Source organism: Capricornis sumatraensis, chromosome 4 (genome assembly GCF_032405125.1).
Source record: "Capricornis sumatraensis isolate serow.1 chromosome 4, serow.2, whole genome shotgun sequence".
NCBI classification, from domain to species: domain Eukaryota; kingdom Metazoa; phylum Chordata; class Mammalia; order Artiodactyla; family Bovidae; genus Capricornis; species Capricornis sumatraensis.
This window is the reverse complement of record NC_091072.1, coordinates 48951061-49023149: the sequence shown is the minus strand read 5'-3', so window position 1 is coordinate 49023149 and position 72089 is coordinate 48951061. Positions and strand designations below refer to the sequence as shown.

Genomic DNA, 72089 nt, shown 5'->3' with positions numbered 1-72089 from the left:
ATTATTTTATTCTTTATATTGCAATGGCAAATGGGATTGTTTCCTTAATTTCTCTTTCTGTTTTCTATTTGTTAGTGTATAGGAATGCAAGAGATTTCTGTGTATTAATTTTGTATCCTGCAATTTTAATATATTCATTGATTATCTCTAGTAATTTTCTGGTGGTGTCTTTAGGGTTTTCTATGTAGAGGACCATGCCATCTGCAAACAGTGAGAGTTTTACTTCTTTTCCAATCTGGATTCCTTTTATTTCTTTTCCTTCTCTGATTGCTGTGGCTAAAATTTCAAAACTATGCTGAATGGTACTGGTGAGAGTGGGCACCTTTGTCTTGTTCCTGACTTTACAGGAAATGCTTTCAATTTTTTGCCATTGAGGATAATGTTTGCTGTAGGTTTATCATATATGGCATTTATTATGTTGAGGTATTTCATTCTGTGCCTGCTTTCTGGAGAGTTTTTTTTTTTTATAATAAATGGGTGTGGAATTTTGTCAAAGGCTTTCTCTTCATTTATTGATATAATCATATGGTTTTTATCCTTCAATTTGTTAATGTGGTGTATCACATTGATTGATTTGTGAATATTGAAGAATCCTTACATCCCACTTGGTCATGATATATGATCTTTTTCTTATGTTGTTGGATTCTGTTAGATAGAATTTTGTTTAGGAATTTTGCATTTATGTTCATCAGTGATATTAGGGTGATAGTGGCTTCATCAAATGAGTCTGAGAGTTTATCTTCTTCTGCAATGGCAGGTGGGTTCTTTACCAGTATCACCACCTGAGAAGACTGTAATGAAGTATAAGAATGACTTAAATCTGAGACAATGTTTTATACAATTGATGCTTGTCAATTAAGATGACTCTTGTCAATCTTGTCATTAAGATGACAAATCATGTTTCCTGATTTTTTTCCATAAAAATTGTATCTTCAATTTTTTGCTTGTCAGTTTATTTTTAAATCTAGTTTCAGAACTCCATATTTATCCATATTACCTTTCTTTTTAGATTTACTCCATATTCAAACTCTATATGTTTTACATATATATATATATATTTTATATATATATATATTTTTTTCTCCTCTCCAAATTGTTTGTTGTTCTTCCTAAACTATATCTTCTAGATGATTAAGAATAGGCACTTCTTGATATGATCAGGTATCATTTATATCAGTTCAGTTCAGTTCAGTCACTCAATCGTGTCTGACTCTTTGCGACCCCATAAATCACACCACGCCAGGCCTCCCTGTTCATTACCAACTCCTGGAGTTTCCTCAGACTCACGTCCATTGAGTCAGTGATGCCATCCAGACACCTCATCCAATGTTGTCCCCTTCTCCTCCTGCCCCCAATCCCTCCCAGCAACAAAGTCCCTTCCAATGAGTCAACTCTTCACATGAGGTGGCCAAAGTACTTGAGTTTCAGCGATAGCATCATTCCTTCCAAAGAAATCCCAGGGTTGATCTCCTTCAGAATGGACTGGTTGGATCTCCTTGCAATCCAAGGGACTCTCAAGAGTCTTCTCCAACACCGCAGTTCAAAAGCATCAATTCTTCGGTGCTCAGCCATCTTCACAGTCCAACTCTCACATCCATACATGACCACAGGAAAAACCATAGCCTTGGACCTTAGTCCATAGATGGACAAACCATAGATGGACCTTAGTCGGCAAAGTAATGTCTCTACTTTTGAACATACTATCTAGGTTGGTCATAACTTTTCTTCCAAGGAGTAAGCCTCTTTTAATTTCATGGCTGCTGTCAGCATCTGCAGTGATTTTGGAGCCCAAAAAAATAAAGTCAGACAGTGTTTCCACTGTTTCCCCATCGATTTCCCATGAAGTGATGGGACCAGATGCCATGATCTTCGTTTTCTGAATGTTGAGCTTTAGGCCAACTTTTTCATTCTCCACTTTCACTTTCACAAAATACTTTTTAGTTCCTCTTCATTTTCTGCCATAAGCGTGGTGTCATCTGCATATCTGAGGTGATTGATATTTCTCCCGGCAATCTTGATTCCAGCTTGTGTTTCTTCCAGTGCAGCGTTTCTCATGATGTATACTCTGCAGATAAGTTAAATAAGCAGGGTGACAATATACAGCCTTGATGTACCTCTTTTCCTATTTGAAACCAGTCTGTTGTTCCATGTCCAGTTCTAACTGTTGCTTCCTGACCTGCATACAGATTCCTCAAGAGGCAGGTCAGGTGGTCTGGTAGTCCCATCTCTTGAAGAATTTTCCACGGTTTGTTCTGATCCACACAGTCAAAGGCTTTGGCATAGTCAATAAAGCAAAAATAGATGTTTTTCTGGAACTCTCTTCTTTTTCTATGATCCAGTGCATGTTGGCAATTTGGTCTCTGGTTCCTCTGCCTTTTCTAAAACCAGCTTGAACATCTGGAAGTTCATGGTTCATGTATTGCTGAAGCCTGGCTTGGAGAATTTTGAGCATTCCTTTACTAGCATGTGAGATGAGTGCAATTGGGTGATAGTTTGAGCATTCTTTGGCATTGCCTTTCTTTGGGATTGGAAGGAAAACTGATCTTTTCCAGTCCTGTGGCCACTGCTGAGTTTTCCAAATGTGCTGGCATATTGAGTTCAGCACTTTCACAGCATCATCTTTCAGGATTGAAATAGCTCAACTGGAATTCCATCACCTCCACTAGCTTTGTTCCTAGTGATGCTTTCCAAAGCCCACTTAACTTCACATTCCAGGATGTCTGACTCTAGATAAGTGATCACACCATCGTGATTATATGGGTTGTAAAGATCTTTTATACACTTCTTCTGTGTATTTTTGCCACCTCTTCTTAATATCTTCTGCTTCTGTTAGGTCCAGACCATTTCCGTCCTTTATTGAGCCCATCTTAGCATGAAATGTTCCCTTGATATCTCGAATTTTTTTGGAGAGATCTCTAGTCTTTCCCATTCTGTTCTTTTCCTCTATTTCTTTCATTGATCGCTGAAGAAGGCTTTCTTATCTCTTCTTGCTATTCTCTGGGACTCTGCATTCAGAATCTTATATCTTTCCTTTTCTCCTTTGCTTTTTGCTTCTCTCCTTTTCACAGCTATTTGTAAGGCCTCCCCGGACAGCCATTTTGCTTGTTTGCATTTCTTTTCCATGGGGATGGTCTTGATCCCTGTCTCCTGTACATTGTCACGAACCTCATTCCATAGTTCATCAGGCACTCTATCTATCAGATCTAGTCCCTTAAATTTATTTCTCACTTCCACTGTATAATCATAAGGAATTTGATTTAGGTCATACCTGAATGGTCTAGCGATTTTCCCTACTTTTTTCAATTTCAGTGTGAATTTGGTAGTAAGGAGCTCATGATCTGAGCCACAGTCAGCTCCTGGTCTTGTTTTTGTTGACTGTATAGAGCTTCTCCATCTTTGGCTGCAAAGAATATAATCAATCTGATTTCAGTGTTGACCATCTAGTGATGTCCATCATTTATATACTTAATATAAATACATTACTTCATAATCTTTTGGAGGCAGTAGTCCACCAGTTAGGAATTCTTCTAACTTTATTCCAAGTTTCACTTTCACTTTCACATTTAAACTTCTCTTTTATTGTCCACAATGATATTTCAATAAACATTGGTAAAATTCTTGATAAAATCCAAATTAAAATTACAGATACCAAGCCCACTGATGGAGTTGGAAATCCTAGTAGGTATATAATCTGGACTCTATGGGTTTCAAGAAAACAGCAATCAGTGACTACACACACTCTGCACCTTCCATAGGCTTCTGCTGTTGTTGTTGTTTCTTAGTCATGCCTGATTCTTTGCAACCCCATGGACAGCAGCATGCCAGACTCCTCTGTCCTCCACTGTCTCCCAGAGTTTTCTCAAATTCATGTCCATTGAATCAGTGATGCCATCATCCATCTCCTCCTCTGTTACCCGCTTCTCCTCCTGCCCTCAGTCTTTCCCAGCTTCAGGGTCTTTTCCAGTGAGTCGGCTCTCTGTGTCAGGTGCCCATAGTAGTGGAGCTTCAGCTTTATCAACAGTCCTTCCAAGGAATACTCAGGGTTGATTTCCTTTAGGATTTAGGCCTTTGTGCTCCTAATTGATTTATGCCTACTCCTTCATACAATTATGTTTCTGATTTGAGCCCTCAAAATATTTGAGTTTGAGACCCCTGTGTGATTCCCCACATCTACCAGCTTTTACCTATAACATATCCACAATAGCCAGTTTATGATCTGGCTTGTAGGGTTTGCCAATTACCCTCATTTTAAGTGTACACAGAACACTGTTAGAAAATTAATTCTTGACTGTTTCCCTGGTTAAATATCAGTTACAGGTACACTTCACTAAATATTATTAACTGTGCATCTAATGTCTCTACCTTCTTGAAAGGTATGGCTCTATTTTTTCATCTGTCATCTTCACATGATGATGAACATATTGTGGTTTGTGGTAGTAACTGCTCATGTAAAAATTTTCCAATTCTTTGGGATTTAACCTCTCAAAACAAGAAAACTTAAACTTCTTAGAACATGCAGGAGCAAACATAAAATCCTATACCCATCTTGGGATTCAGTTCCATCTGAATAGCATTTCCTTGCTGCTGCTGCTAAGTCGCCTCAGTCGTGTCTGACTTTGTGCGACCCCATGGACGGCAGCCCACTAGGCTCCCTCTTGCTTGGGATCCTCCAGGCAAAAACACTGGAGTGGGTTGCCATTTCCTTCTCCAATGCATGAAAATCAAAAGTGAAAGTGAAGTCGCTCAGTCGTGTCTGACTGTTCGCGATCCCATGGACTGCAGCCCACCAGGCTCCTCCATCCATGGGATTTTCCAGGCAAGAGTACTGGAGTGGGGTGCCATTGCCTTCTCCGTAGCATTTCCTTAGTATGTTCTTATTCCTGAGAAAGAAAAAGGTACATATCAGGAGATGAAAAGTGGTACTTTGGTTATTATTAATCATTAGTTCCCACTGGCCCAGATAGCTTTAGAATCCTTTGCTTCACAAAATTTTAGACAAGTTTCCTCCTGACAAAAGACCCCTGTCTTCCCTTTTCTTAGAGCTTTTACTTTAGAAAACTTGCAACTGTAAATTTTCTCTCTCCCTTTGAGATGTAAATCTTCAAGCCCGCTGGCCTGTTTTGCAACACAGGAATGTCTTTCTCAAGGACCTAGGAGCCATTCCTTTGAAATGTAATCATCAAGAAAGATAGTACCCCTGTCTCCCAAGCTCCAAAGCAGGAACCTAACTTCAAAAAGCACCAATTAGCAAGTACATATGGCTTATTCACTGTGACCAAATTCCCTGCTAACATGGGTTAATATTTTTCCACTTGTTCAACCTAGCATAAAACACACTATGTCTTTTGTTTCAGGAGAGTCAAATTGAATTCCTTTCCCCTACTGCAACAGTCTTGAATAATATCTTCCTTGCCTATTTGACTTGTCTGGTGCAATTTTTCTTTGACATCATTAATAACTAACCCAGCTACAATTACCTAAAAATAAAAGTTAAAGTATTTATTTTTCAAGGGTAGTAACTTTCTGTATTTTTTGTTAGTCTGTACTTCTATTCTCTTCACAATAAAACCAAAGGAAAGGTCCTGGCATTGCCCCTGATTTGAAGATCAGCAAACTAAACTTAGAGAGTTTGTTCATTTGTTTGAGATTAAGTGTGTTAGTCACTCACTCATGTCTGACTCTGCGACTTCATGGGCGGTGGTGCGAAAGGCTCCTCTGTCCATGGAATTCTATGAGAAAGCATACTGGAATGGGTTGCCAGTAGCAAAAGGCAAAGAACCTAACGGCTTCCCTGGTGGCTCAGATGGTAATTAATCTACCTGCAGTGTGGGAGATATGGGTTCAATCACTAGGTTGGGAAGATCCCTTGGAGGAGGGCATGGCAACCCACTCCAGTGTTCTTGCCTGAGAATCCCTGTGGACAGAGGAGCCTGGAGGGCTACAGTCCACGGGGTGACAAACAGTCGGATATGAATGAGTAACTAAGCACAGCACAGCCAACCTAAATATTCAACTCGAAAATTCATGCATTTTACTGTTAGGCTAATCTGCCTAGTTTTAAACAGTATTTAATACTGCATATTATTCTTCAAATCAGCCTTCGTTATTAAAATAATGATATTTCCCTTTTAGCTTTGTTTGTCTTTATCTCCAATACTTTGGCCACCTGATGTGAAGAACTGACTCATTAGAAAATACCTTGATGCTGGGAAAGATCTTCTTTCCCAGGAGAAGGAGAAGGGGATGACAGAGGACAAGATGGTTGGATGGCATCACTGCTTTAGTGGACATGAGTTTGAGCAAGCTCCAGGAGATTGTGAAGGACAGGGAAGCCTGGCATTCTGCAGTCCATGGGGTTGCAAAGAGTCGGACATGACTGACTGAACAACAACACCAAATACTACTTTTAAAATTATGTTTTAAAAAAATCTGAACTCAATGGAGCTATCAGTTATTCTTCAACTACTTTCATTTCAATAGTTTGATATTCCTCTGAGCATCTCAGTACTATCTGTATTCTCAACTTTTATATTCTATCTTTCTCAGGTTTGAAATATATTTATTACATCCACTCTTGGAGTTATCACTAACTTGAAAATGACATAGTCTGTTTTTCCAAAGGTTAAACAACATGTGTTCATTTTCTAAATAATGTAATGAGGCATAAAAGGTAAATTGCAGTAGCAATAGCAGCAAGATCAGATTGCTGATAGGAGAAGTGTTTAGAGGTGTTATTGATGACACTGTCTGTAGAATTTATTCTTTATTGGAGAAGACAAACAGAATAGACTCACAGCAATCCACTAGACCATCACAGACGTCCGTAGTGTGTAACTTGAACATCACCCACCCTTGGGCATTCAAAGAACATTAGATTGCTGTTTTTTGCTTCATTACCTTGTTAAATCTTTCTGTTTTGAGTAAAATGGTTCTTTTCAAAATGTACCTTAATTTCAAATATGATATTATTTTATGAAATAAATTATAATTGATATTTTGTTTTGTGTGCTATTCACTTCAAATGCCTTATATGATGTTGTTTGTTACGTGAATTTATTTGAAAAAAAGTTTGGCTATTTCTCCATATTCTTCAAAAACATCTATCAACTGGAATATGGATAATTTATATATTAATTGGACTTGTGATTTACAGATAAATATTTTTATAACTTTTGGCAAATACCAGTCAGTTAGAAAAGACACAGAACTATAAACACACACACACACACACACACGCACACGCACACACACTTTAGTGTATACAACCCAAGAGCTACCTGTCTGTCTACCAGAGAGACAAACTGACTTTGTTCATATATACTGACCCATGTTAAATCTTTTGTTGCCTTTCAGGAAATCTTAGCAAAAAAATAATTTACAAAGTCAAAAATGTGAAAAATCAAATGAATTTTATGTTAGTACAACTGTAAGTTAAAATCTAATTTGTAAGGGGAGCATGAAGTTTCATTTGAAGACAGGAAACTTCCTTCTCTCTGAAAATGCAAGATACTTTTTCTTCTGTGGGATTTAATAAGCTGATATGAATCAGTATCTTAGCATTCAGCTCAGAAGTGGAAAGCAAAATTATCTTTCTGGCCAAAATGGTGACACATAATTACTCATTCTCCAAAGAAATCATTAGCACTACAGCATTTTCAAATCCACATTTGCCTAGACATGATATCTATCTTGAAGAGTATTATTTAATGCAGAATATTCTGTCACCCTTTGGAATTTAACAGAATGTGCAAGTAACCAGAAACCAAACTCTGAGTAGATGGTCAGTACATTTATTATACTTATGACAATGTCATGTATAATATGAGATATGGAAGATCACTGGATATAAAATACAATAATCCAGGCCAAATATTTCTAATTTAATTTTTTTAATTTGAAATGCCAATTGCATGTCTTTTACCTTTTTTACCCATTGACTTGGCTTATAATATAGGCAATATATTCTGTAGGAACAAAGAAAACTCATCATTGACCTAAATTAAAAATATTTGAAGAAAAAGATATGTAGATATGAACAAGTCAAGGTCTATAAGGACGATATTTTGAATTCTATACTAACCAAAGTTACAAACTTTTCTACAATTAAGAGTAAGAAAAATTCATCATTTGGTGACCTTCATTAATATTCTGCAATTTGCCTACTTGTTTTAGCCATCTCTGCTTGATTCCCAACTGGATTCAAGGTATTTTAATAGATGTTTCAGAACATAGCCTATGAGTGCATTCTTATTTGAAATACCATCTCATTATGAAACTAGTTGGAGAAGGCAATGGCAGCCCACTCCAGTACTCTTGCCTGGAAAATCCCATGGACAGAGGAGCTTGGTAGGCTACTGTCCATGGGGTCACAAAAAGTTGGACACTTGCACTTTATGAAACTAGTGGTATTTTTCAGTTAACATTAATAAAGCAGAAATCCACTATGATGAGGAATCTTGGGCTCCAAAATCACTGCAGATGGTGACTGCAGCCATGAAATGAAAAGATACTTACTCCTTGGAAGAAAAGTTATGACCAACCTAGATAGTATATTCAAAAGCAGAGACATTACTTTGCCAACTAAGGTCCGTCTAGTCAAGGCTGTGGTTTTTCCAGTGGCCGTGTATGGATCTGAGAGTTGGACTGTGAAGAAGGCTGAGCGCCAAAGAATTGATGTTTTTAAACTGTGGTGCTGGAGAAGACTCTTGAGAGTCCCTTGGACTGCAAGGAGATCCAACCAGTCCATTCTAGAGGAGATCAACCCTGGGATTTCTTTGGAAGGAATGATGCTAAAGCTGAAGCTCTAATACTTTGGCCACCTCATGCAAAGAGTTGACTCATTGGAGAAGACTTTGATGCTGGGAGGGATTGAGGGCAGGAGAAGGGGACGGCTGAGGATGAGAATGCTGGATGGCATCCCTGACTTGATGGACATGAATTTGGGTGAACTCCAGGAGATGGTGATGGACAGGGAGGCCTGGTGTGCAAAGAGTCGGACATGACTGAGCGACTTAACTGAACTGAACTGAGGAATCTTGATTATTCAAGCTGTAGTGAGCTGTAATAATCTATCATTATGGGTGTTTTTTTTTTTTTTTTGCTGTTCTGTGGACATAGGTCACAAATTTCTGATTAATTCAATGTTAAAGCTTATCCAGATATATTTATTAGTATTTCAATGTAAGAAATCTAGCTTTTGCCATGGATATTTTAGTTCTCACCAATGTGTAAGTGCATGAAGTATGAAAGAAGGCTTATGAAAAATCTCTGATTAGACAAATGCACCATTAAAAAAAGAAAACTTGGAAGTGAGTTAAATCACTACATCATTTGAGAAATGAGTAAGATGAAGTAAGCAAAGGCAGTTTTTTAGAGTAAGCAATTTAAACATAATTTGAGAAGTATTTAGTATCTTACTCCAAGGTTCATGTTATTAATTTGTATTGGAATTAACTGTCAGTGTTGCATGAGTTTTGTGTGTGTGAGTGCATGCATGCATGCCTAGTTGTGTGCGACTCCATAGACTATAACCAGACTCCTCTGTCCATGGAATTTTCCAGGCAAGAATACTGGAGTGGGTTGCCATTTCCTTCTCCATTTTTCTTTGTATGTGTGGGTGTATGCTAATCTGTTCTCTCGTTAACCTGTGTATAACTGCCTCACATTAAGAGAATTATCTCATTAACTGGGAAAAGCCTAATATCCACAGGTTTTTGAAGAATCCAAAGGATTATCATTATAGTTTACTGGCAGAAATTCCACAAATGTTCACTCCTGCATGATATAATAATATTTTGTTTGAGCTTGTGATTGGAGTGGGAAATAAACTGATGGTGGAAAACACGCAAACCACTGATGCAGGACCACTTACAGAACATACTTTAGAGCAATAATTCATTCAGTCTATTGAAATGAGCTCAAAATTCATAGATCAAGTAAGTATCATAAGAGCATTTGTAAAGGAAACTTTTAAACTCTGATTCTTAGTCAAGTTGAGTTGAAATTACAATAATGATAATGACTACAGAGTAAATAATTTAAACAAAGGTCCCTTATATCCCTAAAAGTGAAACATCCCCAGAACTTATTTAGAAGCATTTTGTCTTCCATTCAACCATTTATTAGGTTTTATTCATTGTTTAAAATGTACTGACATTGTACTAAGCTGGTAATTGTTTTCATTAATTATAATTTCTACAACACCCCTATGAGGCATTGATTGATAGAAGCCCATTTTAAGGTGTACAACTGGCACACAGAGAAATAACTTGTCAAAGAAATAGCTAGGAAGTGATGGAATCAGAATACAGACCCCTTCAGTTTCATTCCAGAATATACTCTTAACTGACCTGCTAAGTTGTAGCTGAACATTCAGCAATTAATTGTATTCCTATGTTTGGAAGAAACACTTCCTTTTTTCATTGAACTATAAACTACCTAGAATGTTAAACCATGTATTAAAACAGGCATATAAAAAGAGTATTGTATAAAATTGTTTCTGCCTGAAGATATATATGTAATCATTAAAAAGTAAAAACATTTTTTTAGGTTTAAATAATGGGTATGGTAAATCCCATGGACAGAAGAGCCTGGCAGGCTATAGGCCATGGGGTCACAGAGTCAGACATGATTTAGTGACTGAGTACAAGCACTATTGACAAAGAGTATACTTCAGAACAGACAAAGTCAAGAGTATGGGAGAAAAAATATAGTATACTTGGGGAATAATATGTTCTCTTTTCCCAAACAGTAGAGAGTAGAGTACTTGGTGAGTACTGATAACAGGCAAAACTTAAAGAGGTTTGGGTTCAAATCTTGAAGATCTTGAAAACACATTTTAGAAAATGGGTAAGAAGAGTAAGAAGCATAATTTCGATAGGTGATTTGCAAATATTATTCAGTAGGATGTGCTGTGTGTGCTAAATTGTTTCAGTCGTGTCTGACTCTGTGCAACCCTGTGAATTGTAGCCCACCAGGCTCCTCTGTCCATGGGATTCTCCAGGCAAGGATACTGGAGTGGATTGCCATTCCTTTCTCCAGGGGATCTTCCCAGCCCAGGGAGCGAACCAGTGTGCCTTATATCTGACCTGCATTGGCAGGCAGGTTACTTACCACTAGCACCACCTGGGAAGCCCATTCAGTAGGATATTAAAGTATACTTGTCATGTAGAAAAGAGATTAGTTGAGAAAATAGATATTTCAAAACCAAATTCTCTATTGTATAATTTAAAAATATATAAATAATTATGAAATTAAAGGTCAGGGTTTTGAAAGTAGAAATTTGTATGGAACTTGCCATTTAAAAAAATCTTATAGCCTTTGAGCAAAGTAGAATAAACATTAGGGAATGCATATTAACAACTAATTTATCAGAAAATTTAGTAATTTTTATAAATATCTTGTATTTCTAGTAGATTTTCAGCCTTCATGGAAAACACATTAACAGTGTTATTCCTCTGATTATATAGTGATTAGTCATTAATGAAGAGGTTTTTTGATATGATTAAGGTATTGCATTCGAAAGCATTTTTTCATCTCTATAAAATATTTTTAGATAATTAATAATAATCTGAGCAATTAGATGAAAACACTCTAGAGCGAATGCTCCATTATGTTGTATACATTTTATTTCTTAGAATAAAATTTAAATTCTTTTAAATACAGATGTCTGTTAAACACACAGAAGAAATTCATAGCTTCTTTTTAATTGTTTTCATTCTTGAAATTATTTATTTCTTAGGACTCAAAATTCTGTGAGTTTTGTAATTTCCCCCAATGTTTAGCATTAGGTAGTTGAGATGGTCACTGCAAACCACCTTGTAAGAATACAGTAAGTACTCTACACATGAATGAGTCCCAAACTGAGAGCAAATTTGTTTGAGTCCAACAAAGTTAGCCTAGGTCCCCAGCTAACATAACTGGCTGTATAGCACTGTACTGTAACAGGTTTATAATAGTTTTCACACAAATGATACATTAAAAAACACAAAAAATGTAAAGAAAACAGTTTTAATCTTATAGTGCAGTATGTTGGAAAGTATAGTACAGTACCTTCAAAATGTACAACAGCTGGCATCCAGGGGCTGGCCTTGAGTGAACAGGCAAGAAGCGTTACTGACTGGAGGAGGGAGAGGAGGCAGGAGGTGGCCGAGCTGAAGGATCAGCAGCAGCAGGAGGCAGAGGGCAAGCTGCAACGTCACTCACGCCTGACGCTGATGGCACAGGTTCTGGTCCTTGCTGGATTCGAGCCTATCTACCCTCTGGAGAAAAGGATTCAGAGATGTCTGGGTAGCAGCTCTTTTTCTCTCCTCGTAGATGGCACGGTAGCACTGGGTGAACAGCTGAACAGCTGCCGTGACCTTCCTGTCCTGTTCTATGTTTGTGTCCTGTGACTCAAAAACTAACTGGCTCCTCATAAAGAAAACCCCCTTGCCATTTCCTGTGTCATGAATCTCTTCAGTTCTCCAGTTGAAGAACTTGACTCTTCTGGATTCTCTTGGTCCTTTCCCTGGATCTCCAACTCCATCAGGTCTTCATTAATCTGCTCCTGGTGTTGCACAGCAAGGAGTTCAATGAAGTCATCTTTCTGCAGATCCAGCTCCAGCACCTTACTGAGGGTCACTAAGTTGCTGAAGACCCCTCTGGACTCCTCATTCACCTTCGCAAATCCACCAACATCATGAACAAACTGTGGGCAAAGGTCCTTCCAAACCCCATTCATAATGATGGCTGTAACCTCATGCCAAGGAAAGTCAATGTATTTTATGACTTTGTAGGCATTTCAGTCTTTCCAAAATTGTCACAAGATTATTCCTGATTCATCACTTGCCCTTACTGCCTGACAAAAGTGTGACAGAAATAATATTTCTTGAAGTGTTGCTGGCCCATAGGTTGGATGAGTGACATAGTATTCTGTGGCACATAGTATTCTGTGGCAGATGAAAGTCATAAGTGGGGGTAGCCCAGAACACTGTCAAACATCAAAAGAATGTTGAATGAGACATCTTTCTCTGAGAAATATTTCTCTACCTCTGGGATAAAGTGGTGGGGAAAAAAATCCTGAAAAATGGCCTGTGTATTCCAGGTTTTGGGTTTACTCTTCTACACAACAGGAAGACAGCCCTTGGGTGTGTTTCTAAGGGCTCTTGGCTTCTTTGAATGGTAAACTAACAGAGGCTTCAGCTTTCTATCATGGGAAACATTGTTACCAAGCAACAAAATTATCCTATCCTTTGCTGCTTTATAGCCAGCATCAACTTCTCCTCCATACTGGTGTAACTTCCATCTGGCATCCTCTTCCAATACTATCCTGTCTCATCTACCTTAAAGACCTATTCATGTTAATATGTCCTTTATCAACAATTTTTCAAAGCATTTCAGGAAATTTCTGGGCAGCTACCGTATCTGCACTCACTGCCTCACCACTAACTTTTATGTTGTGAAAGTTGGCTCTAGCTTTGAACCGATGAAACCAGCCATGGATAGGATTAAAAGATATACCCTTGATTCTTTGCTGTGTTTCTTCTTCACGTCTTCATAAAGGCTTTTCGCTTTCTTTTGAATCAGTGAAGCAGGACACTGATGCTAATACTGCATCCACACACTGAAATGTTTGTCCATCTCCTCCATCACTTTTCCAGGCTTCTTTAATATTATTTATTGTCAACATCATCAGCACAGCTGACTTCATCTGTTCCATGATCTTGTCCTTGTTCCTTAGAATTGTGCTGATGGTTAAACAATTCATGTTATAAGAATGAGTGATGTCTACCATCCTTTCTCTTCTCCTTGCTCCACTTCCTCAATTATTTTCACTTTTGTTTCCATCATTATCAGCTTGGTGCTGCTTAGCAGACCAGCTATATCACTGTTGCTTTTACGCTTGCTTCCAGTCATCTAGGTTTGAAATAAAGACACTACTCGACTCTATACAGTACTGTTCAGTAATGCACACAAAAGCACCGCCATTTGCAGGGGATGCATGGACATGATGATGTATACCAGACATGTGAACTAAGTTACATGGCTGGACATGTGAACGCATGTTTGCATCTTTGCAAGTTCAGAACTTGAAGGTTTTATGTAGGGGACTTCACAATTTCACAAGAGGTAACTATGAGAGTTCTTGAAGTCCTATCACCAACTTCCAAAACCTGAAGTCCACAAAAATTGAGTTACTCAAATATGTTACCAGAGTTTCCCAAAAATATAGGATTGAACAAACATTCTTGAAAAGATTTGTTCGGAGTTCCAGCATATGAATTTGCCCTATTGAATGCAATAGGTTGTTGTGTCTGTAATTCAGCTTCTCTAGGTTAAGTTGTCTTTCCTCTTCAACCCACTATTCTGTACCCATTTTCACACTAGAACAGGTCTTTCTGTCCATTAGTCTCTAAAACAATTGTGAACACCTTGAGAAACTTCCAGAGGCTAAAACTCATACTTGGACCTCAATAAATGGATGCTGAATGGATAAACGAGACGGTTCCTGGTTGAAAAACAAGTACAGCTGAGAAAAGCAGGATCGATAAGCTAGGAGTAATGTACTTTTCAATATCAGTTGATTTTACCAGGAATCACAGAAAAGCCAGAGACAACTTTATTAGTTAGTGAAGAAGTCTATTGCTGTAACAATATTTTCTCAGCCTTATGCTGCTGCTTTATTGAGTTTTTCTACAAAATCTGTGTTCCGGATGCTTTGCCTCTGGCTTGAGTTCTGGATGCTTTGTCTCTGGTAACAAAGACAAGCTGCAAATAGCTCCCCTGCCTTTTGGACTTCCCTGGTGGCCCAGCTGGCAAAGAATCCACCTGCAAGGCAGAAGACCTGGGTGTGATCCCAGGGTTGGGAAGATCCCCTGGAGAGGGGAATGGCTACTCACTCCAGTATTCTGGCCTGGAGAATTCCATGGGCTATACTGTCCATGTATACAGTCCATGTATAGGGTTGCAAAGAGTCAGACACGACTGAGAAGCTTTCACCTGCCTGCCCTTTCAGGTGCCACTTTCACTGTCACTCATGACTGAGGACCCCACAATTCTCCAGGACCTCCATGCACTCAAAAGTCTCAGGGTTCCTTCTCAAACACTATTTCAGTTTCCCAAGGCAATAATATATTATAGGTTTTAAGATAGTGCTAGGAGATCACATCAGATTTGTTAACATAGGAGGATATTTCTTGGAAAATTAAGCCACCACCTGTCTGTGTGAAGTATGTAAATAAAGGAAGACATGAAAATACATAAACCAGATTATTAATGCTGGGAGTCAATGAGACAAGAAGTAAACAATATTTGACCTAAAGATACAGGGATGTCATAATAGCACCTTTGACTTTTCACCTTATCCCACATCCAAAGCTAAGGGTAGAATATAATAAGACTTTCGTCTCAAATTCTAGTGCAGAGCCCTAGTCAGTGAAGAGTGACTACACAGGATTGCCTTTTGTCTTTGCTAGAGGCAGTGCTCAGTCGTGTCCAACTCTTTTGTGACCCTAAGGACTTGAAGCCCACCAGGCTCCTCTGTCCATAGGATTTCCCAGGCAAGAATACTGGGGTGGGTTGCCATTTCCTTCTCCAGGGGATTTTCGTGACCCAGGGATCAAACTCAGGTCTCCTGCACTGCAGGCAGATTCTTAATCATCAGAGCCACTTTGCTAGTGGCAGGGGCACCTTTTAACCAGGGAGCTCTTTATAAGGCCCGGAGCAGAGCTGACTTCACCTTAGATCTTAGTTAGGCATTTCCAGGATAGTAACATGAGATTTTTGTGCATAGCTTAAAAGAATCTCAAAGAAGAAATTAATGACTGTTTTTCCTCCTCTAGACTGAATTCCTCTCTTTGATTGCCTTAGCCACAGGGAAAATTTGAGAGAACAGTTATAATAGCTCTTTGCTCAGGCTTACTGGATACAGTGAAAGTTCTGTCCACGTTTGCTCCTGAGTATAAAATAGGATTGGATAGCCTTTAATGCACTTCACCTAGAACACTAAGATAATATTATGCAGACTGTAAAACAATTACAGCTTCAAAGTGTCAATTAAAAAAAAAAAAAGCACAATGTGAGAGTTGCAGGTTGTTTTATTGGGGGCAAAATGAGGACTGCAGCGCAGGAGACAGCAACTCAGATAGCTTTGAAACTGCTTCAAAGCAGCAGGGGGGACGGTCAGTATACATGTGATTTTGGTGAAGGGGGAGTAAATACATTCCGGAAGGTTTCTATTAATCTCATGAAGCTTTTGCTAGTCATGAGTAACATGAAGGATTTAGTAACATGAGTAACATCAGTAACATGTCACCATGAAGGATTTTAGCGTTTTTCTAGATATAAGGCAATACAAAAACTGGGCTCATAAACTCGTCTCCTAAAAATACTCAGCTTTTGGAAAACCTGTCTTGCCAGTTTCCCCCTGGGCACAGAGTGCCTAAATTTCTGCTCTCCACCCCGAGCTCCATTCAGGGGGTGTTGAAGGTCAGCAGCTGCAGGAACACTGGTTTAATCCTTGTAGTAGGTGGCAAGTGTCCATGGCTAGTGCCAATTTGTAGTTGACAAAAGTCAGGTTACAACAGGACAGGGTCTTGAAGATAAAGACTTTTAGAATAAGAAATCCATAGAAACCTAACAATATATTATGGTTAGTCTGTAGAACAAGTCAGAAGGAGAACACACATTATGCCAAAATGGATGTTTAACAATAAAGGAAACATAGCAAAGCTCAAAATGTTTACCTTACAAGACACTGAAACACAATCTATGGAAACTGTGTTGGTTTGATGGCTGAAGAATTTTGAAGATGTGTATTTTACTTCTGCATATGTTTACCTTACACCAAAGTCATGCCCTCTTGATTATTATAGTTCTAGTCAGGAAGATCCCCTGGAGAAGTAAACAGCAGCCCACTCCAGTATTCTTGCCTGGAAAATCCCATGGACAGAGGAGCCTGGGGAACTACAGTCCATAGTGTCACAAAGTGACAGAATGGAGCAGCTGAGTATACACGCACACAGCAAGCCTGGGATTCGATACATTGAGTCTTTGGTTTTCATCTTTCTCCAAATCGTTTCTGCAAAGTCATTTGCATAGACATTTATGAAGTTTATGGACAGTGTCAAGACTACAGAAGATGGGTGAGGATGCTTTCCTCTATGGGAGCAGCAAGGACCCATTAATGCTCCTGAAAATATAGTTCTTTAGTGCCTGGCTCATCACAAAATCAAATGCATTGATAAATAGTCATGCTTACCATGAGGATAATGCTATTTTTCAACATGTAGTTTAATTTTTGGTTTCTATTTCCAAAGTAGCAACATACAGCAGCAATGAGAACATGATGCAATTTGAAAAACATGACATTAAGAAATGGATGAAAACTCAAATGGCAGTTCCCAAGTTGTTGCCTTGCCTTATTCGATTTTCTACAAATGCCATTTGTTCTCAGCAAAATGTACTGCCACCCAGCAATAATTGATGTGCAAGTTTCTACTACTGAAGACATTTTTTCTTCTGAGTCCTCACTGATTTTGTAGATCAACAAAATCTTTATAACCAAGGGCCTGTATCTTTTCCATTACTAGCATTCTTTTTGCACCAGAAATCTTTTTATAAATAATGCTGAATAAATATTGACAATAATTAAACATGAAAATATACTTAATCATAAAGGTAGCAGAATTTATATATTTTTATATATGGAGCATATCATCAACTTCCAATTATTCATGACAATGGTGAATAGATAATTGGTGAACCTAAATATTGACAGTTCAGTTCAGTTCAGTTCAGTCACTCAGTTGCATCCGACTCCTTGCGACTCCGTGAATCGCAGCACGCCAGGCCTCCCTGTCCATCACCAACTCACAAATGGCTTTATATCTAAATAAACCAATTTTATTCCCTATAATTTTTCCCAAACTATTAAAAATATCAAACAATTGGGGCAAGTTGTCATTAAAAGTAAGTAAGTACTGGATATATTGTCATTCATTGGAAGGACTGATGCTGAAGCTGAAGCTCCAATACTTTGACCACCTGATGCAAAGAACTGACTCATTGGAAAAGACCCTGATGCTGGGAAAGACTGAAGGCAGGAGGAGGGATGACAGAGGATGAGTTGCTTGGATGGCATCACTGGCATGATGGACATGAGTTTGAGTAGGCTCTAGGGGTTGGTGATAGACAGGGAGGTCTGGCATGCGGCAGTCCATGGGGTCACAATGAGTTGGACATGACTGAGCAACTGAACTGAACTGAACTGAACTGATAAAATTTCCTGTGGAGTGATGATTACTTAAGATGTGAGTAAAAGGCAATCAGAGAGAGAGATGAAGAAATGAAATTTCTACAAAGAAGAATCAGCCCCAAGAGAGCAAAGCAATAGTTACCTCAGCTAGGTCTTCATTTAAGATTTCCTTTTATCTTTGTTGAGTATTCTTTACTCAGTTACTGATTTTGTGGTGGAAAATTGGAAATGACAGGACAGAACTCTCAGTGAGTCTAAGAGGGCTTACTTGCCTGATTGTATACCTTAGGATATTATTGTATTCCTTATTCAGGTATTTTCTGCAGTTCTTCAAAGCCTGCTTCCAAACTTGTGTGCTTTGTCTTATTTTCTCAGTGGATTCTATGCCAGTTGCTTTGTGGACTAAAGACATCAACACTTATGTACTACATGGTTTTTGGTAATTTCTTCACTTCTCTGTTAATCCTTTACATTCCTCATCTTGTGGGTTTAATGAAACAATAGATATAAAGTGTTTAGAACTGTTAACCAACATTTCAGAAAGAGTGACCTGATTGAAATAAAGTGGCATTATTTTAGGGTTTGTTGGGACTGCAGCCCAGGAGACAAATTCAAGAAGTGCTTGAACTGTGTTCCACTGGACTAAATAACAGCAAGGCTTATAAAGGAAAAAAAACCCACAAGGTTACATAAATTGATTGTCAAGAATTAGGATTTGAGCTGACAAGAAGAGTGTTTGTTAAGCAAAAATTGATTGTAGTCTGAAGCGATTACATAGTTGCAAAGCAGGGAGGAACTTTGAAACAAGTTTGCAGCTAGAAGTTGCTAGCAGACTTTTTTTTTTGGTTGTGTCCTTGAGTTTGATACAGTTCAGAGAATATTCAGATTCTCGGGGACTCAGGAATGTGTGTGAAACTATAACCACAGTGGCCACCAGGTTCCATTTTGGATGCTTGGACCGTGATGAGTTACTTCATTTTAATTTTTAAATAATTTTAACTATTTCATCAGAGCAATCCCTGAAATACTGCAATGGCTAATATGTTACTTGCTGTCTTACTGATATTTTTGTATCTCTACACCCACCTTTGTTGACCTTCTCAAAATTTCCTCTTCTAAATTTTCATCCATATTCTGTTTTGCTGTTGTCACCTAAAAATATACATGCAACCTAAAAGTTAAAAGGTATGTTTTATTTGGCAGAATTTTTTGGGTTTTAAGCCTGGGAGGAAGCCTCCTAAGTAATCCTGAGAGAAGTGCTCCAAGGAGGTGGGGAGACCAGGCAGGTTATGTAGGAGTTTTGCTATCCTGACTTCCTCACTGAATACAACTAGTCTTCTGGACAATATGCATGAAGTTATTTGCTGCAGACTGTTTGAAGTTAATGCTAACAGGTGGACTGGGGGCTCAGACTACTGGGGTCCTGCTGGTGTTGCAATGAAAAGGAAAATAAAAGGAGTGAGTTTTTTTGTTTTTCCTTTCCCTTTCCTGAGAACAAAGAACATAAAGAGAATAGTGAGCAGGCCTGAATATTGTTTTTTTTGGTTTTTATCTAACTGCTCCTAACTCTGCATGTCTGTAAGCAAGTTTGCTTTTCTGCCCTCTAACTCTGAATGTCTGTAACTTAGTTTGCTTTTCTGCCCCCTAACTCTGCAGGAGCTACGCTATCTTCCTTTGACTCTGCACTAAATACATCCTTGTATAGGTGCTCGCCCTTACAACATTCTTCCCCTCATAGGTCTTCTCTTTTTACAACTCAGAAAGAAGACTTCAGAGGCACTGAACTGCCAGACTCCATTACTGAGTTACTGAGACAGCCTATGACTGTCTCTGAAGCAATGCAAGAAAAGAAATCAAGACGCTAACACCTTTGTTCCTCATCACTGATCCCAGACTGTGAGGCCTCATCTTCTGTAAGCCTTTAGACTCCTCACAGGTGGGGGCGCTGTTCTTGAGGCATGAGCCTACTGTGTTCCCCTCTCCCACTGCTGAGAATTAAAGCCACCTTTCTATTTCCTCCAGACTCTGTCTCTGTATTTTTTCATTCAGCTTCAGTGGGCAGAGAAAGCCAAGATTTGGGCCAGCAACAAGGGTGAATTTTCTGTTTTGGTCTTGTTTTCTTTTTCTCCAAGCCTCAGATCAAAGATGGCCTGAAGCCTGGAAGTGCATATCAGTTCGAGAAAGAAGCAGTTTCTAAAGAAGCACTTGCTTTTTGACCAGAGGAGTAGGAAGCAGAGGCCATCTGAGACAGTGAGTGGAAGAATGTTCTGTTCTCGTTTGCAGTCCCTCCCACCATGGCCCTGAGACGCCTGGAGGGGCGTCTGTTTTAACTGGCCAGTTGTGAGTTCCAACAGAGCAGCGTTCCCTCCATCACGTGCTCATGTTCTAGAACAGTGTCTAGAACAGTGTATTGAGGAAACACTCAAAAAATATTTGTCTAAACAAACTGAAATTTAAAAAAGGGGGCAAAAGGTAGAAGAAGGCATGTGAAAAGGAATAGAGAACAATCAGAGAGAAGACCTTAGGATACTTTAATCCTCAAGAAAATGTACCCAAAAAGAACAAATAGGATCTATAGGGGCTTCCCTGGTGGCTCAGCAGTAAAGAATCCGCCTGCAATGCAGGAGGCGCGGGTTCAACCCCTGGGTCGGGAAGATCCCTGAGAGAAGGACACGTAATCCACTCTAGTCCTCTTGCCTGGGAAGTCCTGCAGACAGAGGAGCCTGGTGGTCTTCAGTCCATGGGGTTACAAGAGTCAGACTCAACTTGGTGACAAAACTACCACTACCACCAGGATCAGTAAAGTCATTTAAGATCATTTCTTTGGCAGATGAAGTAGAAAATAAAAAAGACTGCATTGGTCAGTGCTTCCCTGGGAGTCCAGTGGTTAAGAATCCACTCTTCCATTGCAGGGGGCTCAGGGATTCAATCCCTGATCACGGAGCTAAGATTCTGTGTGCAATGCATCATGGCCAGAAATAAATAAAACTTAATTCTGCATTGGTTAGAAAAAGTAAGACGTTTCAGTTTCAGTGAAACTTTGAATTAGGCATAACAATACATTTCATCTTCTCTGGTTATATCTGTATGTACGTAATATGGACTTGCAAAAGCAGCAATGCCTCATGAGATCTAAATAATCTTCTTTTTCTGTATTATGGCAAATAGTCCTAAAATGAACCAAGTGCTCCTCAACCCTCAGGCATTTATTAGGTGCCACGTTAGTCACGCATTTTAGAGAATGGAGCTTAGCTTACTAAATTAAGGGGATTGTTTTCATAATAATTGGCCTCAGTAGACTTTTGCAATGATCACTGTGCACTGAGCACCCTGAAATAGGAGAACTCAATGAATAGAAGTTGCAACCCTCTCTTCTGGGCTAGAACTTTGGCTTCCCCATGACTTGCTATCAGTGATAACTTTATATTTTTCTTCTCTGTGCTTTTTTCCCCCCTCCCTCAGACATCTCTGATTTCAGAGTTTAGACAATGTGATAAATCATTTCATATACTCTCTCCTGGATATCTTCCAAGTGAAATGCCCTCATTTTGCTTTTTTGTACAGTCTTTGTAGCATCTCATGATTTTATTGGATTCATCAATTGTGCAGAGCATTTGATTGTATATGGGCAAACACAACCATACAATTTCTCTAGTTTATCTTCTGTGTAATGTATCCTTTAAACAATCTCATAAATACACCCAGCCATTTCCCCAGCTTGTCCTCCCTTTGCAGAAGCAAGCTGAGGGGAAAATGTACAAAATCCTTTTTCATACAGTTTTACTTACTCTGAGGACTAGATGGGCAATTACTTCCCCCTTTTAAATGTCTTACATTGTGTTCAGTGCTGCTTGATACTTATGTAATCTTTTCAGTTATCTAGTCTTTAAATCCAGGAATTAAGTCCAAGCCCCTGAAAAAGTTCCACCAGCCTAGTATACCTGGCCTTGCTTTGAATAATCCCGGTTTTAATTTCATGAACATCTGTATGACAATTACTATATCCAGGTAGGAAAATCTTGGCCACCTCATTCATGTAGGACACACAACTTTCTGATCAACTGAATTTTCTGGAAAGCTGAAGACATGCATTTACGAGCAACAAAGCTTTGAAATTAATTTTGAATAGACATCATTTAAAAATGTGTTATGTTTTTCTTATGTATGATTCTAAGATACTAAAATAGAAGCACATGGGGGACATAAAAAGATTACTAATACCACTATTGGAGAGATTTAACAAATTTTTTCAGGATCTTTTTTCCTTCAAAATTGTCAAAATCTGGGCAAAATCATCTTGGGAGTAACTAAGACTCCCAAATTTTTCTGTGGGATTTTTTTGAATCAGACTCTCCCAGAAAGCCCTCGACTGTGACCTGAAAGTCACTCCTAGGAAACTCCTAGATGAGGGGAGGGGAGCTGCATGGGTAGAAGTTTGCCCTAATGCAAAATGGTGATCAGTGATCTGATTTTGTAGTTCTCACAGCTGCCTTTTGGGGTTTTCCAGGTGGCGCAGTGGTAAAAAATCCACCTGCCAAAGCAGGACATCCACGAGACAGATTCGATCCCTGGGGTGGGGAAGATCCCCTGGAGTAGAATATGGCAACAAACTGCAGCGTTCTGGCCTGGAGAATTCCATGGACAGAGGAGCCTGGCGGGTTACAGTCCAAGCGGTCACGAAGAGTCGGACACGACTGAGCACGCGCACACTGCTGCCTTTTGCTGTGTTTGCTCCTCGCTCTGAGGCTGGCCGCTGTCTGCTATTGCTCACCGCTGTCAGCGCACCGGCCAGTAACAGCCCTTCCCCTGCTGTCTACTGTAGTCACATTCTAAAAAGTGATAAATATGGCAAAAATGATACATTTCTTTGCAAAAGAAAAGTAAATATTCTCAAGTGTAGGCCCAAGGGGCCCTCTTGTGCATATTTTACCAACTTATGTAAGGGGCTGGGAACAGCTTTATTTTGTCTTTACTACAGGGACAGCTTTATTTTGTCTCCCTGTTGCCTTAACCATACTCTTTGGAAGTCCCCTTTCGGCCTTTGGATGGTACTTCAGGTTATACTATAATTTAGGAATCACTTTCTGATTCTAAAAATCCCATTCAATCTGAATCAAAACTTCGAGCATGCATTCAGTTTAAAGCTTTCACCTCTCAGCAGGTGAAGCACCAGTGTGCTATAGGTCCAACAGAGAGGAAGAGGGGTCAGGGGATGGAACCTGGTCAGTTATTTCACTCTCTTTATTCCTAATGACTCTTCTCTCATCCCCACTGCAACAATTTCCTATTTGCATCTCTCCCTTGATTTTGGCTCAGCAGTGAAAGAACCCACCTGCCAATGCAAGAAACCCAGTTCAATCCTTGGCTCAGCAAGATCCACTGGAGAAGGGATAAGCTACCCAGTCCAGCATTCTTGCCTGGGAAATCCAATAGCCAGAGAAGCCTGGCAGGCTACAGTCCATGAGGTCGCAGAGTCGGACACAACTGAGAGATTAAACCACAACTTGATTTTGGCAGGTGTCTATATTTATTTCCCGGAAGATGTTAGTGGTTTCTTTGGAGAACACCAACAATGCATCCTATCTTTTTGTGGGGGATTTATTTTCTACGAGATCTCACATCACCTTCACTAGCTTCTTCCCTCGCTCTTGGACAGGAACCTTTGCAGACAAGGGCTCATTTCCCTTGGGAGGCAACACTCTTGGGTGACTTCCATGGCTTCCTGTAGGGCCACTGGAGAACTCACAAAGCCTTGCCCCACAAGACATGGGAAGTTCAGGTCTGCTGACACTCCAACCCCTCCACCGTTCCTGCTTCCTTTCCACTACAGCTTTGTTTGGCCAGCTTGTAATTTGCAGATTCTTCCAGAGAAGGTCAAATATCTGTCCTTTCTTCCCTTGCAAACTTGTAGGAACAAATGGCAACTGTTTTTCCCAAGTACACATTCAAGTTTCTGCAACTCAGCTGCATCTTTTCTATGCAGACAAATCTAAACTCTATGAGCAGTTTTTCCTTGGGGTGGTGGTGGGGTGCTCTACCTTTTTGACCTGTAGAGGAGGGGCTGTCCTTTCCACCTTCCTAGGAGAACCACATGCGTGCTTAGTCGTGTCCGACTCTAGCAACTCCATGGACTGTAGCCCACTAGGCTCTTCTGTCCATGGGATTCTCCAGGCAAGAATACTGGAGTGAGTTGCCATTCCCTTCTCCAAGGATCTTCCCGAACCAGGGATGGAAGCCATATCTCCCATGTCTCCTGCATTGCAGGCAGGTTCTTTCCACTGTGCCATCTAGGAAGTCACCCCTAGGAAAGGGAGAAAGGAAACTGCCATAATAGTTTCTATCTCTAATGAGTCTCTACCCCCTCCCCATTTTTTCCAGTTTAAAAAAAGTTTATTTCTAAAACTTTCAAAGCCTGTTGAGTTCCTACCATATCACATTAGCCTTTCTTTCCAGAAGAAACCAATTTTTAAACTTTTATTTATATTTTCTTTATAATTTTTTCATATAACCTTTTTAAAAATCACCTGGAGAAACCTGGGCTTCCCTGGTGGCTCAAATGGTAAAGAATCCACATGCAAAGTAGGGGACCTGGGCTCAATCTCTGGGTTTGGAAGATTCCCCTGGAGAAGAGAAGGGCAACCCACCCCAGTAATCTTGCCTGGAGAATAGCATGGACAGAGGAGCCTGAGTGCTGATAAGGACCAGTCTGCCACCTCTTAATGGGTCCTCTGGCATGGGGGTCACAGTGCAGGCCTGTACTTGTTGCTTGTCCTGAACTTTGCAGCCTCAGGCAGTCCCTCTAGACAATAAGAATAGTCCCATTGGACACTGAGTTACAAGTATGTTGTGTGAGTGTGAACTGAGGGCTTTGTAATATTTGTCTCAGTTGCCAGGAGCCTTGTTAATTTTGTTTTATTTTATATCCTGGTGTACTTTAGATTTTCAAACCTGCAGTGCTGATATATTTCTAGTGTTTGGTAAGTGTAATGTGGAGGGTGCCCTGTATCATGATATTTTTTAATGTTTTAGATTTATGTCTCATCCTGCAAGCTAATTATAAGTAACTCACTGAATTCTTAAAATTTCTTATATTGTAATCAAATAAATATATATTAAGTTTTCAGCATGTTTGAAAAAGGAGTTCAATATGTATTTGTTTATTAATTATATGAGTTTTTCCTATGTAAATTTTTCTTGCTTCAACATGGCGCCTTTTCAAGACCAATACTTTGTTATTCTCTGTGTTAAAGAGGAAAAAGATTGGACTTTGGGTTAGATAGTCAAATGGTGCTTGACCACTTAACTAGGTATGAGATTTGCAGAAAGATTTTCCACTTCAGCCTCAGTTTTCAGTTTTTTAAAGAATAATACCTAATTTTTCTGTTCTTAGGAATGAAATTGTGCCATTTTGCAGAGATGCGGATGGACCTAGAGACTGTCATATGAAGTTAAGTAGGTCAGAAAGAGGGAAACAAATATTGTATATTAATGCATATGTGTGGAATCTAGAAAAATGGTACAGCTGAACCTGTCTGCAAAGCAGAAATAGAGACACAGATGTAGAGAATAGATGTACAGATCCCTTAGGGTAGGGGGACAAAGGGGTGGGATGGATTGGGGCTAATACATACACACTACTATGTATAAAATAGACAATTCATGAGAACCTCCTACATAACACAGACAACTTTATTCAATGATCTCTAGTACCTAAATGGGAAGGAACCCCCCCCCCCAAAAAAAAAAAAAAGAAAGATAGATGTGTATATATGGCTGATTCACTTTGCAGGACACCTGAAAATAACACATCAGTATAAAGCAACTATACTTCAATAATTTTTTTTTTAAAGAATTATATGTTACAATGAATATACATCTTCTGGAACTCAGCAGATTTATATGCATTAGTAGCCTTCACTCATCCTCCAATTACTCTTCTTTCTTAAGATGTTTTACTCTATCTTCTCTAAATTAGTGATGGTGATTTCTTACTCTCAGAATAATTAATCTTTCACAATCTGTACCACAGAATCTACAGATCAGCTACACCAGCCACCCTTCACTCACTTGTATTATATTATGCTCAGAGTCCTTAGAGAACTATAAAAAATATGTGCACTTGCCAGGGGCACTATTGCTGCTTTTTCTGATTCCTTCTGAATTCTATAATGTAATTAATCTAGGCTTGGTGCTCTGTCAACTTCAATAATCCTGATAACCTTATTACACTCTCCAGTGGAGAGATAAGTATTAGGCAAGCACCTGAGGGAATTAGATTCTACTGTCACCGTGACCAGCCAATGTTTTTAGAAACCACTTCACCCCCTCGTGTATATGAGAAATTGTATATTAAACTGAGGATGAATAGAGTTGTTGTGTTTGCCAACTTGTTTTCATAACTGGGGGCTGGGTGGGGGTGGAGAGCTGGTGAGGATTCTAATAAGGAAGAAGAAAATTAAACTGCATCTGTGTAGGTAAAACCAACAGTCTATTTTCATTATTAAAGCTGTTTGTCATTGCAACAACCACTGGTTGTTGTCGCAGGGAAGGATTGTACGTGCCTGCAGTTTTAGAAAACAGCTTCTCAATTTTGCTTTGCTGCTTTTGACTTGATTGCTGGGATGGCAGTGTGATTGGATACCTGAATAATAATAAATTTTGGCATGCAGATTTGAACAGTGAAGGCAAAAGATGAGGAAAATAATGGAGGTGGCTTAAGCCCATGTTAAATTTATGCAAAAATATGGTTAGCCAAATGATGAACAGATGCAGCTGAGTATTTCCATCATTTTTGTTAAATATCCTGCAAATGATTCTGGCTGGTTATACAGGAAAATTGCATCAAAATGAAGTGTGTACATGAGTAAAATATTAATGACTGATCTCCATTCAATTGACTATAGAAAATGCAGCTGTTTTTAGCTTCCAGCTGTGGGAACATAACTTACTTTTTCTGCAGGGGAAGGAGAAGCAGACTTCCCATTTTTTTTTATTTCCATATTATTTCCTATTTACTTATTTTTTTCTTCCCTTGGATTTCTGCCACCTCTTTCTTTTAGGAGTATCTCCAACACCCTCACAGTCTTCCTGAGTAATATGAATCAGCACTTGTAAACTTTATTTAGACTTCTGGTAGTGTGTGTTAATCCTGAGCGGTGGGCATCCTGGGAAAGAACCTATTAGAGTCTCGGTCTGAAGTAACTCTTCCGATGAGAGGCTGTGTGTCTTTGCCTTCTGAGTCAGAGCTGTCATGAGGCCAAGGGTAGGCAGAAAACTAGGGACTGTCCTCACTTCTCATAAAAGCTTGGCCAAGCTTGGGTGGTAATGATTAAGACTGTCGTTTTGAGAGACAAACAAAGGCATATAAGCAGTAGGGTAGGACGAGGATAGGCAGAAGGCTAAAAATGAACAGAAAAGTTAGTAAGTAAAATCTGTGAGGCAGAGGTGGTTGAAAAGCAACAGAAAACTCAAGTGGAGCAAAAGAGAAGAGAGCAAAGTGAATGGCTAATGATAATAATGGCACAGACATATGCAGCCAGAGACTGAAGATCATTTCGTATGCCATGTCATTCAACAGTCACAGCAATCCTACAAGCATTCTAGAGCCCGTCTAAGTCCTACACATATGGAAAACTGAAGTTCAGGAATATTAAAATATATATATATGCATATCCAAGATCATACAGTTGGTTGAATCCTACCCTTTGGCTCCAGAGCCCATACTCTTAAGCACTGTTACTGAATTGCCTTCAGTCACACCTGTAGTAGTGAGAGAAAACCTGGGGAAGTAATTGAGTTATCATTGTATCAGAAAAGGAGAGTAAGTAGCAGTTACTTTCACTGAGATCAGTTCTATTGCACAGAGTCTTTGCCTTAATCCTGCCATAATTCTGGCTATGAAACTTAACCTTTTCTCCTATGATGCCTGGCTATATGGTACTGAGACCTCCTGCCCTTACTGCCTGAAGTATTCCAAAATAATATGAAGATAGGCCTAAAAGAGAGGTGAAGATGTAGGAATGGAGTCCAGGCAAAGACATGAACATGGATAAATGCCCTGAAATAGAATCAAGTCTAGCTGGTTCTACTCTAAGCAAGAAGTCCAGTTTAGCTCTATTTTAACAGATTCTTTCTGTGCTACTTCAAAGGTCCTAAAACTTAGAACCATAAGAGTGATTGATACACTGGAAGGGCTGAATAACCACTTGTTAGATGAGTAACTGTACGAAGAAAACTGAACAATATTTAGGCACTGGGTATTGATGAATGGAAATCAAATGGTACCAAAATGGTAACAAGAGGGGAAAAACAGTTCAAGCATGTAACATGAGAAAGTGAAGTGGCTCAGTCGTGTCTGACTCTTTGCAACCCCATGGACTGTAGCCTACCATGCTTCTCCATCCATGGGATTTTCCAGGCAAGACTACTGGAGTGTGTTGCCCTTTTCTTTAATCCACTAATCTGCTTTTGATTTGGGCTTCCCTGGTGGCTCAGATGGTAAAGAATCCATCTGCAATGCAGGAGACCTGGGTTTAGTCCCTGGGTTGGGAAGATCCCTTGGAGAAGGAAATGGCAACTCACTCCAGTACTCTTGCCTGGAAAATTCCATGGACTGAGGAGCCTGGTAGGCTACAGTCCATGGGGTCACAAAGAGTCAGACACGACTGAGCAACTTCACTTTCACTTTCACATGTTAGTAACTTCAGTGTTTCTCATTACCAACTCTATAGAAACACTCTTTGACCAACTCAAGTTTTATGTTAGGTAATAAACCATCTTCAATATAAATTGTAATTATATGTAACTGTGCTCTCTAGGATGTTAGAACTAGGAAATTCATTGACATCCACTTTGTCTTCTCTTTTGATGCTTCTCATTTTCTCCCTTATTCTAGCCATGTGCCTGTATTTCTTCAGTTCATAATGTGTGATTCACTTGGTGTTCTGAGTTCCTCATCTGCTCCTGGTGTAAAAGCTGTCAGATGTTGGCACAAGATATGGTTAAAAAATCATTTTATTCACTATCTTTCAGTGCCATTAACAAACATTGGTCATAATTCTATAAGTACCTGGCAGTACTAATTTGAGTTATAAGCACCAGGCTATACTGAAAATCCTCCTGTCCTTCAAATGTCTGAGTTATCAACCTTAAACAAAATCTCTCAGTTTCAGTATGTAATTGTATTAGTTTGTATGGACTGCCATAACAAAATACTACAGACTGTGTGGCTTAAACAACAGAAATGCAGAAATGTATTTTCTCACACTCAGGCACTTGGAAGTCCGAGACGGGAAGGTTTGACTTATTCTGGGGCCTCTCTCCGTGGCTTGAGAAGGCCATCATGCAGACGTCTTCAGGTGGTCGTGCCTCTGAGTCTCTATCGTAGTCTCTTCTACAACCCCAGTCATATTGGATTAGGGTCCACCTATCCAACCCACAGGGACCTCACTGTGTCTTCATTACCTCTTTAAAGGCCATGTCCTCAAATATCATCACCTCCTGAGGTACTGGAGTTAGGACTTCAACACAAGAATTTTGAGAGGACATAGTTCAGCCTGTAACAATCGTATTCCCTCATGAAATATATTCCAGAACAGGGGTCCTCAACCTCTGGACTGTGGACTGGCACCTCCTGTCAAGTCAGTTGTGGCATTAAATTAAAAATGAAGTATACAATAAGTGTAATGTACTTGAATCATCCTGAAACCATCCCCGCCCTCCTCCTCGGCCCATGAGAAATGTTCTTCCACAAAACTGGTCCCTGATGCCAAAAATGTTCAGGGACTACTGTCCTAGAAGAATCTTGATGGCCTTGCTGCATTAAGTATCTGGACACATCTAGGTAGCTTACACTTAAAAAAGCACCTTTCCTACAAGCAGAGGACTCTGATGGTTTTCAGAGGCTAAAGGGAAGAAATCATTGAGCAGATAATTTTGCTAATCTAGAGAATAGGCATATGTTAAGTTTTAATAAGGTCATTATACAATAAGTATGTTTGTTTAAGTGTGTCTATGTGTGTGAATGTGTGGTTTTTTAAATCTTTACAACCATAAAAAAATTTTATTTTATAAATCCTACTGTAAACATAAAAATATCAAGGCTTAGAAAAGTCAGGATGGGGAACAGATGTACACTCATGGCTGATTCATGTCAATGTATGGCAAAACCACTACAATATTGTAAAGTAATTAGGCTCCAATTAAAATAAATAAATTAAAAAGTCATCTGATGTGAAAAATGGCAAGATTCTATTTCATAGAGCTGTGGTTAAAAAGCAGATTTCTATAATTTCAAAACACTTACACTGTTGCTGTTGCATAGGAACATCTCTCTAAAGGCTAAACTCAGTTTTGACCAAACTCATGAGAAAATTATTAAATGAGACTTACAGAAATGTTCTTTGCTTCTTTCATATTTGTAGGCAATAACCTAGTGCTTTTGTTAAATTAACAGAGGTGATTCCATTGAGAAATTCAGTTCAAGTAGGCTGACTTAAAATCTCACTGAGGGAATAGCACGTAAAATTTCTGTGCTCACTACTGATGATAATAGCAGGGTTGTCCTGCATCTTAAAGCTGTACTAATTTAGAACCATTCAACTAAAATAAGATGTCTATTACAAATGAAGCTTGTGTCCATTTGTCTGTAAATCACATCTGGCAAAATGAGCCAGATGGTTTTCCCCAAAACTGGAAAGTACATTTTCCATGGTTCAGTACAGAAAAATTCATGTTGAGATTTATAAGAGAGGTCTCAAAGGATGAGATAGTTATGCTGCGGTATAGGAAAAATATAAATAGACATTGTAAGACTGCCCATACAAAGAGACATGTAATACTTACTAAGATGCCACAAATAACTAACCATTATTTTATCTAGAATCCCCAGGTCAATAATCATCATGACATATTCTTAGAAATACTATTTTAATGAATCAAACTGAAAGTTAAAATCACTTCTTATTTGAGCAGAGATATTTGTAGCATGAGAGGTATACTTAATAAGAGCTGTCAATTCTAATTCTGTTGAATAGGCCAGAAGTTTTAAACAAAAGGATATGCTTTGGAATTCTTTCACCATATATTGTATTTATAACCACTGATTTTTTAATTTATGATCTATTTTTATGATTTTATTTATGATTTATTTTTTAATTATGATTTATGATTTTTGATTTATTTATTTATTTATGATCATTTGCACTGATACAAAAGCAATCCTGATAATTGGAAGAAAGCCTGTTAAGACAAAGCAGAAAGAATGACTTCCAAGTAAAAAAAAAAAGATGAAATAAGAAATTACCTGCAAATTAGTGAATATGTAATAAAAATCATGAAGTAACAGAAAAATAACATGCATTTCAGTGTGCAATCTTCACTGAGAGACTCTAACCCTGTGATATGCATACCCTAAGGTTTTCCTCCATTTAAATTTTAGCATGAATGATTAAACTTAGTTCTGTGACCACCCCCTAAAATGTACAAGACTAGTGAAATAAAATTTGTTTTTGAGAGATAACTCAGAGGTATATAATAATTGCAATATTTAAAATTATAAAATTGTAGTAATATTATGCAGTATTTAAATGGACTAATTGAAATGTACATGTGTGTATGCTTGCTCAATCACTCAGTCGTGTCTGGCTTCTCTGTCCATGGGATCCTCCAGGCAAGAATACTGGAGTAGGTTGCCAGGCCCTCCTTTAAGAGATCTTCCTGACCCAGAGATCAAACCCGAGTCACTATATGTCTCTTGCATTGGCATGCAGATTCTTTAGCACCCAGCCACCTAGGAAGCAAATTGTACATGCAGGAAACCATTATTTTTTAGCTTTCCAAAATATAGTTTGTATATTTACAGATTTTGGTTACAAGAGACCACCTGTTTATATTGCCAAGTGATAATGGAATGGATTATTGGTAAGAGGACTCATTACACAACTCGAAACCATAGAGAAAAAGAGAAGTACAGAAGAGGGAATCTATATAAATTATGTAATTGTATTTTTCCCATGTTTAAAAAATATATGGACAAAAATTATGAGAGGGGAAGTCAAATTGTTACATTTTACTGAAATTTGTATGATTTTGAGTTAGATACTTAGAATAGCAGAAATACTGGCAATCTTGTGACAACAATGGAATTACCCTTTAGAATAACCAAAGTACTTAATGAGCAAAAGGTAAAGGTGAAAGGCTTGGGTAATGGCACCCCGCTCCAGTACCCTTGCCTGGAAAATCCCATGGATGGAGGAGCCTTGTGGGCTGCAGTCCATGGGATCTCTGAGTCGCACATGACTGAGCAACTTCACTTTGACTTTTCTCTTTCATGCATTGGAGAAGGCAATGGCAACCCACTCCAGTGTTCTTGCCTGGAGAATCCCAGGGACGGGGGAGCCTGGTGGGCTGCCGTCTATGGGGTCGCACAGAGTCGGACATGACTGAAACGACTTAGCAGCAGCAGCAGCAGCAAGCTCTCTTTGTCACAAGGTATGTTCTTCACATGTCACACTCTAAGGATTATTTTATAATATTTACATTTCTGTACATGCTTTAAAAATATTTTAAGAGCAAAATGAATTGTCAGTTACTCTATGAAAGATTCAGCCTTACAGTGAAATCACTGCAGTGCATGGATACATGTCTAAGTCATCAAAGAAAGAAATAATTCACTCCAGAGAGATGATCTTTTTTTCTTCCAGAAAAATATCATTGATATGCAACCTTTGAACATGATTAAAATTCAATGACAGACAACATCACATTAAATAAAGGGTAATTAGTTAAGGTTCCAGCAGATCTCTCCTGCTGAAGGTATTAGTGAATGTAGCTGCAATATTCATGTACATTGGCTGGCCTGAGCTAAATGGCAAGAATAAGGCATGCTGCAGTCCCGTCATGCTTTCATCCTTAATTAATTCTGACCTCACTGTGAGGGTGAAAGGGTTGAAATCATTATTCCTCTTTTAGAAGTGAGAAAACCTGAGTTTGAGAGAAGTCATGCCAAAGGTCAGAAGGCTCCTTGTGGCAGCACGGAGACTACCATCCGCTCCTTCTTTCTACTCTGGAGTTTCCACTCAAACTCAAATCCGTACTTGGAAATAATCTAGTAAATTGATTTGATCTCTCTGTGTGATTGTACTTGAATTCTTTTTTTCTTTTTTTTAGATTAGCCTCTTTTCATTAAATGACACTCAGAAGCCATTTTGCTGATTCTCAAGCTGAACTGTGATTTGTGACCTAAGTGATTTGTTCTCAAGTCTAAGAAATAATGTTTCCAATGTGTGAACGCTTTTGAAAAGTAATTCCTTAAAACATTCTATTCAAAACTGACATTTATAGGCACATGAAATTATCTGTTGCTCTAAAGACACCTGAGATTTGACCACTATTGTTTGGTCACTGAAAGGAGTTAATCAGGATTTAAAATTTCATTCAGTTTCCATAACGGCAAGAAAAGGAAACACTGGGGTTGATAAGATCTTAGAATTAGACTAATTTTAGCAAGCACAACAGTAAAATTAAACAGAAGGATATATGAACAAGGGAGATCAATGACGAAATATTTTAAAGCCAGAGTTTTTTTTTTTTTTTTTTCTGTTCCAGTGGTAAAATTTGATTGTAGCTCTCTAAGATTTGTTAGATGCTTTTGTTGTGGTGGTGTATGTTTCTTTATAAACTTTTCTTTTGTTGTATTAAGCTACCAAATCAAAAATTTGTGTTTCTATGTAAAATTAAAACATACAATTTGTGGCTAAATCATTATATAATAGTCTGCCACTGCAATCTAGCACTTTTAGCTTTTACAAAAGTTTTGATGATCTCACTAATGCTGTCCCCACAAAAAGAAACTAAATTGATCAAACTTAAAGTACTTCATAGGAAATGAAAACTATGAGATGAATAGTAATCTATCAAATTTGCATTTTGTAACCAAACAGAAAATCTCCACGTTTTACTGTTTAAACTCACAATGTATTAAGCTATACTTCTTAAAAATAATTTTAAAATGTCATGATTTTTAAGGGAGATTGAATTTGCTTAAAAGTGTGGAATCTTACATTTGTACAAAAGAAAGCAGATTGGAAACAAAACACCTAATTCTTGAGTTCTGCTGAATAAAGGCCAGGAATACACAAATATCTAAAAAGATTTTATAATCGAAATAATGATAAAACAATTTTGTTCCTCCTTGACAAGAACAAAAGAACACTGTTTTATTCTTGGAACTAACACAACAGAATATTGTTCAATTCAATATTTACTTTTTATTCTACCATTTATTCTATCAGTATGTATTAAACATCCATTATTTGCCAAATACTATGCTGGGCTGTTTATAAGACAACAATCGTCAGTTGTCATGAAACTTACATTCCAATAGAAAAGTCTACAGTTGGTAAGGAGTTATGCTTAATCTGTTCATCTCCATTAGTAACGGGGGAAGTGGGAGTGATGGTGAGACCTGGGACTGAGGTGATGGAGCGGTGGGATTGTGGGAAGGGAGTGACCTTTCAAAAGTGCCCAAGAGAGTGCCACACACAGTGCCCCGTCATTATCTGTCACATGTTACTGAGAAATTCTGCCTATGAATGGAAATGAAAGTCCCCAACCAAGAACCCTAAATATCGCTTCTGTCAAAACAAAGCTGCAGGTCCATAACGTAACACTACGTTTCTATAAACACATAAACGCTCTGGGGAGCTCCACAGTTTGGCAGACAGGGCTCTTTGTGTATTCACACTGAGCTTGTGGAGCCCTGCACCCTGAAGAGCAGACAGTAGAGCAAGCAGGAGACGTGTCCTCAGAAGCTCCATCCTTATCCTCAGAACAGCTCAGCCTCCAGGGCACCAAGGAGGGGAGCGGAAGCACAGTCTGCAAAGAGCGGACTTCTGGACGTCACAGTCTCCTGGTTTAGACACCTTGTATAACCAGTCTTTTGCAGGAGTGAGGTGTCACTGTGAAAACCATGGGCTATCACTCCTATGACTAAGCTACTTGTGGGCTTTGAGTTCGTAAAAAGGAAGATGACCTTGTGTGAGTCTCACCTAACCATGTCAGTCCTTAACAGAGAGTGAAGCAGAATAAATGTTCTTTTGTTGACTGCAAGCTTTTGTGTTGTGAGAGAAGGGGAAGGTGGGCTCTAGAAACTGAGAGCCCCTTGGGTGGAGCAGAGTGACAAAAGGCTGACCCCACATCTCCATTTGCATGATACCCAATTACCTCTGAAGTAGCCTGGACTTCCTCTGCGTTCTCACAGTTATCCATAGCTCTAGATATTGAGCCTTACCAACTCTATAGAACATTTTATTCAAGAACAAATCTACAGTATTTTATGTCCATCAATAATAGATAATGTTTAAGGCCTCGAACATTATCTTCATCCAAGTACCATGACTAACCATAAACAGAACATAACACGCCATTCTGAATTACACCTGCCTACACTCTGCTTAATGACACTGCCTGCCAATACCTGTGAGTTGCTATATGTTACCAGCTACGAAGCGTTGCTTATGAGTGTTACTGCAGAGTAAGTGATTTGGCCCCATATTGCAAACTGCCTGCGGTTTTGCCACCTAGATAGAGGTAAAGCTTGAAGTCTGCACAATTTGCTTTCATTCGTGAGTGCTTCATATGGGACTCCCAGAACATGTAATAATGGTTTATTGCTTCATTTTCCCACTCCTCTCTGTCCATTCTTAACTCCGATTCACATCAAGCAGGTAAGAACCAGCTACAGATATCTTTCACCATTTGATTCTCTCATATATTTCAAATGACCCCATTAGCTAATCCACAGTACAGTTTTGACAGTATGGCAATGAAGTTCATACCTTTATTCTAACTTCTGATTGGTTACAGACTATTTTAAACAGCATATTGCAAGTAAACAATACTTTCTTTGAAGATTTGGTCTCACAATCTTCATCACAGTTTGGCCTTTGATCTCTTTTGAAAACATCTCTCAATTCTTCTGTGAGTTATAACTAGGGTAACCATATATATTATTTTGGTTAATAATTTATCACCCCGATCTCAACACTTTCAAAAGGACAGAGGGACAATATCAATAACAACTGAATAACAGTTGTACATCAAGACTCTCCCAGGAAAACCAGGATGAATGATCATTCTTTGGGCCTTGTTAAGGCAGAAAGTCTGATAAACGCTCGCATACATCCACAAGATAAAGTAGCTTAATTATTGTTTTCCACCTGAATCTAATGAATGTCCCTAATATACCACTTTCTGACTCTGTGTTTCCATCTTAGGCCTAGCTCACAGCTTTCCCAATAGTAAAACTTGTAACTCTTACAAACGAGATTGCATTACTTTCTGGAGGTTGGGGATTTTGAACCATACTATGGATTATTCTTTTCCTTGCTAATAAAAAACAACTTATAATTAATACTAGATAAACCGATGGGAGTTTTTCCTTTTTTACATATCTCTGTGAGTAGAATATTACGCTAACAGAGATGGTTTTATTAAACTACTGATTTTGTGTCCTGCTGTCAATACTCAAGAAAGAGTTGTTATAGATAATGTTGCTGATAAGCTGATGATGAGAATAATCAAAGTCTTAAATTTTTATGAAGAGTCATTGAATCTATGAGGGCAAATTTCTGACCAAAGCTCTCGAGTTAAAAATTTAGCTGAATGAAAAGTAGAAAAAATATTAATATTCAGAGACTGGGAAATAATATATGAGAAAAGTTAAAAAAATACTTTAATTGTTAAGCAACTGAGCAGTTCATTATAGGCATTCATTCTGAAGTAATAAAGCTGAATTAATCCACATTTTCCATTTATCTTTTCACACTGCCGTTTTTGTCCACACTGTAGAGCTCTCTTAAATGAACATTAAACTCATTAACGAAAGAATGGATCCTTTACAACTAATCTAAAGATATGCAAACAGAAGCTTAGTGACATCAACATCTATTTTTTAAAAATATCTATTACATTTATTTATTTTTTATTATATATTTTTTTATTTTTTCACTTTACAATACTGCATTGATTTTGCTATATGTTGACATGAATCCACCACAGGTATACATGAGTTCCCAACCCTGAACCCCCCCTCTCACCTCCCTCACCATATCATCTCTCTGGATCATCCCCGTGCACCAGCCCCAAGCATCCTATATCCTGTATCGAACATAGACTAGCGATTTGTTTCTTACATGATAGTATACATGTTTCAGTGCCATTCTCCCAAATCATCCCACCCTCTCCCTCTCCCACAGAGTCCAAAAGTCTGTTCTTTACATCTGTGTCTCTTTTGCTGTGTCACATACAGGGTTATCATTACCATCTTTCTAAATTCCATATATATGTGTTAGTACACTGTATTGGTGTTTTCTTTCTGGCTTACTTCACTCTGTATAATCGGCTCCAGTTTCACCCACCTCATTAGAACTGATTCAAATGTATTCTTTTTAATGGCTGAGTAGTGTCCATTGTGTATATGTACCACAGCTTTCTTATCCATTCGTCTGCTGATGGATATCTAGGTTGCTTCCACGTCCTGGCTATTATGAACAGTGCTGCGATGAACATTGGGGTACACATGTCTCTTTCAATTCTGGTTTCCTTGGTGGGTATACCCATCAGTGGGATTGCTGGGTCATAAGGCAGTTCTATTTGCAGTATTTTAAGGAATCTCTACACTGTTCTCCATAGTGGCTGTACTAGTTTGCATTCCCACCAACAGTGTAAGAGGGTTCCCTTTTCTCCACACCCTCTCCAGCATTTATTGCTTGTAGACTTTTGGATCGCAGCCATTCTGATTGGTGTGAGATGGCACCTCATTGTGGTCTTGATTTGCATTTCTCTGATAATGAGTGATGACATCAACATCTATTGGAACATATAGGGCTTCACCAATGGCTCAGTAGTAAACAATCCTCTGCAATGCAAGAGACACAGCAGAAGTGGGTTCAATCCCTGGGTGGGGAAGATCCCCTGGAGGAGGAAATGGCAACCCACTCCAGTATTCTTGCCTGGAAAATCCCATGGACAGAGGAGCCTGGTGGGCCACAGTCCATGGGGTTGTAAAGAGTCGGACAGGACTGAGCATACCACACTATTAGAATATATATTGCCTTTAAATGCTCAGGGGGAGAGGGATGATATATTTTTCTTATCATGCCAGAGGCAAAAAAATCTCAGGGCTATAATTTAAGAAATAAATAGTTCTAAAACATAACTCTGTATAAAGGCATTACAATAAGCCTGACATCATGTCTTTAAATACTCACACTTTTAAATCAAATAGTTCATATACACAAGAGTTAGCAAAAAAAAAAAAAAAAAAATCCAGGGTCCCAAACACTCTAGGATGGGCTATTGGAGATTAAAAAAGAGGATAAATGTAGACTTATTTTTCGCTTTCTCTCTAGGGCAGTAGTTCTCAACATTTAGAATGTATCAGATTCACTGGGGCATGTGTTGAAAATGCAGCTTCTCAGAACTCACTTTGCATAAGATGAAATATGAGATGCCTGTGGGACATACAGTTGGAAATGTCAAATATGTCCTTGGTCAGGTAGACTTGAACAAGAGATGTGAGCCGGCCTTAGAAATGACATGTTTCTAGGTGATGGGGAAGTCTAGAGCCAAGCTGTAGAACAATTTACAAAGCAGAATTACACAGACTCATGTGAATGCTCCCATAACCTAACTGTGCCAAATTCTCCGCATTTAGATGGTAAAACTGGTCTTGGGAATACAATGGCTTGGGTAAGTTATTTTCCTATGCTTTAGCTCACAGAATCAGAGAGTGTCACAAGTGGAATGGAACCAAGAAATCATTTCATTCAAGCTCATCAATTTATCAGCAAAGAAACTTCCCCAGAGAGATGAAGTGACATAATCAGGGGCTACAGAGTTTGTTGCAGAGTCAAGACATTGCAGTGTTTCTTCTAATCTATCACATAACTTCTAAACCAACTTTTGAATCACTGTTGACTCCATTACTAAGCAGAAATAACACAAGCACATGTAATTCTAAAAGAAGATTTAGCTGTAAGGGAAGTACTTAAAGAGGCCAACACCCGTCTTCCTTCAAACTACAGAAGTGGTTGCTCTGCAAATAAGGTCTTGAACTGTAATAATTCACACAGCAGTAAGAGCAGAAGCAGCTTAGCTAACTTTCTCTGAACTGGGCTTGATTTAAAGTTATAACTCTTGTCTGTGTTCATGGGTATGTGCATGCATGTATGTGTATATCTAAAAACAGAAAATGCTGAGGGATAAGAACACAGTTGGAAAACTAACTGTAGGTGACAAAAACACGTTAGAAGTGGACAGGTCACCTTGTATTCTTCTTGCCAATCTAAGGTTAAACTTGCAGGTAAAAGGTATTATTATATTGACATGAGTTTGTTTTCTTAGAGCTCTGTGGAATTATATCCCTAGTTATGATTTGTCTATGTACTTGATGGAATACAAGGAAAGGGTTTATGCCAATAATAAAGGTCATCATTTAAAGGCATAATCCTTTCTAGGTTTGGATTGGTTTATGACTGTATTCATTTTCTATTGCTGCTTAACTACTTATCACCAATCTAGCTGCCTAAGACAGTCCTCACGTAGGAATCTCACAGTACTCTAGGTCAGAAATCATGCTTGGATGAGCCATCTACTGAGGGTCTCACAGGCCAAAGTTTAAGCCAGCCTGGGCTCTTACCTGGAGGCCCTGAGGAAGAATCAGTTTCTGAGCTCATTCAGGTTGTTTGCAGAATTCAATTTCTGTGGCTGTGGGTCTGACGTACTTGTTTCCTTGCTAGCTATCAGCCAGAGGCTACTCTCAGTTCCAAGGAGCACCCCCCAACATTCCTTCTTATTTGCCCCGTTCATTGTCAAAGCCAGCCACATCAAATCCTTCTCACACTTCAGATCTCTATGTCTTCTACTACCAGATGGAAAACACTGAGGTTTTCCATTCTCACCTGACTAAGGAGCAGGTCAAATCTAGCTGATTAATCTCCAAATCTTAAGGTCAATCAACTTGAGATTTAATTACATCTCCAAAATCCCTCCAGAGCAATATTTAGATTTCTGCTTAACTGAATAACCAGAAGACAAGAGTCTCAAGAGACCATCTTTAGAATTCTGCCTGCCACACAGCATTTTACCTACCGCGCAAAATAGCAAAATGGAGAGCATTTTTTGGACTCATGATATTCTGAAAATTTTTTGCAATATCATTTAATGCTAAGTGTACTAGCAGTTTCACTTCCTCTGAAACTCCTTTGTCCTTTTTATGACAACCAGTTTCCTCATTTGTGTTGGTAATTCCACCTTTGTTAAGTTCCTCTGGCCTCATTCCTTCCATCTCTAGAATGCTGGCAGTGCCGACCACTCTGAGGATCAGTGGTCTTCTAATTACATCAATTACTTCTAATTACACTGCTAACAAAATTAGAACTCCTGGGACTTCCCTGGCAGTCCAGTGGTTAGGAATTTGTGCTTCCATTGCAGGGGGCATGGGTTTGATCCTTGGTCAGGAAACGAAGATCCTGCATACCATGTAGTGCAACCAAAAAATAAATAAATAAGAATGAATTAAAAAATTAGAACTCCTGTCTGGTAAAAACAATGATTAGATGCAGAATATGATAGCAGAACTTAAAAAAAAAAAAGATGATACTTTTATAGCGAGTTTGTATTTTGTAAGAATGTGTTTATATTTTGTGAGAATGTGAGGGACCCAAATACTATTAGGTAGCCAAGAAGTATATTATCTTGGGCACATTATATCATCTTCAGGCAGAGGTTTCTCTAACAGGGTAGGGTAACTACCTGAAAGCAAGGGTATAAGTATCAATTCCCAAAGGAAATGGTGATGATGATGATGATGATGTTATTATTTTAATTCATTTATTTAACCTCAAGCTATAGCAGAGGCTTTTTAAGCTGTTGTTTCTATAATCAGGAAGATCCCTGTTTCTCTTTTACTCTGTTCATTCTTTCACTAAGGATGTAAAGATTATTTCAGGTATCTTGTATTTAAGGGGAGGGCGTAATGAATGGTCTCAATTTGTGATGATAAAGTATAAGCTTCTATTCCCATGTGGAAGTTCCTGGTTTCTGTATGCACTCCAGTGCAGTCCCATTTTCTGTTTTCGCTTGTGTCTTTGGTTGTGTGTGTGTGTGTGTGTGCATGCAGACATGTGTGTAATAGGAACAGAGAGCTGAATATTTCCTTTACATTTTTGGGAGGATAACAAGACAGTTGATAATATCTTTGTGGCAACTTAATCAGCATCCATATTATTTTTGCACCAAGAAGTCTTTCTCCAATATCCAGACCATGATACACATAGAACTGGAAGTCTAGTTCACATTTTTGGTATAAATTTTATTACAGAGGTACATATCCCTAAACATAATATAGCATCATTTTGCATAGTTAAGCTTCAAATAAAATGTATCAAATTATAAGAACAAATGTTTTACTATTTTATTTGTGCAATCCTGTTATTTTCACTTTTGCATTTGACTTCTTTTAAAAATGGGTATTTATATCACTTTCAATTTTTTTATAGTAAACAATGCTGCAAAAGGTGGAAATATTGGGGCATTGGTTATTCAGATCAACTGCACTAGATATTCCCAAATTGCTTTCCAAAATTTTTTTTATCATTTAATAGTCTGCAAAGCACACGACTTTTAACTGCTCCATATACCTGTCAGAGTTGATATCATCACACTTTTTTAAACTGAGTGGTATAAATTGGTATTTAATTTGCTATTAGTTTTTATTTCTCTGAAACTAAATGAACTTTTCACATCTTTTTTTTTGCCATTTGGATTTCTTATTCTACAAATGAGCTGTTCTTTTATTTTGTCCATTTGTCAATTATATAATTATTTTGTTAATAATCTTTTATTAGTTCTAAGAATGGTAAAACTCCTACTAGCATGTTATGGTATTTTGTCATTGTGTGTTAGTTTCCAGTATGATAGTGCATGCATAGTTTTATTGTGATCCAACATGTCCATCTTTTGTTTGGTACATTTATTTACTTATTTTTCCTTACCTACAATTATGAACATATCTTTCTGTTTCTTTATTTCCCTCCAAAGATTTGATGTTTTACTTTTTCACAATGTCTTAAATCCTCATGGGAATTAATTTTTGTGTCTAGAGTACAGTTTAATATTTATGGCTAATCTATTCCAGAACAATGTGACAGTTCATAATCTACTGACTACAATACCAATTTAGTCACACATCAGGATGACACAAATGTGTTTGTTTTTCCATCTAATTCTGAACTCTCTCCTATTGTTTGTTTCTGCACGGCAATCTCACCATGTATAACATCCATTTGTCAAAAAGTTCTTGTCTATTCTTATGCCTTGATTTTACATAAATCTTAAAATTAACTTAAGTTCCATGAAAACATCTATTTGGATTTTAATCAAGATTACTTCCAACTCATATAATTGGAGTGATGATACTGACCTTCCTACCCACAAACATCCCATCATTCTCCATTTATTTTGGTGTCCTTTCTTATGATTCTTCATTTATTTAACATTCCAGATGAAAATGTTTTTTTTTTTCCATAAAACCTTACACTTCTTGTTATATTAGTACTACACAGGGCTGTGTATACTTTTGTTGCATTACATTATAAATGCAACATTTACAATTTTTTATTGTTGATTTTGGGTCCTTATAAACTAGCAATTTTACTGCATCCTATCTTCACTTCCAGTGGTATGTTCGTAGAGTCTATACAACTACCTACTTAGATATCATCTGAGAATGAGAGTTTTGTTTCTTCCATTCCTGCTTTTAAAGAGAAAGCTTCCAAGTATTTGACCATTAAGTAAAGCAATTGTAGATTCTGATACATAAATTATCAGTGTATGTAAGTTCTTTAGCCCTTGTTTCTATACTACTAGTATTTTTAAAGCCAATAGTTGGCACTGAATTTTGCAAACTATTATTCTGTATTGAAATTTCACACAGATTTTTCTCTAATGGTGATGATTTTCTGAATCAAAATCTTTCCTGGGATTAACATGGCTTGATCAAGTTTGGAATTGGTTTGCTAACATCTTCCTATTACTGATTTTATAATGATTTTTGTTTCTTGCTATACTGTCTGTAAAACTCTTGTGAGCCTAGTATTTGTATGTGTATTTGGGTAGAAACAGGATTTTTTTTTTTTTAAGTTCTAGATGTAAATTACTACTTTTATTAAAAATAAAAAATTCCTTGAGTCATTTTTGTTAAATGTATTTTCCACTTTTTTAATGTTTTCATTTATTGTCTTAAAGTTTTCATTAGCATCACATTTTCATTCTACTTTAAAAGTAATTTATCTTTTAAAAAAACTAGTCCTTTCAGTTAATAAATTATCTTGCGTCAACAAAGTGCACTGGCCTTGCACTAGCATTGTTTTTGTTTCTGGATTTTTGTCTTTGAACTGTGGGCAAGTCACTGCTGCTGAATACATTTTCTCATTTCTGAAGTGACTATTTCCTTTTCAGCTCCCATATGTTCAATTAGGTTCAAGCTCACATATGTTCAATTAGGCTCAAGTAGCAAGGATCAAAATTTTCAAAACCAAGAAATCTACAGGTTTATCCTTCTGAACCAGTGCATTACCTATAACAAATATTTTCTTTGGAAAATGTGTAAAGAATCAGAATGCTTGTGCCCTCCACAACAGATTAAAACTTTCAAAGTCTGACATTATCTCTGAGAACCAGCAATCCACTATCCATAATTAAAGACTAATATTAAAATATATTTAAAGAAAGTTCTTCCGGAATCCTTTACTACTTGAGCATATTTCATTGTCTGTCAACATCATTTATGTGGTTCCTGACCTCATGCTACATGCCACAGTTAAAATGCAGTATCTAAGGAGTTAAAGGGTATGTACTTTTTTAAGTATAAAGATCATTAGTTAGAAAACATGAACAGAAATAATCTTGTACGTCCTGCCATCAAGTAGATTTAGTAGAGATATTGCAAATACCTCATTTCAGAAAAGTAGGTTAGCATGAAATACATTAATTCAAATTTAAACATACAAAATAGGATCCAAAAATATTTGTGGCAGCTCCATGAGTGTTAGGTGACTAAATACATGCCACACGTCAGTAAGGTCCCCTGAGATATCTACTTCAACAGGTTTCCTCTGGTCCCATTTCTACGAAACTTTTTATTCATCTAAATATTATTTACTCTCTTGGGCTATTTAAAGACCCAGAACATTCAGCAAATAAGTGATTTTGATCAATACTAAGGAGCAACTTGTACAGTTTCTAGGCAAAGTGCTCTAACTTTGGAATATGAACTGGAATAAATTTTAAAAAAATCTCTGAATTAATCTAAAAAACAAAATTACAGACCAAAACACTTGGAGTAAAATGAAAAATATTAGAAAAACATTAACTTTTAGAAAGGCTGACTCGTTGTTGCCATTAATTATTTGTCTCTCGAGAGCAAGAATATGTATATATTAAGATACCTCTGCTGCTGCTGCTGCTAAGTCGCTTCAGTTATGTCAGACTCTGTGCGAGCCCATAGACAGCAGGCCACCAGGGGTGCCATTGCCTTCTCCGAAGACACCTCTAGTACAATTTAAATTGAACTATCCTTCACACTGGACTTATTTAGTGACAGGACTGGATTATATTTTACTACCTTCTTACTTATTATGGTAAAAGGAAGATTGTATAGTTTCTCTCTCTCACTGGCTGTTGCAGAAAGCTGAATCTGAACTACCAGATGAATCAATAGAATTCCTCTCTTCTGATAAAACTCCTATTCAGGAGAAAATGACTAAGGGTCAAGGGTCAACAGCGGTTCATTTATTTCACCATGTGAAAACCCAAGAAACATGTACAATCTTAAAAGATGAATATAGAGTCCAAATAAAATCATTTTTAAAATCTTGTTTATTGTCATCATTTACCAATGAGGAGATGCAGTTTATTTACACCAGCAGCCATAGGGGCAAGGGGAATACACAGTTAGTTAGCAATCTGTATAGGATGGACTACTTATGCAAAAATAAGACTCTTCAAAACAAAGGACAATGAGTTTCACTATACTTCCCCAATGATCCCAGCATGCGACAATGCCAGGCAATGGCCCCTGGGCATGCGGTGGTGGGAACTAATGTATGGAAGAAAAAGCCACAAACCACAGAATTTGTAAAGAACCCCTCCCCTCCCCCCCAATACATACACACTCAGATACATAATAGAATTACAGGGTGAGCAATACATTTATGAGATTAGGACAGGAATTCTGCTGTTAAGAGGAAAGGTAAGTAAGGAAAGGGAGAGTTCCTAACCACTGTCAACTATATGGTAGGGAGTATTCTCTCCCTCAAAATGAAAATAGTCTATCCCCTCAGGGCACCTGTTAGACCTAGCCCACCTCATACTCAACCAGGGGGCCACTGCCCTAATAATGGGGGGCAAAATAACCCAAAAACACAAACCAAGAGGGACATAATGTGAACCAACCACTACTCAAAACTATTTCCAATTCTTCCTTTTAAGCAGGAGAAAAGGCCAGAAAGGAAACAGTAATGTCACAATCTGAGCTCCCTCTCTGAAGTAAGAGTGGACCATGACCTTAAGTTTAGCCTGTTCCCAGACATTATTATAGACAGGCCAGAGTCTCACTTAGACCCTCCTTTCCTTCTGCATCTCCTTAGATGTTTATTAAAAAGTCAAGGGCATATAACCCCAAATTATTTTAGTTCTTGCCAAGGTCTGACTTTTTAAACAGTTATTACAATTCTGGAAGCCCAATCTGTGCTAGACCCTGACCCTGAGCAGGACAACTCTAGAGGGAGAATGCAATAATAAATAGCCTCGAGGCCCTATTACTATGCTTTCCTTACCCCTGTAGAGTGTGTAACCCAAATCAGTCCAAGGAACAGTCCGAACAGTTCCTCCTGGGATAAGGAAGGATACATGCACAGCAAGCGTTAAAGAAAATGGATCAGGACCTACTCCATTCCTGTGTCTCAGTCCTTTACTGCTTTTCTGCTTAGGTCCTAGAGGCAATATCCAAGTGGAGGTGGGAAGATAAAACTTCTCAGAAAGTAAGACACAGCAGGAAGGCATACCAGCAAGGCAGTCCCACGGGAGAAATGCTTAGGTATGACACTGCTTATCATATACAAAAAAATTACTTTCTCCTCCCATCCCAACCCCAATAGAGGGAGCCATGAGAAAGATTCTGCTCTCTCTCACAAACACAAAAACAAAACAAACTTAAAAGAAGCCAAGGAAAGGGAAACTGGGCAGGCTTCAGAAGCCAGAGAATCAAGAGATAAACGAAAACTGGTCAGCGTGAATGAAGAGTGGCAGGCAGCACCTGGGGTGATGAGCTGCACCAGATAGGCAATGGAGCAGGGACTGGAGGATGTGGGGCCAAGCCAGGAAAATGAGGCTGGGCCCCTTACTGGAGCACAGAATGAGGTAAGAAAACATTTCAAATAAAGCAGCACCGTTCCCGCTCACCTTGGGGCTCCCACCCCTCTACACAGCATAAACTTCAATCAGGGAGTCAAGTAGAGAGTAGTTTTGATACACAGCTCACAGTTCCCATCCTCCCCTACCCCATTCTCTAAAACCAGGGGATTTCTGGGGGTTCTTTCCTTGAAAGGTCCTGTCCTTCGAGCAACAAAAGGACAGCTCTTGTTGTCAAGAAAGTCCAAAGGGGACTGAGTGGAAAACACTGCCCCGTGTGGGAGGCAGGTGGTGACTGTCTAGATGTTCACCACAACAAAACTCTGTGACTGCCCAACCCAAGGAACAGGGGTGTTCGATAGGATACTGCACAGTCAGATGAGAGATGACCCAGTATTGCTCCTTGGCTCCCAGCACATTACTGACTACAGTTGGAAAAGGTCCCCTCTGGGCTCAACTTTGAAAGCTCAGCCTCCTGGCTAGCCATGATGCTCTTCCATAGTTCACTTCTGTCCTGAAAGTGGGAGGCAGGTAGTCACCTGGCATAATAACCAAGTTAGACCCACAGACTGGCAAGGTAACTAGTGACTCGAGTAGGAAAATGCCCCACTGAACTGCTGTCCACAGCATAATACATCCAGTTAAGAATCTTACAGTTTGAAAGATCGTGCATAGTTGCAGAAGGCCCTGCTACCTCCCCAAGGGATCATTACTCAATCCTCAGCCTGCTTGGATAACAAAGTTGTCCATCTGCTAAGCCTATGCCACTAGATGAGGTGCAAGAAAGAGGGCCCTCTTCAGCAAGATGCTAGCCCAAGTCCCCAAGTCTGTTGACGTCATTTTTAAACGCTGGACCTTTGGGAAACTGGTGACTTTGAGCTTTTCTTCTCGTTGCAGTCAAGACCACAGAGCTTCTCCTACAGATTCGGCCAGGAATTTTTTCATAGTTTTCCTAGACTGGAATGCCTAGTATCCAGCTCTCATCACTGACTTGGATCTGTCTTGAAGAAACCCAAGGTTGAGAGAGCAGAGGTGTCCCACTGCGGCCCAACGATAAAGGCCTGTCCATCAGTTATGTCCAAACTGTCAGTTACCCAGAAAGCCCTTGATACCAGGCAGACAGAAAGGCTGAGGAACCAAAGAACGTTATATGCTGGGTGCACAGCTGCTCACCTGCGCACTGGGGACAGTGCAGGGTTCTTGTGCACTAGAAATCAACCGCGGCACGGCGAGCTGGATCCATAGTACAGCTCCTCATTAGGATTTCAAAACTGACCCAACGTAATACACTTATACAAGGATCTGAATTCCTAAATTCTTCACTTCGGGTTTTTAAAGGATAGGATCTTCAATGGGAATTGGGACTTTTGTCTGATTTTTTTTTCTTTTCTTTTTTTTTTTTTTTCTACTTAGCTACCTAACTTCTCAAAACCACAGGACTGGTCTATGTTATTGTCCTGGTTACCCTCAGACTCTCACGTGGCGGCTACTGGAACTCTGGAGGTGAGCGTTGCAGCTGCTGATCAGGCCCATTCCCAGATTCTCCAGGAAGGGAGCAAAGCGGGAGGCGACACGCTCCTTTATCTTCAACTGGCTGGATGCCAAAATCCTTCACGTTACCAGTCTCTGCAAATTCCAGGTAGAAGTAGCCACACTTGACTGCCCGGTGCACCTCAAAGCAGAAGCCCAAACAAGAATCCTCTATCAGGTCTACGTATATCTCCTGAGCGATGGCCTCCAGCTTGTTAGTATCCAGGTTAGCCAAGGAAATTTCCTCCATTTTAATCTGTAAACGGCCGTGGAGAGGGCGCGCGGATTACTCACAGCTGCACCGGCGGCAACACGTCGGGCTCGGAGGGCCGCACCTAGGCCTCTAGGCCTGTCAGGGCCGCGTCTTCAGCGGCGAGTGCGGAAGCCTCCGCCGCGGCAACGGCAGGGGAGCAGCAGTCACCGGCGACTGCTCGGGAATCCCAGGTCCTTCCGTTTTTTCTGGCGTTTCCCCGGGGCTGGGACGTGCAGCTCGGGCTGGCCGGGACTCACCGCCGCCTCACGGTGTGGGTGCCGCTCTCCGCCGCCGCAGTCTCTTCCGCTCGCTGGTCCCGGCTCAGCCCCGCCTCCCCACTTCCGCTCCTCAGCTCGCCTGCGCACGGGCGGCGCGCAGACGCGCGGGGCTCGTCCCTGCGCGCAGCTGCCTGGCAAGTGTTGGCGTTCAGGAAGATGGGTGGGAAGAAGCTAAAGTATGTTAGACTTGCATTATCTGTAGTGGTAAAACGGTGCTAAGGATGCTATTTTATGTTATTTTGTTTACGAATTTAAACATTCGCTACTGAAGTCAGCACCCATGCGTGATCAATTCCCTCTTAAAAAAGACAGACAACAACTATGTGTATGTTTGGGGTATGAGCTGAAGTACAGTTTTAGCATTTGTTCTCCGGATGTTTGAAAATTTGACGTGTAATTGACTTATAATCATTTATACCACCGCCGCAGTTGTCATTTAAATCCACTAGATGGTGCAAGGAAACAAATTACAGTATAATTTTTATCTTTCAGTCTTTTGTTTTTTAATGAAAAACTAGGCACTAAAGACATAATTCGTATGTATTGATCACATGAACCTAAGGCATTTATCTCATTTATAAGACCAGTAAGCCAGTGATTGTAAGTAGATCATCATATATATCTCTAAAATAATTCGAAGAGAAAATTATGAATATTCTCTGTTGAAGAGAGACGAAACCTGATCTACCTTAAAGTTAAATACTGGGATGGAGGTAAAGGAAGCCTTTCCTAAAATTCTGCAGCATGAAATAATGGGATCTTGAACCAGTATGAAAAGTGAAAGTATTCGTGGCTCAGTCCTGTCAGACTCTTGCCAACGTCTGTAGCCTGCCAGGCTCCTCTGTCCATGGGATTCTCCATTTAAGAATACTGAAGTGGGTTGCATGCCCTTTTACAAGTGATCTTTCCAACCCAAGGATCAAACCCTGAACTCCTGCCTTGCAGGCAGATTTTTTTTACCGTATGAGCCACCAGAGAAGTCCTGCCTATCTGGGCTTAAATCTTAGATTCAACATTTAACAGTTCTGTTTCCTCATCAAAATAAAGCTAGTTCCTATTTCACGGTTAAAATTAAATGATAGTTAAAAAAACAACAACATTGTGACAGTTTCTTACATGTAAGCGAGTATTCAATAAGTGTCAGCTGTTTAAATCATATTAATTAGAATTTGAATATAAGAAAATTTTCCTGTATCTTGTTAGTCTTTTGTACCCCCCCACACTCATCACTGTGAAATAGAGTGGCATCTTGTACCTTTATACTTTATCAAAATACCGTTTTAGCCAAAGAAACAAAAACTTTAAAATTATCTGTCTGTATCTGTCTGATTCTATAATTCCCTTTCCAGAATAAAGGAAAATATAGATATGTATCTTTCCAGACAGGTACAAATAAGGATTTTCTAATGTATATAATCATCAGAATACTACTAAATAATTTTAAAATTCATTCATAGAATCACACTTTATATTTTTATGAGCAGAGGGTTAAGTACTAGTTTAACTTATTAGTTGATGAGTATTTAGCCGGTACTTGTCCACATCCAAATTTTCTGGTTGTGTATTCTATCACCTTAAAAAACACCAATTGACAGATATAGAGGATTTTGAAAGCCTAAGCTATTTAAGACCCATGCATGACAAAAATTTTTTTATCTAGAATGTAATTTTTTCCATTGTAGCCTTTTGTGCAATTTATACATGTGTCATTCATTCATAAATTGGTACCATGTTTTGATAAAAACTGCATATTATGTGATAAGCCATGAAATATAATGATTAAGTGCATACATTCTTGAGTCAGATGGCGTCCCTTCTACCAGTTACTATTTTTGTGAACTTGCCTTGTCTACTTAACTTCTGTAAATCACAGTTTTCTCATTGTAAAATGTCAATAACATTTTCATCATACAAGGTTGTGGTGAGATTTAAACTTGACAGTGAATTCAAAAGTCTTCACGAAGTGTCTGACAAATAGTATATAATTTTGTTTACCTAAAAATTACATGCCTCATTAGGTAATAAAATACAGATATAAATACAATCATTTCCACTCACTCCTGTCCCATGATTTCTTCAAATTTCATTTAAATCAATGATTCTCAGAAAATCTTCATGTGTATATAACCACTCAGAGATCCTTTTAAAATATAGATTATGATTCATTAGTTCTGAAGTAGTACCTGGGTTTCTGCATTTGTAACATACTTTGATGCTGCTGGTTCCTGAACTACACTGGGTAACAAGGAATGAAAAGAGCTTGATTGTGGAAAACTATTCTTCATATTGTTTTACTCCCATATAATTTGTCTCACTGAATTATTGTGAGAGCCTTTGCATACTTAATTTTAACAGAAGTGACTGTTTTTCTGCCTCTTAAATCCTCCTTATATTGAAAAGAACTCAAATTCTCAATTTATTTAATGAAAAATAAAGTTTATTCAGAACACATATGAGACCATCATAGTAATTAAAATACAAATAATCAGGACTAGGACTAGATTTATATTTCTTGTCAGTATTTTATTTACTCTTAGAAAATGAACACTCTTATGACACTGAAAATTTGCACTTATGCTCATTACCACCTTGTCACCTCCTTCTACTTGTATCATTTAAAATTGCCTTGCCTGCCTGCTTGCTAAGTTGCTTCAGTCATATTCAACTCTTTATGAAGCTATGGACTGTAGCCCACCAGGTTCCTCTGTCCATGAGATTCTCCAGACAAGAATATTGGACTGGGTTGCCATGCCTTTCTCCAGGAGATCTTCCCAAGCTAGGGGTGAACTCCTGTCTCTTACATCTCCTGCATTGGCAGGTGGGTTCTTTACCACTAGCACCACCTGGAAAGCCCCTAAAATTCCCTTACATCTTGGTAAAAATGTACTGAAATTCTTAATGTTAAATCAGTGCCATGTTACAAAAAAGAAATTAGAAAGAACTTAGTTCCATTCCAATTAATAGGGTTGAAGGCATTTAAGCCTTTGGTATACAAATATTTTTAAAAGCAGAAACTCTCCATTATCTAAATCATTTTTTTCAATACAAAGCAAGTAACAGGGATTTGATTCTTCATAAATAAGTGATCTTCAAAGAATATATACATCATATATGATTAAAATATTTAGTGTACAAATTAAGGGAAATAAAAATATATTGAAATTTAATTGTCTTCGATTATTCTTTTGCCATTCAATAATCATAATGTCCTTTATTGTAGATGGGTTCTATATATATATGTTGCTGGTAATTCTCTGCCTTGCTACATATTTTAGTTTAGGAACTCGTTTGAATCCACTTGGTTTCCAGCAGTTCATGGGAGATAATGATATGACATCAGACTTAGCTGATGAAGGAAACTAATTAATCAGATGAGAGAAGAGAAAAAGGCAATGGCAAGAAGAAGGTGAAAATAGAAGAAGAGAATGGGAAGAGCGTTATGGACACAGTAGAGAAGATAACACTAGAAACAGAAGCATTCATATTGACCCGAAAGAATCAAACTTCTCAGAAATGAGTACCAACCGTTCAACATCTAAATATACCAGGGTTAATAACAGGACTGAAAGGGGCCGAATAGAACTTCTTCAGGATGCGGAACCTTTGGATTTTAATGCAGAAATGTTCACTGATGACCCTCTTGAATCTGAATCAGGAAGGTATCAGCCTGGTGGACGATACCTCTCAATGTCTCACAACAGAATATTTGAAGATGTTTAAAGTCTGTAGGAATTTATGGAATAGCTAACCAAGATCAACAAACAAGTTCAGTCTTTATAAACATCCATCTCTAGAATTAACTACTGAACTCCCAGTGAAAAGTGTCAGGATAAGAAAGGCACTAAAAATTAATCAGATCTTAGTGTAATGGCTTATTATTCATTGAATATTGTCTTTATTTCTAATAGGATTTGTTGCATACCATTCCTGAAATGTCTGCCTTAGAAGTATAGTTACAATGGAAGGATTTAATTCATGATAAAGATGAATATATGTTGAAAACATGTAGTTCAGTTTGTTTCAGATTAATGTTTTCAGGAAAAACTCTTTTAAAGGTTCAAGGAAGCCATAGTTATAACTGAATAATATTATAGTTTTATTATTGTGATTTACATATTCTTTCTAAAAAATATGTTGATTCTTTATTTCCCAAAGAAATGGAGACCTCAATAATAACCATATTTACAAAACCCATGTCTTAAAACAAGGCTTGCTTACCAGACATAACTGAATGTAGAAAGCCCTTTTTTCAAACTGTATGCAAATTAGTTAGGTTTTTGCATGTATATTTAAGACTATACTTCAACTGATAGAGTTTGTATCTTCAGCATGTGTACTTTAATCAGGTGGTCAATTATTCTTTCAGTCTTTGGTAGTAACTGGAAGTTGTCTTATGCTCTTGGTATTGCTTTGTAAAAGATTTCCATTTTATAGAGGAGTGTTCACCTTTACCATTTAGCATAGTGAGTGTTGATCATTCCATTCAAGGAGAGTCATAATTTTTAATGGTAAATAGTGGAGTTTTGGTGACTCAGACGATAAAGCGTCTGCCTACAATGTGAGAGACTTGTGTTCGATCCCTGAGTCGGGAACATCCCCCTGGAGAAGGAAATGGCAACCTACTCCAGTACTCTCGCCTGGAGAATCCCATGGATGGAGGAGCCTAGTGGGCTACAGTCTGTGGGGTTGCAAAGAGTCGGACACGACTGAACAACTTCACTTTAATCATAATGTACACCCTGGGAGAATCAGCTCTTGCAAAGAGGAGCATGTTTTAAATTATTTAAAGGTTTCTCTGAGAGACTGAAATTCCATGCTTTTTTGTGTGTGTTCAAATAAAACAAAATAGTGACACAGTAGAGTGCACTCAGGGATACACCTGGGAGCCAAAAGACCTGAGTTGCTGTCCTTTTTCTGCCTCCAACTTCTCAGATGACATTTGGTCAGAAGGTGAATTCACATTTGTGAAAAATAGACAGCTGGACTTAGGTTTACTGACTGGTCCTTTTAAAACTAAATTTCTGTGAATCAAGTATTCTGAGGAAATAGGTTTCACAAAATTAAGAGTCAAGTCAATTCTTCTTTATTGGTTACAAAGTTCAAATATTGGATCCTGGGTGTTTTCTTACCACAGACTAATCTGTTCAACGACCTCGGGCATCTTGAGGCACCACACCATCTTTGGGTTAGGAGCATTGTTTGTCTTCAGAGCACCCAGGGTGTGCTGTCATTATCTTGCCTAACATCTGGAGGTGGAGTCTACACATGGGCATTTCTAGTTGAAAATTTTGTGACTCCTGTCAAATCCATTTTCACCTATAAAACATTTGTTAAAACTTTACTTGCTTTTCTGTATCTACCTAGGTTTTTAAGGTAATTGAAGAGTAAATCAGAGGAGAGGTAACATTTGACCATATTGTCTTCTTTTATTAACGGGACCATGCTTTATGTCAGAAATAAACTATATAGTATGATGGCTTTTTGTCTATAATTTTCTGAAAGAAATATATGTGTGTCATAACTCAACTGTAAACATTCACATGTCCTTCCAGGCATGACCAGCTTGAAGTTTCAAATTCATCCTCTGCTGAAATCCATTTTTCAGGATTTGCATTTAAAACCTGATTATCATGCCTTGCATGAGATTCTGAGATGCTGAAATTTGATATTAGATAAGAGTGTCATGCTAAAATTGCAATGTCAAAAATAAATTTATGATTTTAATCTGCCCTACTAAACTGTGATATCAAGGTGACTTAGTGAATTTTGGCATTTATAGCAACTATGGTTTACTATCTACTAAGAAAACAAACAAACAAACCCAAAAACCCCAAAAAACTGTAATCCTGAGCTAACTCCAGTTAGTAAGCAGTATAGTATGCTAATGTGAAATAACAATTTCACTATTTAGTATAAAAGTCTTTCTTTAAAAAATGATCTTTTGATAGACCAATTGGTCAGCATCAGTTTGAACTATATGAAAAGGCTCTCTGGAATTATTTCCACATATTTGCATGTACAGGCAAATGTTAAACATATTTTTTAAGTGTTTATGACACTGCCCTTGAAGATTATAAACTATTTCTTAAATAAAAATAATTATTGCTGGCCCCTCCCTTTGTGAGAGAGTCTGCCTGGTAGTGCAGAAAAGGCTATTTGTTTACCTTATATGTAAATGTAAGGATGGGCTCAGAAAAATGTAAACTCAAACAATGAGAATACTTTCTGATTAGGCAATACCATTGTGATATGGCAACAATTAACAGAGACTTAAAAAAAACACCCTTATTTAATAGAATTTCAAACTTACAGAAGTGTTGTGAGGCAATTACAAATAATTTCTATATAACTACTCTTCAATTGTTTAATTAACGTTTTGCACCTTTTACTTTCTCTCTTTACTCCTCTACCTCCCTACCTGACTGCTGCTGCTGTCCCCTCCTCACTGAATTTCCTAATCACAAACTACTCTGAGCTATTATTTTTCCTAATCTATTTCGTCAGTAAATTGCAGACATCATGCCTTCTGTGCATGCTAATTTGCTTCAGTCATGTCGGACTCTTTTTGACCCTACAGACCATAACCCACTGGGTCCTCTGTTCATGGGGATTCTTCAGGCAAGAATACTGGAGTGGGTTGCCATGCTCTCCTCCAAGGGATCTTCCTGGCCCAGGGACCGAACCCACATCTCATATCTCCTGCATTGGGAAGCGGGTTCTTTACCAAGTGAGCCATCGGGGAAAGGAAGAAAATGAAGTCACTGTCGTTTCCAACTCTTTGAGACCCCATGGATTGTAGCCTACTAGGTTCCTCTGTCCATGGGATTTTCCAGGCAAGAATACTGAAGCGGGTTGCCATTTCCTTCTCCAGAAGATCTTCCCCACCCAGGGGTTGAACCCGGGTCTCCCGCCTTGTAGGCAGACGCTTTACAGTCTGAGGCACCAGGGAAGCCCTAATAATTGACGATGTGTGTGCCTTAGAAACAGGCATCCTTTTATATCACCACAATACAATGATCGAATTCAGGATTTTGACTTGTTTAGGAAGTGACTATTTTTTTAAGTCTAAAATAAAATCCATTTTCACATATTGTCAAATGTGCTAATAATATCCTTTATAGTATTTTCCCCCGAGATCTAATCCAGTGTTAATATATTGCCTTTACTTACTGTTGTCTATTCAGTCCCTCTAATCTGTAACAGTTATGTAGCAGAAAATCTTGAGAATAAAAGTGTATTGTACACAAGTTCAAAGACATTCTATTTCAATCTAAGATGAGTATAATAAAAATATCTTTAAAGATATGCAATTTCCCTAATTATACCTTGATTATGGTAATAATGTGACTTAACAGATTAGGACTCTGTAGTGATGTTGCTTGAAAATGAAGATGATAATGAAGGAAGTTTATCTACCAGAGTAAGTTTGCCATGCTGACATATTAGTTTTTTTTTTTTTTTTAAATAGATGCCTTCTGGAACTTCTGTTACATTCATTTTTAAGATATATTTAAGGACAGTAATATTGATTTCATTCCTTCCCTGCTAACCTATGTACTTCAGGAGATTTTGAACTTGCTAGCTCTAGTTTTGTCAAGCACAAAACTTTTCAGAAATATAACCCTCAAGGTTGATGAAGAGTTTCTGTTATGATGTAAATTGTTGCTTGGGCCTGTCCTGATTAGTAAAACATGTCTTTTGGTTGCTAGTACACATGAGAGTAAACCAATAGAAAGTAACATCTAAACATAGGAATTACTGAAAAACAATGGCTCTCTTTATTTAACCAATCTAAGAGAAAAAGGAAGAAATTATAATAATATATTAAAGTCTGATTTAAAAAAAAAAAAAAAAAAACTAAGGCCAGAGATGTTAAATGAATTGTCCAACTAATTGTTGGCAGAATTAGAACTAGATGCTAAGTCTTCTGACTTCAAATTTTCTCTCTGTTATACAATGGTATCTCTAATATGTACTTTTTAATTTCAAACTGTTAGTAATGACTACTTCTTATAATGCATTTTGTGAAACACTTTAGAGTCAGCATTAATGTGTAATACATCAGAATCTTATTGCCAGGTGTAGCATGCACCAGTGGCCAAAAACAAAAAATTAATTTTTTTTTTTTGCTTATGCACAAGGGGCTAAAACTCATAAAGTGATGCTCTACACAATGTATTTTTAAATCTATGTTAGAACTTCAAAAGGAGTATATTTCAGATTAATAAGCCATGCATTCCACAAAAAGATTATAAACTTAATTTAGAAATGTATTTTGAGAGTTTTAAAAATCAGAACATCAGAGAAAAGGTTTTACTGCCTAAGAGTGATGCCATTTTGAGAAGTTGTCCAACAAATGGATGTTAAGTTGTTCAGTGCAGCATCGTTTCTTTCTTTTTCCATAACTCTTTGGAACATAGTTCTAGTTTTCAAGCTACAGAGAAGTGTTCATGTAATTAATGGAGCATACTTTTTTCCTAACGACTAATGTCCATTAGGTTTGTTTTTGTTTATCTTTTCTCATCAAGAGCTGTCTCATATTTTCTTAAGTCAAGCTGTTAGACTGGTGGGTGGGATGTCTTTACTTCTTATAGTCCACAGACAGGCATCTGGCAATTGCCACCAAGTGAGAGATTAATTTTCTTGCAAATATCCTGGTAAGGGTAAAATTAAAGACAAATTTAAGTACTAACATGAGGATATCTCAGAATCTCTCACAAATTAAGTAAAGATTTTTTATTATTATTAAAGTAACTCTGGTTTCTCTTTTTGGACTTAAACTTATTTTATATTACCTCCTTTTTTTTTCTCTTTGTTTATCTGAAACTACTCTTTGGTTTTCAGTTCTCAAAGGACTTCCAGACATTTGATTTGTCCCTATTGCCAGAGATTATTAGTTGTTTCTAGACCCACATTTTTATATTTGCTAAAAATTAATTCTTACATTTTCTTACCTTAACTGCACCAGTCCTCACTGCTTATGGACATCACCATCTACTTGTGCCATTCATTTTCTTAGGCAGTGTTCAGTTCTATTAAAATTTTGTTTCAGTCAGCTGTGAATAAATTCCTAACATAACCCTTAAACATTTTCCTGTTACTTCCTGGCTTGTGTAGTTCTCTTGTGCTTTAAGTGCCTAGGCCTTGTATTTTGTAGAAAAATACAAACACACATGTGTGTACCATCACTGGCATTTAGCCAAATGCAATGTATATAGTATCTCCAATTTTTTTTAACGTCGTTTTCTTTTATTTAAAAGATCATTCACAAAATACCATATCCATAGATTTACTTTCTGTTATATAGCTGAATGTGTCAAGTGTTTGGAATTCCATTTTAACATTTAAAAGTCAGCTGGATTGCCCAGAAGTTTAGATGAATTTGTTTTGTTCTTAATCTTTTCCACATTGAAGATGTAAGTAGGTCATCTGAAAGCTGATTACAACCACATAATGCATGTCTTTCTTTAGGTAAGTATTGGTGTTACACAAACGGTTCTTATCTCAGAAGCAAAGATGACAGGTAGAAGGAAGGACAGGAGGCAGAGTTCTGTGAATTGCTGACACCTGGGGACAGGGAGAAGCCGAGGGCGGCAGCTAATGAGGAGCTGTTTCCTAAGCGCGCCACACAGGCTGGGCTGCCCCAGCCCTCCAGTCTTGCTGGTGAGGGTCTCTTTTCCGGGGCTGTAACCGAGCCCTGCTCCCAGTGGGATAAACTGGGACTCAGGTGCTGAAAAATGTGTTTGCACATAGGTGTCTGAGCTCCAAAACTGATAGCTCAGTTGGTAAAAATCCACCTGCAGCAGGAGACCCTGGTTCAGTTCCTGGGTCAGGAAGATCCACTGGAGAAGGGATAGGCTACTCACTCCAGTATTTTTGGGCTTCGCTTGTGGCTCAGCTAGTAAAGAATCTGCCTGCAATGTGAGAGACCTGGGTTCAATCCCTGGGTTGGGGAGATTCCCCTGGAGAAGGGAAAGGCTACACACTCCAGTATTCTGGTCTGGAGGGTTCCATGGGACTATCCAGTCCATGGTGTCACAAAGAGTTGGACACGACTGAGCAACTTTCACTTTCACTTTATATAGTAGATCCCTAACACTTTATACACTACCAGGATCTACTGCACAAATTTTAGAATTCAATTTCATTTTTCAGTATTAGTTAAATTGATGTTTCATAACTCAGGTTTTTGCCTTAAGATGCCTCAAAGAACAAAGTGAAAATTTAATTATTTAAAATAGAATAAAGCTCATTCTGTCTTATGGATCCATTGGACATATGTCCAAATCTAAGCTACATTATAGGATATTGGTGATTTCATTTTTTTCTCTATTTTTTAATGTTTTTCTATTTTATCATTATAAGGACTATTTCATCAATAGTTCTTAACTATTCCTAGTTAAGTTTTAAAATATAAAAATAAAAAGATGAGAAGAATGATGGAATAATCTAGATTCCTAGGGGTAGGAGAATCATGAAGTTGAGACCAGTGTTTTTGTGAAAAAAGTTGCATTAGAACACAGTCGCATGTGTGTATGTATTGTACATAACTACTTTTGGTTAAATAGCAGAGTTGAGTGAGTAGTTGTACCTGAGACCATATGGCTTGAAAGCCTAAAATATTCACTATATAGCCCTGTAAGAAAAAGTTTGCTTATGCTATGTTTCTCGTGAAAGTGAAAGTTGCTCAGTTGTGTCTGGCTCTTTGCGACCCCGTGGACTATCCAGTCCATGAAATTCTCCATTCTATGAAATTCTCCAGGCAAGAATACTGGAGTGGGTAGCTGTTGCCTTCTCCAGGGGATCTTCCCAACCCAGGGATTGAGCCCAGGTCTCCCGCGTTGCAGGCAGATTCTTTACCAGCTGAGCCACAACGGAACCCATGTTTCTCTTTTCTGGACAAAATAACAGTGAAGGAATTATTGTTCTCCTTCACTTTTGTTATTTTGTTACCCAACTATTGCATTATCTTTCTAGAGGATGCAAGAGAAACCTGGAGATACCATCTCTATAACCTGCTTTTAGCTTTTGTTGTTGCTGTTGTTTAGTTGCTCAATCATATCCAACTCTGTTGTGACTGCATGGACTGTATGTAGCTCACTAGGCTCCTCTGTCCATGGGATTTCCCAGGCAAAATTACTGGAGTGGGCTGCCATTTCCTTCTCCAGGGGATCTTCCAGACCCAGGAAATGAATCTGCATCTCCTGTGTCTCCTGCCTTGCAGGCAGATTCTTTACCTCTGAGCCACTTTTTACTGAACACAACCAAGAAATCAGAATTTTTCATTTTCTCACCTTAATAGCACAGAGAAGAAAATTGACAGAGGAGGATGTTTCACAGTTATTAGGTGAATTGGAAGACAAATTCTAACAGACAAATAATAGTACTCTAATGTTGATGGTGAAATGGATCATGGATGTGAAATAGATTGTACAAGTGGAATCTTGGAAAATGAGACAATAAGTGTTCAGATGATAATATTTAGATGAATTTTCTAGAATATCTGTGTGAACAATATATTTCCTAGAACAAAGGGAGTAGGTGATTTAATCCAGTTGTTATTAAATAGGAGAAACTTCATCAGGAAATGTTTTGCAGTAAGGACTTAGACTATTCTGTTTTGCTAAAAAATAGGTGTTTTCATCTTTATTCATTTTTATGATGTTTGTGTGCCAAAATTTATTTGTTACAAAAAATTTTTTCATGTTTAAATTTGTTTTAAATTTTAGAATATAATTGTTTTTTACTATCTTTTTATTTTTGCCTCTGTGAATTATTTATTAAAGGATAAAATTATTTTTCAGGTCCATTGGATCCAGGTAACAAATGGTAGTGACAATTTTCTTGATGCACTGAAAGTTAAATATTAATGACAAACAGAAGACACAAACAGGAATGAACTTAGGAAAGTTAGATTTAGTGTTTTTAATTCATAGTTTTTAAAAATTAGTGTGATATTTCTGTACTTTAAGCATTTGTCTTTCTCTGGGAGATAGCCTGTCTGCATCCCAAGCAAAATCTCAAGCATTAAACTATGAATAAATTTATTGGCTTTCATAATAAAGCTTTCTTTTAAAACATGCAAGTGGCATATACCCTTGAAATAATTCTGTGCAGTGAGATTCTCTTCTGGTCAAACATAAATGCTCTCACCAACCTTCTTTAGATCAGAGGTCAACTTCCCAGAGTTACTTTGTTTTGTAGTTTTTCCTTTGCGTACCTGCCTTTTCCCTTTATTTTTAATTTGAGCAGATATTTCTGTAGATATGTTTTCATGTACTTACCTTTGGTTCTTGATAACTTTTCATCATGACTTTTAAGTATATTGTAAGGTACCTTTTTTCCTTAGCCCCCAAATACTTGCTCCTATATATCCCACATATATAAAGTACAGCATAGAATACAAGAAAAAAAAAAGATATATATATATATAATCAGTTCAGTTCAGTTCAGTTCAGTCAGTCATGTCTGACTCTTGTGACCCCATGAACCACGGGCACGCCAGGCCTCCCTGTCCATCACCAACTCCCAGAGCTTACCCAAACTCATGCCCATCGAGTTGGTGATGCCATCCAACCATCTCATCCTCTGTCGTCCCCTTTTCCTCCTGTCCCCAGTTCCCCCAGCATCAGGGTCTTTTCCAATTAGTCAACTCTTCTCATGAGGTGGCCAAAGTGTTGGAGTTTCAGTTTCAGCATCAGTCCTTCCAATGAACACCCAGGACTGATCTCCTTTAGGATGGATCAGTTAGATCTCCTTGCAGTCCACAGGGCATCCTTAAATTATGATGAGCTATAAGAAGAAGTTACATTATTTTTTAAACTTCTGTTCTTATACCTGAAATAATAAAGCCAACTTTTTGACACTGTACATATTGACAATTGTTGACATGGGGGAGATAAGTCAACTGAATAGTTTCAGGCTTAAAGTAGGCAGTTTACAAGTTGACAAACTCTGGGAGTCTGGGCAAACTCCGGGAGATAGTGAGGAACAGGGAGGCCTGGCATAGCTGCAAGAGTTGGACACAACTTAGTGACTGAACAACAAGCTGACAAAGATTTACTCATTTTTTACAACCTTTCACTGCATGGAATCCATTATAATTCTGTACAAATTACATTGTATTTTAAGAGAACAACAACATAGAAGAAGACAAGAAATATGAGAAAGGTAGGAGAGATCTAACCGGTTTCTAATTTGATGCCAACAACTTTGTGTTAAGGTTTCAAAAGATTAAATTCATTACATCTACTCTCTAGTGTCTTTAAGTTATAAATTTTTTCATATTCATTAAATGGCAGTTAAATTGAGGGACTCTGACGTTACAGCCTGGGCCACTTACTATTTATACAACCCTGCACAATTTTAGTAACAGCTCAGACTTAGTTACTTTGTTAGTAAACTCAGACTTAGTTACTTCATCTGTAAAATGGACATTAATATAGTGCTTTCCTTATAAGGAATTGTAAAAGTAAAATAAAATATAAATTGCTTAAAAGAATTTTGGGCATTAAGTAAGTATTCAATAAGCATAACCTATTTTTATAGTGATATAGGAGAAATATGGATCTTTGAATTCAAATGATTCTGGTTTTCAGTCACTTATTCCTATATTCCATAAAGATTGAATTTTTTTTCCTTTGTGTTTGGAAGTTAAGGTACAATGATAAAGGGATATGATCCTTCTTTCAAGAAGCTACATAGTGGAGATAGAGGGATAAACACAAATTCATATAACTAAGGATTATGAGGTCTGATAAAAGTGTGCTTATTTCAGTAGGCATACTCAGAGTGGTCTGTTCAGTGTGCAGAGAAGGGAACATTTTGTGGGAATATGACCTTTTGTTTAGAACTTCGGAAAGCGATAAATATTGCTTGTCGGAAGGTATGAAGTACGTGTGGAGTGAGGGACATTTTAGGTGGAGAGAAGAAAATGATGGAGAGAATAGAGGTATGAAATAATACTGTATTCATTATCTGTTAAGTTACTCACAAAAGTTATAGCTAGAGCAGAAGGATTGGAGGGTGGGATGCAGGGGAGGCTAGATAAAGGCTCTGTGGTCATTGGACGTTTTTTTTTGTTTGTTTTTTGCTTTTTAGAGATTTTCATATTGAAAAGGTTATCAGTGTGGAAGACAAAATGGAATGTTATAAAAACCACGGGCAGGGAGGGTAACTTGTAGACTATTGTTGTAGTCTGCGTGAGAAATCAGATTCATGAACTAATACCACAGCACTGAAGATGGAGGAAAGGAACATTTGTGGCAAATACTAAAGCTCCAATTTGACAGGGTTTGTTTGAGTTGCAGTAAGAAAATCCTCACAAAATGATGCTACAAATGAAATGAGATATTTGAATAAAAGTACTTGGTAAGATATAAAGCTCTGTATGATTTTCACTTGTTATCTCCATTTGAGATTATATAACCAATGACTTTAAAGACATAATTAATATTTGTCCTACAAAATATAACTTCTGTCTTCTTTTTAACTTGTATTTTAAAATGCAATCTTTGAATGTTTGTCTGGAGGTTGTCATAATAATCCTAGTATATTTGTAGGAGTATATGTCACCTTGATAAGTTTTTCCACAGAACTCAAACTTCTTGTATACTTAAAATATCTGATCATATCGACCGAGTTTTAAAATTTTACCAGAAAAGAGAACATGTTTACATACACACATGCACAATCAAGTTAAACTAAAGGAATTATTGAAGTAGTAGAGTTACAGGCAAATTTTCATAGTGCTTTAGCTATTTATAGGAATAAAATTGGGGGCATAAATCAAAGTGGATTCACATGGCACTAATTTTAGAAGTGAGGCTCAACTTGCCTTCTTATGCACAGGTAGCTGCAGCTGCTGCTGCTAAGTCGCTTCAGTCGTGTCCGACTCTGTGTGACCCCATAGACGGCAGCCCACCAGGCTCCCCCGTCCCTGGGATTCTCCAGGAAAGAACACTGGAGTGGGTTACCATTCCCTTCTCCAATGCATGAAACTGAAAAGTGAAAGGGAAGTCGCTCAGTTGTGTCCAACTCTTAGCGACCCCATGGACTGCAGCCTACCAGGCTTCTCCATCCATGGGATTTTCCAGGCAAGAGTACTGGAGTGGGGTGCCATTGCCTTCTCTGGCACAGGTAGCTAGAAAGCAGCAAATTAATTTTTAAGTGAGAATCATTTTTTTCACAGCACTAGCTAAAGCTTTTAGTGGCCAACATCCTGTAAACCTTTACAGACAACTGCCCTATATGAAATCCAGGTCTTTGACTTATTTACTCTTAGAGGAATCCAGCCATGCCTGGCATGAGTTTAAAAACACTGAGAGATCTCTTTCTCATATTCCACATTTTGGGCCCATATATGCATTGACATTAGGTCTGCTGCATCTGTTCATGCATTTAAATGAAAGTTAAAGACTTTCTCTTTTGATCAAGTTTTAGTGTTTTCATAATTTATATGCACCACACTATTCTACAAGACTTTGTTTGAGCAATTTTCTCTGTTTTATCTGTCATTGGTATTTTTATGCCTCTTATTCCGCAGACTTTAAGATGTGATGTGAATAAAAACAGCTTTCTAAATAAAGATTGATTGTCTGGTAACAGTTACACAATAAATAATAGGCTTCATATGAGACTTTTAAAATACATATGTTGGTTTAAATGATAGAATGGCACATATCATAATTTATTGAATTGTACACAAAGCAATATCCTTATGTAGATATTAAAGTTAAATTGGGAATTTTTTAAGAAAAATTTTTACAGATGCTTTGTTCAAATCGCCAAAAACATCTGTGTACAGTGTTTTCTTAATATAGACATTGGAATCACCATTTTTTCCTCATGAAGTTTGATTCTGTCCTACTGAGAGGAATATCTTGTTGGGATTGAATGAACCATTCCCAAGCAAGTCCACAGGTCAAAAATATGTGGTCATTAAATTTCCTTCCATTAATCTTTTAACAATCTTTCTAACACTTTTTCAGTCCTCTGGAATAAAGAATGTTTAGAAAAACATTTTTCTAGTTTTTCGTATCAAAGGGGTTTGTTGGATTTATATTTGCATTACTTCATTAAAAATATGATGTGACAACCTGGAGGGATGGGCTGGGCTTGGGGTGGAAGAGAGGCTCATGAGGGGGAGAACATACATAGACCAATGGCTTATTCATGTTGATATATGGCAAAAAGCCCCACAATATTGTAAAGCAATAATCCTCCAATTAAAAAAAGACTAAAACATATGACGTGCATTTTAGGAAGAGGTTATTTTATTGATCCTCAGTGAAAAGTGAACTTATATCTGTAAGATATAGTGTTCAGTTCAGTAGCTCAGTCTTGTCTGACTCTTTGTGACCATATGGACTACAGCATGCCAAGGCTTCCCTGTCCATCACCAATTCCCGGAGCTTTCTCAAACTCATGTTCATCGACTTGGTGATCCCATCCAACCATCTCATCCTCTGTCATCCCCTTCTCCTCTTTCACAACATCAAGGTCTTTTCTAAGGATTAAGTTCTTCTAATCAGGTAGGCAAAGTATTGGAGCTTCAGCTTCAACATCAGTCCTTCCAATGAATATTCAGGACTGATTTCTTTTAGCACTGACTGGTTTGATCTTCTTTCAGTCCAAGGGACTCTTAAGAGTCTTCTCCAACACCACAGTTCGAAAGCATCAATTCTTCAGCTTTCTTTATGGTCCAACTCTCACATCCATACATGACTACTGGAAAAACCATAGCTTTGACTAAACAGACCTTTATGGCAAAGTAATGTTACTGCTTTATAATATGTTGTCTAGGTTGGCCATAGTTTTTCTTCCAAGAGGCAAGCATCTTTTAATTTCTTGGCTGCAGTCACCAACTGCAGTGATTTTGGAGCCCAAGAAAGTAAAGTCAGCCACTGTTTCCACTGTTTCCCCTTGTATTTGGCATGAAGTGATGGGACCAGATGCCATGACTTAGTTTTCTGAATGTGAGTTTTAAACCAGCTTTTCCACTCTCCTCTTTAACTTTCATCAAGAGGCTCTTTAGTTCTTCTTCACTTTCTGCCATAAGGGTGGTTCATCTGCATATCTGAGGTTATTGATATTTATACCAGTAATCTTGATTCCAGCTTGTGCTTCATCCAGCCCAGCATTTCATATTGATGTACTCTGCATAGAAACTAAATAAGCAGGGTGGTAATATACAGCCTTGACGTACTCCTTTCCTGATTTGGAACCAGTCTGTTGTTCCATGTCCAGTTCTAACTGTTGCTTCCTGACCTGCATACACATTTCTCAAGAGGCAGGTTAGGTGGTCTGGTATTCCCATCTCTTTCAGAATTTTCCACAGTTTATTGTGATCCACAGAGTCAAAGGCTTTGGCATAATCAATCAAGCAGAAATAGATGCTTTTCTGGAACTCTCTTGCTTTTTCGATGATCCAGCAGATGCTGGCAATTTGATCTCTGGTTACTCTGCCTTTTCTAAATCCAGCTTGAACATCTGGAACTTCACGGTTCACATACTGTTGAAGCCTGGCTTGGAGAATTTTGAGCATTACTTTGCTAGCATGTGAGATGAGTGCAATGGTGCGGTAGTTTGAACATTCTTTGGCATTGTCTTTCCTTGGGCATGCTTATAATTCTTAATTTTTTATAAACCCAGTTAAACATTTTTTTAAATTTAATTAAAAATGCATTAAGAATTATCATGCTTAATTTTTTAAAAGCCCAGTTTTTATCTGGAACTCTTTTGCTGTGTGTTTATGTATTACCCTTTATCCCCTCATTGAACATAAGTACCATTAATTTAGATGCTTCATTTTGGTGATTGTTTTATCTTTACTTCATACTCAATTAATTTTTCAGCTTTCATCTTTTATTTCAATACTCTAACATAGGAGTCAGACATGCAGGATGTGTGAAGCATGGGATACTTTGGGATTATTGCCTTTATATTGCTCTGTGACCTTAAGAACATCAGTTACATCAGTTTACATTATTTCTTCATTTTGACTAATGCAGATATGATTGCTTGAGAGATGAAAACTTAATGTTTGTTTCAAAGTTATGGAAAAAGTAGTATATCTAAAAAGTTGAATATATATGGGGAAAGCTGACTAGTAACATCATGATTAAAGGTGTATTAAAATACATGTATTTTTAAAAAGCTGACTAAAGTCCAGATAGATTATCATTCAACTTTTTCTTCATGAGAGATGAGAAATGAAAATGAGATACTAATTTTTTTTTGAGAATACAATACTTCATCAAATAAATAGTGTGTTAAACCCCATAGTCCATTGGCTCTTTATAGAGAATGCTAATAACTCTGTAGGTTCATATTTCTCCTTCCAGCACAAAGATTTGTTCCAGTTATGATTTTTAAAGTATTTTATTAACCAACTCCTACTCCCAAATTTCGTGTTTTACTTCTGTTTTAAAAATTGCTGTCTTTGAGAATTTGTTTCCATGTAAATAATTGGTGAAAGTGGGACTCTGATCTTGGGCATCATTTCGTAATCATAATGACTCATAATTTAAAGAAGTTATTTTCCTGTGGGTTAAAAGTCGATCCACAAGGAAATATATATACACACCCTTTGAAACATAGACTTAATGTGTATGAACTTTCAATGGAAGGTTCATCTAGCTCTGTCTCTCCTGATCATTGCTTCCCATATCAAGTTTCCAATGTTCAGCCTTAAGGTTACACCTGCAATGCAGGAGACACAAGCAGACATGAGTTCGATTTCTGGATCGAAAGAGCCCCTGGAGGAGGAAATGGCAACCCGCTCCAGTAATCTTGCCCCCAAAATCCCATGGACAGAGGAGCCTGGCGGGCTACAGTTCATGAGGTCACAAGAGTCAGACACGACTAAGATCATGTGCAGCAGAAGCAGCAGCAGCCTCAAGGTTCAAGCAAGGAACAGTACAACTTGAAAAGAGTCACTGCAGAATTTAAAGACTCTTTCATTCAATTAAAACAAGACAAGCAGAAAAAAAGTGCCATTCCTTTTGGAGAAACTGTCAAGGAAATAATTTTATTATCTTAGTAACTTCAGAGGGATGCTCTAGTAAAATTTTAGGTTGGGGCTTATTATGGTGGCAACTTGAAATATTGAGCTAAACTTGTAAGCTTAAATGTATTATCTCTAAATATAGCTGGGAGTGTAACACAGACTAATGGAAATACATTTAATTTCAGGACGGAAATGACAGCTGTAACATTATTAAGTAGGAGAGGGAAAATTCTAGATAAACCTCTTCAAAGAGTGGCAATAACTTTATTTAAATTTGATTTAGCTATGCCTTCTTCATAGTGATGAGGTAAATGTTAAATGCAGAATATAGAACAAAATTTGTATGCTTTAATGTACTATATAGTAGGCAGTTTTACCTTGGACTAGTTCAGTAGAAAGCAAAAACAAAGCTAATGGCTTGCTGCTCATGTAATTTTGGGTTGCATTTTTCTTCCTCTTTTCTCTAAGTTTCCTGACCTATAGAAGCATGTGAGAACAGGGAGACCCATGGCTGCTTACTGGAAAAAGTTCACTCTTCACCTGCCTACTTATTGGTGTACCAGGCAGTCTTACACATGCGGTAGTGAAGGCTCTGAGCCTTCGGTAGTCAGGAAAGAAAATGAGATCCTCCTTGGGGCTTCAATGTGAAACTGTCCATGGAGATGCTCTGTCCTGGTTTGTCTCACCTGAAGAGAATAGATTTCTCAAGGTAGGTAAGAACTAGAACCCAAGGTTAGACTGCTAGTTCAGAATCGGTGGTTGTACATTCCCTATTTGCCCAAATACCAATTTGCTATTGTGTTAGAGGATCTTTATTTATTTTCAGTGATTTCATGTGGGCACACTCTCAGCCTCTATGTATGCTTTATATTTTTCATCAACTTTCTTCAGTATAAATCCTCATATGTGGTGGTGCGACTAAATACACTCTAAAGAAGAAATTAATTTTTACTAGTGTTATTTGCAATTATGATATACAAATGCTTATTAAATGAACAGGGAATTATTGGCAGAGTTAGTTAAGGTGAAAGAGAGAGCAATGTAATATCCATAGAAGCAATTGTTCCTCTTATTTCCTGGAAATGTGTCTCTTTGAATGGAAATTAAATTTTATATATTTCAGGATACATATAGTTAAGTACATCCCTGTTTATATTATGTGTACTCTAAAATAATCTCTCCTAGTTGTTTCTTTGTTCTGCACATATATTTTCTTAAACAAAGCCAAATCATTTCTGGGATGATTGTGTTAAAATGTTAGATCCTGTCACTCCTCCAGAGAAAACCTTGAGTGCCTTCCTACCTAGGAAGAAAGCTAAAATTTTCACTTTGTACTTTAACACCTGGCAACAACTAGCCACTGTCATACCTCTGAATTTATCACTTACTAATTTCTCTCGCTTGCTCTCTTTAAGTCACACTGCTCTGGTTGCGGTTCTTTAAACATGACAGACTCACTTTTGACTTACCATTGTTTCATTGGCTGTTCCTTTTTCCCTCCAGAGAGCCATGTTATTAACCCTTTAATCTCCTTGAACTTTCTGTTCCAATGTGTTCTCCATGAGTTCTAACTGATTGCCCTATCTAAAACTACAATCTGCTTCCCCCTACCATAGACTTGGATTCCTAAAGCTGCACATCAGCAGATTATTGCCCCCAATTATATTAATATTACTCTTTCTCTTGCGTGATCAGTTTTGTCTGATTCTATGATCCCATGGACTGTTGCCCATCAGTCTCCTCTGTCAATCAGATTTCCCAAGCAGGAATACTGGAATGGACTGCCATTTCCTCCTCCAGGGGATCTTCCTGACTCAGCAATCAAACCGAAGTCTCCTGTGTCTCCTGCCTTGCAGATGGATTCTTTACCACTGAGTCACCGGGAAAGACCCAGTTATATTACTAGATGCCTTTAATTCTGCTTTTCTGAGTCATTTTGATATACTTACTTCATTTATGCTTTCTCACTATAGTGCATCTATTGCTAAACCTAAGTTCTTCTGTCCATCAAATAAGAGAGGTCTTTACTGAATCACCAGAGTGGGTAAACCCTCAGTTTTCTACTCTATAGTACCTTTGACTTTCCATTTTTGCACCCTTCATCAATTTTCCTTTCGATGTTGCGGGAACTATACGCTTTCAAGTTTATGACTAACCAGAAAATCCAAAATGAGCATTGTTTCATCACCCATAGATGAATTAAGCAGTGATTCGCCTTTAGCAGTAGAGAATAATCTTGACAATCAAATTATATTACCTTCTTCCAGTTTAAAATAGTGAGTTTTAGGACTAATGTGATTCCCTCCTATTCCTTTTTCTTAAATCTCCAAAGACCACTTAATTCCACGTTGGCGGTAGGGAGGTAACCTTAAGGAAAGGGCATTTGTTTGGGGGCTACTCTCACAGCCATGGTGTGATTTGTCTATACTGCGGCCACTTGCTGCATATTCCTTTTTGCTTAATATATTTTTGAAAACATTTAATTTTGAATAGTTTTAGATTTACAGAAAAGCTGCAGCAATAGTTCAGGGAGTTTCTACATACCCCAAACCCAGTTTCCTCCGTTAACGTCTTACGTTAGCATGTTATATTTGTCATAACTAATGAATAAAATTACTTGTGTATTCTTACTGATTCTGCTAGTCTTGGTTTTAGTTTTTGTCAAGGTAGGCCTACCTGATTTTATCCTTAATTAGAGGGTGTTGCCTTTTTTCCCTGGTAGCTCACCTGGTAAAGAATCCACCTGCAGTGCAGGAGACCCCAGTTCAATTCCTGGGTTGGGAAGGTCCCCTGGATAAGGAGTAGGCTACCCGCTTCGGTATCCTTGGGTTTCCCTGGTAGCTCAGATGGTAAAGAATTCACCTACAACGTGGGAGGCCTTGGTTTGATCCTGGGTTGGGAAGAGCCCCTGGAGGAGGGAATGGTCACCCACTCCAGTATTCTTGCCTGGAGAATCCCCATGGACAGAGGAACCTGACGGGCTGCAGTCTATGGGGTTGCAAAGAGTTGGATGCAACTGAGCAACTAAGCATAGCACAGCTATATTTTTGCACAGCACAACCTTTATTCCAAAGGAATGTCCCTTCTGGGCTCTCAGTTGAATATCTGAAATCATCAGCAATGTGTCTTCTTTCAAAATGGGCTGTAATTGCAATATTTTCTATCCTTGGGTGAACACTGTTATCTCCATTCATTCTAGTCCAGCACTACCTTCTTTCTGCTAAGGCTAGTAGGGTTTTTCTGTGAGCATACACGCCTTAGCTCTCAGCCAAAATCTCATGATGAACCGTCACAGAAACTTCTCTGGTCCCTTCATTCAACTTTTTCCTTTCCAGGAACCTGCCTTGAAAATTCCATCCTTTTCAGCTCTCTAGATTCTGACCTCTGCTTCCCAGCTTGGCAATGTATTGCATCACTTGGGCCCCATTTCCCCGATACAAGTAAATAAAGTATCTGTCCTCAGAGCACTGCGGTGTCCTTTCTCTTAAAAATCATAGTACTGCTTTGTCTGTTGCTCAGTGCACTGAAAAACCCTCATATATTTTATCTGATTTTATAGTTATTTATAGTTGGCAATCACATAAGATACCACTTCTTCATGGTTGGAAATTGTCACATAAATAGATTTTTATTATTATTTCAATGTTGGAAATTTCTGAATGGCTGAAAAATTAAATTTGTTGTTTAACTATTAATTTATCACTCTAAAACTTTTATAGCCAATAATATTTCCAGGTATATTTATGACCCATTCTTAGAATGTAACTCTGCTCTTGCTAAAGTTTTTGAGAAGCTCTGGTATATAGTATAAACTTTTGGCTATATTTTGTTGAAGACTTGATTTTGATATTCTAAGCCAAACTTTTGGAATACCAAACAGTTATTATATTTTTTCAAATACCTGATCCCAGACTTAAAATGGTCATCTATAGTGAACAAAAGTCTAGGAAGGTGAGCATGTTTTCAAGACTGTTTTGGACTTTATGGCCAATAAATTAATACTATTTTTGTTATATTTTTGAATAAGGAAACATCACTTCAAAATCTAGTTTAAATTAAAAAACACACAGCTCACAGTATTACTGAGAAAAAAATACACAGGAGAATAAATCACAATATTATGCAAACTAACCTCTTCTCTCAGAGAAGGCAATGGCACCCCACTCCAGAACTCTTGCCTGGAAAATCCCATGGATGGAGGAGCCTGGTAGGCTGCAGTCCGTGGGGTCACTAAGAGTCGGGCACGACTGAGTGACTTCACTTTCGCTTTTCACTTTCATGCATTGGAGAAGGCAATGGCAACCCACTCCA

General features: G+C 38.1%; 1 protein-coding gene across 1 annotated transcript; it reads right to left on the bottom strand.

The window, feature by feature from the left end:
• Positions 1-45429: 45429 nt before the first annotated feature.
• Positions 45430-48778, bottom strand: ATXN7L3B (ataxin 7 like 3B). The gene has a single exon (XM_068970603.1). It carries the CDS (start codon positions 48486-48488, stop codon positions 48195-48197), a length of 294 nt encoding a protein of 97 aa, XP_068826704.1. The 5' UTR covers positions 48489-48778; the 3' UTR covers positions 45430-48194.
• Positions 48779-72089: the final 23311 nt, after the last annotated feature.

Excerpts from the sequence above, each read along its gene's own strand:
- ATXN7L3B (XM_068970603.1), bottom strand. The coding sequence starts at position 48,488 with ATGGAGGAAATTTCCTTGGCTAACCTGGATACTAACAAGCTGGAGGCC.